Genomic DNA, 72,089 nt, shown 5'->3' with positions numbered 1-72,089 from the left:
GCAAAATTTGTTTAATTATTAACAATCAAGATATTAAAATAGAACTCTGATGAAGAGGGCAATATTCAAATTTAATAAGAACACAGCAGACAAGATATCTCATCAGTCTATTAAATTTGCAAATGGTATGTCATTAGAGGGTAGCTTCCTCATTTCACAATGTGAAGATACGTATAGAACATGTATGTTGGGCTTACTAAGTATTTAAATGCAAGGAGTGACCACTGGGTGTAGAAATAATGTATTACTTTAATTCAAATGAGAGATAAGGCATGTTGTGTGTACAGATAAACCAGAGATACTTCCTGATGGAGTGCACTTTGATGGGATTATTGCAGGGCTTCACAATTAATGGAATTACTATAGATATTTTTTATCCCTGCCTCTAGCAGCTAATGTGACACATTGTTGTGCTAAAAGTTTATGTATCAGAATCCTCTAATGGTATATAATAAACTCTTTTTGCACTTAGAAACATCAAACCCAGTGGCTGGTGTAAGGCTCAGAGTTAGAACTCAGAGTGTACAAAGACTTTGGCTCAATTCCCAAAACACACACACACACACACACACACACACACACACACACACACGCAAATCAAATCTAAATAATCTAGATGTGAAGTATGATATATGAGGTAGTATTTCTTAACTTACAGCAATGGAATTCAACTGAGGGTAAATACTTTATCCCCAGCCAAGGAAGGATGTAATGTTGATAACACTCAGTTTGTCTTAATGGTGTATGTGATAGAGTGTTACTAGAAAGTAATGAGTGGAAGCCAGGGATATTTCTAAGTACAAGCCACAAAACAACTTTCCTGGGCTGGGATGTAGCTCAGTGGCAAAGCGTTTGCCTAGCAAGTGCAACGTCCTGCATTCGATCCACAGTACCAAAAAAGAAAAGACAAAACAAACAAACAGCAACAACAGGGGCTGGGAATATGGCCTAGTGGCAAGAGTGCTTGCCTCCCATACATGAAGCCCTAGGTTCGATTCCTCAGCACCACATATATAGAAAATGGCCAGAAGTGGCGCTGTGGCTCAAGTGGTAGAGTGCTAGCCTTGAGCAAAAAGAGGCCAGGGACAGTGCTCAGGCCCTGAGTCCAAGGCCCAGGACTGGCAAAAAAAAACAAACAAAAAACAGCAACAACAATAAAAAAAAAAAAACCTTTCTCTCCTAGTAAAGAACTATACACGGGGGCTGGGAATATGGCCTAGTGGTAAAGTGCTCGCCTCGTATACATGAAGCCCTGGGTTCGATTCCTCAGCACCACATATATAGAAAAAACCGGAAGTGGTGCTGTGGCTCAAGTGGCAGAGTGCTAGACTTGAGCAAGAAGCCAGGGACAGTGCTCAGGCCCTGAGTTCAAGCCTCAGGACTGGCAAAAGAACAAAACCCAACAAACAGAACTATACACAGAAAAATAGATAGGTGTTACCATTGAGAAAACTTCACTTGAAGTATTGGCTCCAGATAGTTTCTGCAAGAACCAAGTACACTTAATATAATGCATTGATGTGATTAAATTTTAACAAGTGGCAAACAGATTGTGAAGATTAACATTCTTGAGTGCATAAGAATTTATCTTAATTCATGCGTCAATATGTTTCTTAGAGTATATAGAAAAAGATGTTGACTCTTAATGTTCATTCTATGCTTGGGTGAAAACTAAGTTCCATCAAAAACATTCTCCTACTCATTTTCTGTGAGTGTACTTAAATACTTGCTTAAATATTATTATTTTAAAATGAGAATCTTTCTATGTTTACTAACTAAGAGGATTTTATTAACTGGTTTTGGGACCAAAAACAAAAAAGAACCAGATTTCATCTATAAAAAGTGTACATCTAAATCAGGAAGGCTTCTGTTTTATATGATGAAATGGGCATATTTTCCATCTGTTTACACTCCTACAAAGGGCTGAAACCTCATAATACAGAACATGGAATTGGGAAACTGCTGAGCTGCATTTCCTTAGTGATTCTAGGTTCATCCTTAACTTTCTTTGTTTTTTAGGAAATATCAAATCTGGCAAATGCTTTCATTTCTCTTCATTTATGGTTCACATTTTTCCACCTACCTAATTCCTATCATCCAGGAGAGAGTTATAGGTAAACACAGAAGAAATTTAGTTACTGAAATCAATGACAGCAAACTGCCAGTGATTACCAATAATAGACACTAAAGTAAGTGCAATGGAAAGATGTGTAAGTGGCAGATGTATTGTGTTATTTCTGGGTTAGAGTTAATCACACAAATCATTGTAGATTTGCTGTTAGAGTTTTCAAGAAATGTTTGAAGGTAAGTGTTCAGCAATATATTGTTGATGGTGACAAACAGGATTAGAATAAAAGTGAGCAGGTGAATATTTGTAGGATTAGAATGAAGTGGAAACAAGGTAGTAAACTCTGTTGAAAAAGACAAATGGAGAGAGAAAAGGTATGTGAATACAATCATTGCATTAAATGTATATATGTGAAAACAGAACCAGGTAAATTGAGGAAATGGATAGGGTTGAGAGAGATAGAAGGAGTGACATTGCTCAAGATGCCACATACTCATAAACTGATATGTTGATTTAAAACACATTTGTATAACTACTTATCTATAAGTTAAATAAAACAAAATAATAAACTTCTTTGTCCATGTGGTCTGGAAATCATGTGGGAACCATTTAAAAAAAACAATAAAAATGGAAGAGTGATAATGAAGATCTGCACGATAGACAGACAGATATCCAAAATTTGTCAATGATCAATGCTACCACCAGTTTCCTTTCAGTTAGGGACAAAACAATTAGAGAGGAACAGAGATCTAAGAAAGGCTTTGGGAACAATAACAAACACCAACACCTGAGAGTGTACAGATGGAAATATTAGAATGACTCAAACAAGGGTAGAGCAAACTGTACTATATTTCTATTGGTTAAAAATATTTTCATATTATGCCAGTGTATTATTTTAATTCAGCTGTCTTAAAAATAATCTGCCTGTCCTAATTAAAATTGCAGTAGCAAATTGTAAAACCTATTGACTGAAGAGAAGTAATGAAAGTTCTAAGAATATATTTGGAGGTAGATACGATATACATTATAATTAATATCAGTACAACTCAAAATAATTTATGTACAAAAGCTATCATTTAACCTTCCTTGCTTAAAGAAGGTCTCCCAAGGAAACTGGTTTTTAGTACTCCAGAGTTTACAAAGTTCTGAAGTTTGTTTTCATCTTGCTATAATCTACTCATTTGAAACTATTTTAGGAACTAGTATCATTTTTCTCAATGTGTTAAACACACTTTCTCTAAGAAATATGAAGGCTTTCTTCATTGTTATTTAAATATAAATCAGAAAAAATAACAAATATCAATATACAACTATCTCTAGATAGTTACTAAGGTGAGACTGTTTCCATAGATAGCACAATTTTTTAAAATTCTTTATGCTATGAGTTTGTTAATTCATTTATCTGGAAGCCAAGAGTAAAATTTCTACTCATGGGAGTGTAAAAGTAGTACAGGAATATATTTGTATATATTTGGTAATAGCAATTCAACAATTATTTCTTTAGTTATTAAGCTAAAGTACATAGGTATTGATCTAAAGGCAAAGAATAATTGATAAAAAAATCAACTATTCCTATTGAATGTAAAATTCTACTATAAAAAATAACTAAAAAATCAAAGTACTAAAATGACACTTGTAATTATTTTACATAAGTAGAATGTGGATAAAAATAAAGATAAGGAGATAATGAATAGGGTCTGATAATAAATGGGAGATTATACATAATATGATCAGAAAAGGAATTACAGGAATATGAATATATTGCAGAGACATAAAAGAATTTGTTATAGGCTGGGAAAAATATTCCAAGCCAGAAGACAGTAATCCTTACACATGGAAACCACAGAAGAGAGAGCAAGATAGAAAAAAAGCATGTAGATGTGTAGGTGTGTGTGTGTGTGACAGAGAGAGAAAAAGAAAGAGAGAGAATGAGAGACTGAAGACAGCATAGAGGAGAGAGAAGAAAGAGTAATGGGAACAGAGGAAAAGAAGTAAAAAAAGAAGAGAGGGAGGGAGCGAAGGAGGGAGGACGAAGAAAGGAAGGAATAGAAGGAGAAAACAACAGCTAAGATTAACTGGAGGGTGTTGACATGGTGAGGTTATCCTGAACTATCCAGTTGGCCTTAGATGCTAAATTCAATTATTCAACATTTTAGAGGGAAGACAGAAGAGACTTTGTTCACAAACAAGAGAAAACTGAGGAATTTCAAAGAGGATTCCTCTCAGCAGATACAACAAAAGCTATGGCCAGATTAAGATGAGAAGTGGTGAATGATTTTGCATTTAGCCAAAAGGCCATTGGTAAACTTTTTTAAAAAAAGTGATTTTAGTGGCTGTGAGTGCATTGGGCTCAAGAATGTTGAAAATGGTGTCATTTTTCAAGAGATATTCCATTCATAAACTGCTTTGTTAAAAGGCAACTCCTTTTTATAATTATTTAAATATAACAAAAAATTTAAAAATAGGAAAGAAAAGAACACATGATAAACAGTTCTAAATATTATTTATAATTATGTGGATTTTCTTTTAAGTTAAGAAATTTAATGATATCTATAAATTAATATGAAGCTCACAGTAGCCACAGATGGTGAAATCATGGAGAAATGCAAATGGTCATGCATATATTTTGCTTATAAGTTCATTAGTCAAAATAATACACATTCCCAATCTATTATGTTGCAGTTATAATGGATAAGGTATCTCAGTGTGATGGTTATTGAAAATATTCTTAGTGATGGCACTATATTGAGCACTTAGCCTACATTCAAAGAATTTTTACAGAGTTTATGTAAATGAATATATTTGATATTCTATATTCAAGTATATATTTACATTTGTCACTTTATTCTGTTTTTTCATGCATCAGATATTAGAAAAGCCATTCAAGTTCTGAAAAATATAACACAAAGAGAAGAAAAAAATGTAATTTTCTTACATAACACCACCACTCTGCAGAACTGTGTCTGTGGTTGTAGGAAGTATTCAGTATATATTGAAATAATGAAAGAAAAATCAAATAAGTGAGATTTGAGCTTTCTTTATTCACTTGGTTGACTTTAAATACAAGAATGGGAGGACCTTTAATTTTCTCACCTTGAAAGTGAAGAAAATTCAACTCATCTCTCAAGATTGCTGTAGGTGTTTAGTGTCAATAATGAGAAAGAATTAAAATATTATATTATTATGAAAAGTGCAAAAAAATAAAATAAAATTCTGATCACTCCCTCTGTGGTGGTTCCTTTAAATCATAGCAAAGGCGATGGTTACACACACTGTTTCCTTCACCAGCTTTACAATTACTCCTTCAACAGCTACTAAAGTCTCCAGTAGCCTTGGACCCCTCTGTTGCCCTGAGAACATTATACTTTTGCGAATTTACTCCATTCTGTACTAAGTTAGCTTTGGGGTCTTCAAGAGATTTTTGATGCTAATTCATATACTCAGAATACCATCTTATATTAGAGGTTTTAAAAATTTCAAATTCCTAATATGTCACTGAGTTACAGATTGTGTAATACAATCTAGTGTCCTGCAGATCTAGTTTTACTTAGTTGAAATAAAACCTTGGATTTCTCTAATTAGATACTTGTATTCTATCATTGCACTTGTAATATAGCAATATTTTTACTGCAATCATACTGGTTATCAAAAGCAACTTAAAATTATCTTTACAGATGTAATACCTAGAATAATTTGATTCCTCATAAACATTGAATAAATATTCTTTAGGATAACGAAGGGTACATATCATAGATTTGTCTTCGTAAAACACTTTCCTCATTGTAAACATTATTGATATTGGCATTTTATAAATGATGTACCACATGCATGAGCCAATTGCTGAGCAGAGTAAAAGAATGGCAAAATTCAGTCTGAAAGTCCAGCCCAGTCCTTTCACTGGGTCAGAAGGAATGAGGATCACCTCTGTACTATTCAAAATACATTTAAAAAATGCTTAGCTGCTCAGTTTCTGCTTCCCATGTGCTTAATAGAAATTGTAGTATTTGAACAAAAATATCCAGTCCAGTTGAGGCATTATAGTTATTAGTGATTGTTAAGATACAGTAACACTATATCTCCAGGGTGACACCTATTCTACAGTTACCCTGCTATTACTTTACATATGACAAGGAGTTAGCAAAAAGTACAAGTTGCTGTGCACTGTTTCCTTTCCTTCATAGCTAGGGATATTAATTCCTGAGCTGCAGGCAAGCACATTGATCTTTCTAGGCATCCAGAAATAAAATGTCATGTAGAGCAACTACTGCTTCATTTGCTATTCTAGAATTTTTTTCTATGCTTAGAGATTTTTTTCTGCCCTTACATTAAAAATTAAAATGTACCCACTCTTTTCCAAGGAAAGATGGCAAATACACCACAGGATTAGAGGTACCTAGACTTATTAGTATTCTATTTGATGCCATAGGTAATAGAAATAAACTAGAGTTACCAGCTACAAGGAATTAAAGGAATTTTTTTTCATATTTACTATATTAAATTGACATTTTCTTAAATGTATCCCAAAGGAACTAATGGGTGAGTCAGGACACATGCCGAGTTGCGCATGTAGTAGAAAAATGTAGATGAACTAGAACAAGATCCCTGATATTCAAGAACACTTGTCAATTGTAAAATATTTTCCTGAGCCAAAGAAAGATGAGCTACAGTGACACAATCCTGATCATTAAGCAAAATCCTTAATGAGGTGGCAAGATGAAAAAATAATGAATAGTAAATATGGAAATAAATAAATGTATATATAGCACATATTCATTGAATAATTCCAGGTTGACTGTACTTTTTCACAATATTTCAGACTAAAGGTCATGGAACTTTGGAAATTATTTGATTTTTTTTTTACTTTTAAAATTTCATTTTATTATAAAGGTGACATACAGAGGGGCTACAGTTACATAAGTAAGGTAATGAGTACATTTCTTGTCAGTGTAACTCCTTCCCTCATTTTCTCCCACTTTCCCTCCCCCACCTCCAAGCTCACTTTCCCCCAAGTTGTAAAGTTAGTTTGATTTTAATAGCAAATTTTACAAAAGGCATACTCTAGGGATTTAAACCATAGTCTCATCAATGATCCAATGATTATCCAATTATTCATCCCATGGGTATAAAATAATGACACAGATAAGTAATTTACTTTGTGAAGCTCATGTTCAGGCTTATGGTGGTTATGTTTCATAAATAAATGTTAAACTTATGTTATTCTCAGAATTATAGATATTTTGTATTATATGGGAGACAGGTAGGCTGTCTCCCAAAGGACTAGGTTATTAAAAGCTTGGTGTTAGCCTAATGCGTTTATGGGAGATGGGACTGGGGATACCCCCTGAAATGGGGGTAATTCGACCCAGCTTTCTCAGTCACTTTCTGGACATCATCAGGAGAACGTTGCTTTATTTGCATTCCCATTTTATGTATGTCCCAAAGCATCAAGATGACCATGTTCTGAAACCCCAAAATCCATGAGCCAAAATAAACTTCGTCTCTCTCTCTCTTTTTTTAAATTATCTCCAACATTTTGTTATAGCAATGAAACTCCATAATACATGACACAATCAGTGACCAAGTAGACATTTTGAGCTTAATGGCCAGGGAATGTCTTTCTGAGAACATAACAACTGAACCATTTATGTGGGTGGAAAGAGATGAACTCCTCCTCAGAAACAGAACAGCTATTAAGTTTCTAAGAAAGGAAGCACTAATTTTGTGTTTATTAATTTTTTAATGGAATGAAGACCAATGGGGCTAGATAATTGGAAATAAGGGTAAGAGGTAATACTGATTAAGAAAGTAGAATTGAGATTACTTAGAATGTGAGGAAAAATGGATTAAATGTTTGAGAGAGAGCGAGAGGGGGCCGGGAGAGAGAGAGCGAGTTGATTGCAGGTAAATTGTAAAGTTAGTAACATAAAAAAGGTTTAGCATCATAAAATCTCTGCGCTTTTGATAGGGACATAAAATAGGAGTCGAAGCCACATAAGAATGGCATGCATGTGATGAATTAAGTAAGTAGAGTAGTTATGGTAAAGGCAATTATTAAGATGAAAAACAAAAACCTGTGACTTAAGAACAATAAAAATGATGAGTATACTTTCTTTTCCAGGAATAATCAGTTGCTCAGCTTGCAAAGGCATAGAGGGTATGAACTTCATTAGAATTTGATTTAGTGAGGGAAGTTGGATAGAAACACAATGGCATAAAAAAATAAGATATTCTGGTGTATGAATATAGTAAAAAAAGAAAAAACTACTGAAGGGATACTGGGTGGACAAATAAAACTATCCGGAAATTGCTTATAGATAAGTGGATAATAAAAATTCTGTAGTTCCAATGGATTAAACTTTTGATGATAAAGCAGTAGGTTCCTGAAAAGAGTTAATTCAAAGGATTTTTAAAAAAGGTCACAAAAGAATGGTTTTAAAATTTTTGTTTGACGAGGTAACAAAGAGTACAAGTAATGTATCCAATGCCTAATGTATGAAACTGTAACCTCTCTGTACATCAGTTTGATAATAAAAATTTGAAAAAAATAAAATAAAATTTTTGTTTGTGACCTTTCATTTCTGGTGGCCAGATCCAATATTTAATTACTCTATAGACAAATGATATAAACTAGAAGCAAAGTTCATTAAAATAGAGAATGTGAAGGAACTAGAATTTAAGATATTAATACCTCAAATGATAGTGTATGTAAATAAGGAGTCAAGAACTTCACATAGGTGAGTTGTTCTGTTAATTAGAATATCCAAATTAGGTTATATTTTCCATGTTATCTGAGCTCAAATCCACTAGTAAAAAGATCATCAAAAGCATTGACTCAAACTTAAGATCACATTGAAAATGAATTTGAAGTTATAAGTAAAGAAGTAGTTATTAAAAATATCTATAATTAATTGTGATTTATTATTTTTGCCAGTGGGGTACATATAACGAATAAGAAAAATTTTCAGGGCACTCTGCCCATTCTCTGTCTTTACTGTGGGGACACTTTAATAGAGAAGGATTAGTTAAACTAACAAATCAAAATTAGTTTCATTAAGCCAATCCCAAAAGATTATTCCTGTGACTTTCAAAAGTGTAAGTTTAGAAGGCCTACATGTTCCATACTAGTGAGGTGATTCAGAAGTAGTCATAGAGAGGAAAGTAAATGATAATTACTCTACTATAAATTATTAACCAAGTCTTCATGCAAAAGTATTCTACCCTTGTTTAAAGAAACATAAGCTCTCATTCTGGGACCACACAGAGTCACTATCGTGAATTTAACCTGTTTGTGAACATTAAATTTCACTCACTCCATAGAAGATGAGAGTTGAAATGGAGCACAATAGTTCACTTCTTATTCTTAAAAAGACATTGAATATGTCCTTTTTTATGGTCGATATTGAATAAGTTGCATGAGAACATTTTATTATGAAATAAGGTTTTGTGGGGGAGGGGGGAAGGGGGAATGAGGAGGAGGTAACAAATAGTATAAGAAATGTACCCATGGCCTAAAGTATGAAACTGTAAACCCCTCTGTACATCACTTTGACAATAAATAATGTTATTAAAAAAAGAGAAATAAGGTTTTGTGCTAGATGATGTTGTCTATAGGCTCACATTAGCATGCTTTGAGCAAATTTAAAATAAAAATTAAATAGATTTGGTATCTACTGTTTATAAATGTTAGAGTTATATTTGCATGTAAATTTGGTTTACAATTTAAATATACTAATTTAATAATAATAATTTTGGAAAGTAAGCATTAATAGATTTTACTTATATTTATGTTGATTACTTATATATCTCTATATCATATACTTATATGATATATATCATGTGCTTATATGACATAATATATGGAATATATATCAATATAATTACATATTATAGTATATATTATATATTACATATATCACACATATATTATGTATTCTATTATACATAAAATTATGTATTTATATTGATATATTACTTACATTATATTGATATGATTAGATTTTATTTATATTTATATAAAAACATTAGATATATTTGGATTATACATCCAAATATATAATAAACATTTCTATTTATGTACATTAAATGTAATTTTTAAATATTTATACATTCATGTTAGATTTGATTCGATTTCAATTTTAGATTAAAATCTAGTTTACTTGTAAGATCTTGTAAGAACTCTCCTTACGTATGCGATAAATAAAATAAGGTTAATTTAATCAAGCCTAAGTCTTTTAAGCCAGAAAAACTTACCTGTAACAATGAGAAAACCCTATGAATAAAGATAGCAAAATTCAGCTGAGCGATTTCTTCAGCCTGCCTTTTGTGCACAGAATTAAGGATAATCACAGTCAAATTTCAGTTGTGGTTATCTAATCACTAAATGGACTTAATATTATACCTATATAATATGAATTCAAGTTCATGTTATACAAATTTAAGACTCATGATCTGTCTCCCAACATAGTAACTGTGTTGATTCATGATTACACAGCATTTTCATTCTGATTTGTTGAACAAACCTACATCTGGTTTCTCTCTGACACATACATTCAAATTCCCATAACAATGGTTCTCATGGAAAATAATCCTTCCGAACATATGTGAATATAGTCGTATCTAGATGTGCAGTAATAGGCTACACTTCAAGTTGTCTTAGTAGCATCTCAACAAAACCATACTTCATTTTCTTTTGAAGATTTCATGTTGAGCTTTGTTTGGTCAATATAACTAAATGACTACAATTGTAAAAATCTATGCTAAACTCATTCTAACACAGATACTATACTCTGTTCTTGTTAAAATGGTCACTCAAACCATTTAAGTGTTTACTGAAAATCCATCAAGGGTATTAAGAACTTGGAATGAGTCTAGTTATTAACACAAGTTGATCTCTGAAATTCTTTCCCTATGTTGAATTCCACTCACTATGTCTGTGATGTTATAATCTCTTGTTGTTAAAGATATTTGAAAATATTTCCAAATAACTTTTCTCTAAACTCTCAACACATGAAAATGTTTAAAGAGATTCAAATCATAGTTAGATCAAAATTTTTCTGAAGGATTTCAAAAGCAAAAAAATAAATGTTGTTTTATGATTTGAAATTTGACACACCATTTATTTGTGTATTTATTTATTTATAGAAAATATGACAACATAAAATGTAAACACTGGAAATAAAAGACATCTTTTTAGATCAATAAAAGACATTATGCTTTCATTTACTTTATCAAAATTTTAACATTATATTAATTTTTTATATTAAGTTTTTTATTTTGCAGCTAATAAAACATAAAAGCAAGCAATCATACATGTACACAATTATCAAATGTCTGTAGATTTTCATGTATGAAAAACCCAGGAGGTTAATTTGAGTTGCAAAGACAAGATAAAACCTAAAAAAGACAGAAAAGTTTGTTCTTGTTTGTTAGCTTCCAAGCAGATATTATTATACAAAAGGGTACATTTTTTTAAAAACCTGTGAGGGAGTTATGTGCAAAAATTCTGTTCATGTATAACCAGATTTGAGCTAATTCCTCCTACATATCACTTTTAAAATGCACCCCTTTCTGATTTACAGATTACTGTCTTAATAAGGACTGTGACTTCCAAAGATGTAGATATTTATAAAATGAATACTTTGTTACCAAGAAAAGATGTACCTACTAATTTCATATTATAAATATATGAGCAAATAAAATCTGAAGAAATGTCCAGAGGAGATTTTTGAAAATGTGATCTTCTCTAAATACTCATAGGGGAAGAACCAAAAGAGGTAACTCCTCTAAACATTTAAAATACTACTTATGAAATGAATTTCAGGAAATGGAAACATGTTTTTGATGCTATTGTTGTTGGTAGTGTTTGTTTTTGCTTGTTTGTTTTATGGTGCACAAATAGAGGAAGGAATGATGAACAAGCACAGTCATAGTATTCAGTATACAATATGTAGAAAATGAGCTATTCAATTTGTTGTGCATGAATGGGAGGGGAAAAGTGGGCATAGTGAAAGAAGGGATGACATTGTCCCAAAACAACTGTACTCATTACCTGTCTTATGAAATGGTAACTCCTCTGTACAAGACCTTAATAAGAACAAGAAAATCATATTTAAAATATAATTTTCTGATCATCATTTCCATTTTCTTAGTATCATTATGATATTGAGTAGAATGAAATCTGATGTACAGTATATGATGACACTGGCACAATACCTGAACTCTATCTATCTTTTAAAAATTAAACACTATTGACAGCACTATAGACCAAACCAATCCTTTACAAAAGAGCAATTGCTTCAGGAATTAAAAGACTTTCCTGGAAGCTTCTGGTCTACAGCAAAGGACATTTGCTAGTCAAATCCACTATTCAGGAAGTGAATGAAGACAAACAAAAGAAGTGCTTGATTGTGAGTGGAAGACTGGACACAAAGCCTTGTAGATTGGCAAACCAAAGGTTCCAGTATTCATTCTGAGCTGTAATTTCCTGAGAACAAATAGACACTAACTGAGGACTCTCAATTCACAATGCCTACTAATTGCCCAAGATAAAAGTTCAGTTCCAGCTTTTAATCCCCAAACCTCCTACTGCAGTTCTGTGAATACCATTTGTGAATTTGCCCAATCCATTTCCTCTGTGATAAAAACACTCCTGAAAGGGGCTAAGTTGTGGTGTATGATTCTATTTTTAAAATTAGAAGGAGCTAACCAAAACAAGGAACAAATGCATTAGAAAACTTGCATGCCTGTAAATATTAGTTACATTGTAATTTATTGGCCAGTCATTTAAAATTAGGCACCTAGGGAGTGACATTTTTCCTTTTTAGTAGTAAAAGCCTTAATTAAGTTCCTAATCAAATCCCAATATGAATGCCATGAGCAGTGCCTAAAATTTTTGGAAAACAAACATCAAATAGCTTTTGTGAGACTTTAGTAAGAAAATCTGGCATGCACACAAAAAGCAAATAACAATCTATAAATCTGCTATATGTATTGTAAAAGTTTTTTGTGTGTTTGTTATCAGTAGAGTGTTAAAAAATTCACAATTCGACCTTTTAGTAAAATCTATATACTTTTTATGTAGAGATCTGGGAAACCAAAAAATGTCCCACTCACTAAACCCTGGCTTGTAATGTGCATGCTATAAAATGGTAGAACATTTGCCTCCCAAACACAAAGTCCTGAATTGAATCTTGGGTATTACAGAATGAAAAAATAATTCGAAAACTCCCTACCCTTTATTGTCTTACCTTATGTCAGGTCAACCTCTGAAGACATTAATTTTAGATTCGGAGTAACCTATAAAAAAACCTCACTATTCTTCAATTCCCATTTATTTTCCTATCCCAAAATTTTCGCTCCCTAATTATTCATAATCCTTTAGCTTGCGGCTTCCCTAAAAAATTACTGTTCTTTGTTGACAATGTTATATGAGCTTAATTTAATTTCACCTCCTTAAAAATTACTCATTTCCCCAGACTTTCCTGTGTATATTTAAGGTAACATGTAATTGGCCTGTTTGTTCCCTCTCGTTAATCTGTCTATTGCAACTAAGAATTGATAAGAGTTGAAGAAAAAGTTTTCTTTCCCACAAGATAAAAGTTTGCTTACCTCTTTCTTCCCTTAAACCTCAGATAGTAGAATCATGTTTTTATCTTTGATAAATATCTCACTTTGTCTTAGTGACTTATGTTGTTTAAAGCTGGCTTACCAAACATCAGCAGTGTGAACTCATTGATAAAACAAACATGAGCTTATTGCCTATGAGGAATTGCAAGAGGAAAGCAAGGTTGAGGTGTATCTAGACTTGAGAGAAGGAGTTGAAGGACATTTCTCAATAGAAGGGACATGAGCATGTTTGGCAATCACTCCTAATCAACAATATTCTTAGTGGAAACTGTAATGTAAAGACTTTGAAGTCAAGTCCTAAATTCTCTGAATTTCTCAGTTCCAAACTTCATTTGCCTTACTTTAGTTTACCAGCTCAAGAAAGGACTTAATCATTCACTGCAGAAACATAATGAATGCACTAACCACTGGGACCTTAGGAAGTAGGCTCTATTATGTGCCTCCTGCCACATTATTCCACCTCACCACTGTCCAAAAGCAGCACAACCTTGTGAGTGTGGACTGAATCCTCTGAAATCCTGAGCCACAATAAACCCTGCCTCCTTTATCTTAGCTATTGACTATAAGTAACTGTTACCTAAAAAACATGGAATGAAAATGTGATACTTCCTAAAATCTCATAAGAAAGCTTTATTTTAACTGGACTAAAGATAAATGAGGAATTATACAAATTAAATACTCATGAAACTTGCAGAATGTTTTAAAAATCATTAAACACATAGTTCCAACATGGAAGAAAATACTCTTGTAATATTAATACATATGCTTTAAAAATTCATATGAATACAACTTGGGTAAATATTTGGCAGTAATAGTAGCATTGTTGGAATAATAAAACAGCCACATATTTTGAATTATTAGCATTAATTGTGGATATATATGTATATATATAATATATTAACTGGGGTTTACTAGACAAATAATTATATATCTACTATATGCTTTAAGTTTTATGTAAACTATAAATTAGTATTAAGAAAATCTTAAGCCACTATTCAATTTTGTGTAAAATCTGCAAGGAAATGCTTTATTTAATTGTTTATTTTTAGCAAAAAAGAACAATTTTGTCCTAAAGCAAAAAGACCAGTTGCTCCAAAATTAGAAACAACAAAGTATATGACAAACATCTGATTGCACATTGAAAATTGGTAGAAAAATTGTCATGTTACATGGTCACAATTGGCTCAGATTGTATGCTTAGATAACCACCTCTCAATAATATCATGATGGCAGTTAAATGTCAAAATGAGTTTTAAAGGGAACATTTCAACCTCCAATCATGTCCTTGATCACTTCAAAGAACCCAGGACACGTTTAAAGGAGCTGAAATTCAATCCTTTTTTTTTCTACTCATACTGCTTCCAATATTTCCTTATAGCAATTTTTGCTGTCCCTTTCACTAAATATAACCAATTCATAATTATTGGCAACAACTTTTTTTAACAGAGCTCTCCTTTCTTTCCAGTTCTTCAGAAAGACAGAAAGGTAAATATTGGCATTTATGAATTCATGACAAGAGTTCACATCATTTTTGCCATTGTTGATTATGTCTATTTTCATGAAGGTGGCTAAAATTTCAAGCACAAGCTGGGTGCTAGTATCTCATGCCTGTAATCCTAGATACTGAGGGGGCTAAGGTATGAGGATCATGGCTCAAAGCCAGCCCAGGAAGGAAAGTTTACAAGACACTTATCTCCAATTAATCACAGAAAAAGTCAGAAGTGGTGCTGTAGCTCAAGTGCTAGCCTTGAGCAGAAGAGCTTAGGGATAGCCTGGTCCCAAAGTTCAAGGCATGACACCTCACCCCCACCCAAATTCAAGTACATAGCCTTTCCTTTGATTATTACAATTATAGTACCTAGGCAGATTCCTTAATTTTGAAAGTCCTCATTACTCACAGGCAGATTTTAATTCATCTCTACATGGTGTAGCTTTCTTTTAAAAGTTGAGGCAATTGTAAGCCACACAGCACTTTCACCAGTAAGCTCCCTCTGGTCCATAAATCACACCCCTGTCTCAGTGTGATTTCTTTGTGGTTTGATTTGTACTCCAAAAGTAGTCTGAAGGTGTCTTATTAAAGGCAAACCACTGTGTAACTGTGAAATTATCCGAAAGGAAAGCTAGTGAAAGAAGGATCGGGCCACCATGGACAATCTTCATACACTACGAAGAGCTGTATGCTGGGAAAGCTGCTTGTCCAGGCCATTAGGGAAGGCGCAACACAACAGGAGTTGACTTGGAGAAGTCTACGCTGTGGGAACTTGGCAGTGAGGAAGCTGTACAAAGCAAGGCATGGACACTGAGCAGAATAGGCACTGTAGGAGCTGAGTGCTGGAAATTTTGGTCATGCTTGCATTAACTACAAAGAAAGAGGGCACCTAGAGAGAGACAGCACAGAACTAGGAAAGAGAACCCTCTACAGAGAAAGCTAAACACTGTGCAAACTGAAAAATGGAAAAGTGGTTAAAGAGTTCAGTTGTATTTTTCCCAGACCAGGCAATGAAAATTGAGCCCTAAGACAATATATGAGGAGGTCCCCAGATGTGTCCCTAACTCTCTGATTGCTTGTCTTAAGTTCTGCCTGTTAAATGAATGCAGTCTTGTAACTGTAGCATAAAGGAATGAAACATATCCAAAGTCGTTGCATAAAATGGAAATTACGGTTATAACTGCCATACAAGGACCACTCTTTGAGATAGGATTTTTCTAGCCTTCTTTATTTCATTTATTTATTTTTAAAGGATTTCCTCCTGTTTCTACTTCCCAAGTAGCTGGATTACAGGCAATAGTCACTTGATCTGGCCCTAACCACTTTCTGTTGCATTACTTAGTTCTCCTTTTGTGCTAATTTCTTCTACAAATTACATAATAATGAGGAAATTGCTCTATTTATTTAGTTTAAAAATATTTTTACTGAATGTGGACCTAATTGTGGTTGATGTAGCTTTGTTGAGATTTCTTTGGAATGAAGGGATAGGACAAATATGTGTATCAATAGATAGATAGATAGGTAGATAGATAGATAGATAGATAGATAGATAGATAGATAGATAGATTTTTCCCCTTATCTCATATCTTCTTCAGCTTCTTATAAATGCCATGTCAGGAAAAATTCTAGACTGCTTGGTCAGAGTCTGCACTTCAACAAAGTTCCCAACCAACCCTTGCATGCACTCAGATTCGAAAGTCTAGGCCACTGCTTCCTCACCTGCCACCCCCACAAACCTAGCTGGTACACAGTACAAATAAGAATTCCTGCTGGAAGCTTGGTACCAGTCATTTTTATAATCTTTTCAGGTGACTCTAATATAACATCCACCATGCAAAGTCACTGCGGACTAACTCCTTGAGGGCAAGACCGTGTCTTATTTAATTTTATGTTTTCTCTAATGCCTAATAAAAATCTTGACACAATTAATAGGTCTCTGTCAGAACTCAAATGGCATTTCCTGGGCTCCTGAGCAGTGGTTTGCCATCATATGAATTAGGAGTGGTTTACCGAATTTCAGGATTTCATTTCTGAAATGCCCTCCTCAGTTACTTTCCAAGGCAGATGCTGTATTGGAAACATAAGCCCTGGTGACCGCCAACAATGCACACTGACCTTGAGTAAAAGCTGACAGTGGTCTTTTCTTTATGAAAATAATAGCTTTTGTCATTCACCTTATGAGGAAAACTCAAGAAAAAAAAAACAAAAAACAAAACCAACAACCCAGAACTCTGCAAGGATAAAATGCTGCTCAGATAAAGACAAAACTAGGACCTAATCAATATTGTTCCACAGGAACAATGGATATTCTCATCACTGAAAATAGAAACTAAAATCTACTGAACTATTTATTTTCAGGAACTTAAAACTGGGCTCTTTTAGCCAGAGAGATTCATATATATTCTTTACAATACTCTCGACATGTACAATAAAAGATACATGTGGTTCTAGGGTTCGTATTGGGGACTGGGGTAAACAAAATGTCAATTTCAATGTACACTGACATAAAATATTAATCTTTCAGATTTTTATTTAAAAAGTCATATTGATTTCAATTCAGTAAGGTCTTTGAAGAGAGTCCTCAGGCTAAATCTATTGTCACTAGGTATGCACTACAGAGATTAATTTATATCATTTTGGTATCACAAAGCTAACTATTTCTTTCCAAGAATACATACATGAAGTGTTCAGGGATTTGTAGTTAACTCATGTAAAAATATCTTCTTCAGGTTTTACCCCCCACAATTTCCTCCTCCCTCAAAATTCATCCAATGTCTAATGTAATAACTTGTGGGCTGTCGCACTGTTATGATTTATGTTTGGCCATCATAGACTATTGTAACTAGCCAGCTGAATTTTAAGCTGTTGAACACTAGTGAGAAAGGTTAATCTCATGTAGGAATCAGCACACAGTGACAAAATGTATTTCCCCAGCGAGTCTAGACACTGTCAATGAGGAAAGGCTTTCAGCTGCTCCCAATCTGGGCTTGAGTCTCTAAAGGAAAAAAAAAAAATGCACTCTCTAAAACTATTATCCGAGTCACTTAAGATAGATGGCCCTGACTGCCAGTACTTTCTCCACTTTTCTCTTCAAATATGAAAAAGTAGGATTTCTCCCTATTCTAGAAAATCTGGACTTGTTTCTGAAATTGAAGAAAGCAAAAAAGAGAGAAAGAAGATGAATGACCTCTTCATTTTGCTTGGATGAAGAGGTGGTTTCTTTCATTCTGATTTTTTCAAATGGCTGTGATACTGGCTACTCAAAACCAAGGCAAGGGTTATCATGTTTGGTTTTTTTTGTTTATGGTTAATTTCATTAGGAGATTCAAAGTTAGATGGCAATTAGAGAATGAAGAGTTTCTTTTGTATTTCTTTCCAAACACTTTTTTTGGAATTAAGGAAATGATTCTAATTTTCCATGAAGTAGATCCACATTGCCCTAAACAAAATGGATACCTCTGAATAAATGTCTTAAGGCTACAGATTCATCATTTCTGTTTTATTTCTTTGAGAAGCTCAGGAGAGTTTTGTGATTTACTGGCTAGGGAGTAATTTATTTGTGGATGACAGCTAGGTCCCAAACAAGGAGCCAGCACAAATAACAATGTGAGATATCATGAAACAAAGGCTTCTAGGATATTTTGTCTTTCTCTGAGATATTCAGAAGGTATCTTATCAATAACTAACTTGAATTAATGTCTTAGTACAGATTTTCAAGCCAATGATCTAGAATCTACAGACTATCCCAAAAGATTCTTTTAGTCAAGTGTGGTGGCACACACTTGTAATTCCATCCACTTGGTAAGTGGAGATCTGGAGGGTGAATTTTGAGGGCAATCTGAGTAAAAAGTTAGTATGACTCCATCTCAACCAAAAAGCCAGACCTTGTCATTCCTCTGTGGTATAACAAAACCAAAGAGCACAGACTTTTTACCTGAAACACTGTATACATTTCTGAAACACATAGTATGAGAACATAAATCACATACTATAACACTTTGTAATTAGAGAAAAGGAATCACCCAACTATTATGCTTACAGAAAACTTGCTTCATTCACATATTTATTACATACCATGTTAATCAAGCATAAGTTTTTTTTTTAAAGGCAATAAAAATTTTAAAAAAATTCCAGAAACAAAGTTTGTAAATTCTTTCATGGTACATCACAGAGCTCAGTTGATAGAAAGTTTCATCCAGTCTCACATTATTACTGGTTGTGTTTAAACTGTGTGATCTTCCATGTTCTTCCTTGACCTTAGTTTCATAGAATCATGTCTCCCCAAAAGGAAATGGCACCCAATAAATCAAGACCTAAGTTATGATAGTCTTCCTAAGCCCATGAAAGGCTAATTTTCTTCATTGAAGTTGCAAAATGAAAAGGGTGGATGCCTTTAATGAGAGTTGGGAGGCATTATGGGTAAAATGGACAAAGCATTGACGAGATGGTACTGGACTGTATCCTCAGCATTCTTGGATTGTCCTCAGGGGAGAGCTCCTTGTAGACACAAAGTAATAGATAAGAGTCTATTGAGCTCAAACGAATTGCTTGTTACCATTTACATTTGTATATTAATGTCATTTTCTAACTCCATAATGGCTTTGATTCAACTATTTCCACCATCTAAATTATACTTGGCAGCAGTTCAGATGGATAAGGCAAAAGGATTGATACTATTTCAAGAGTCAGCCTGTGCAATCACCATGTCAAATATCTTAGACATATTATTTCCTATTTTAATTCTGAGAAATGAAATCCAGCAAAGTACACTAATTTTTCTTAGTTCATATATTTACCAAATATGAGAAAATTAGGACAAATTCAGTTTCATAACACAGACCAAATCCGTATCAGAAGTGATAATATACAGCTCTATTGTAGGGAACGTGAGTCATTGACTTACAGAAAAAGAAAAGCCTACTGTGATTATTTTTTATTGAATTCAGAATTAACAAATTTATATATTTTATATTGAGTTTTTAAAATATACTCACATTTATTACAATAACAGAAAAGAACAATAAAATTATCTTGCTCCAAAATATTTTATATAGCTGTGACTTCAGAACTACCCAAAATTTTTAAATATACTTGATCCATATATTGGCATTTTTTTTAATCATAGTGAGCCAATGGGCCAGTAGGACTTAAATAATTTTCAAATGAAATTGTGATGAAGTTCTAATTTTAAAGGTTCTGTAAATATAGCTGAGAAAAAAATGTTGATGCATTATTTCAGAAAGATACTTTTAATAAGATCCCAAATTCTAGAAGTTAAAGGTAAATGCATACTAAATAAACCAAGTACCATAGACTTCTATCAAGCTGCGTTTGATGTTCCAGAAAAGTGTTTTCTGTCTTCATTTGGCACGATTATAACTAACAGTGTGATCATTAATTTTATAACTCCAAAGCTCATCATGATATCTTATAACATATGCTTAATACGTATTTGCAATACACAACTAAATGAGTAAAAATTTTTCCCTAAGTCTTGAATAAATTGTTGTGGTTTTTGTCAAGACATTTCCTGAAAACCATTGGTCATTGACTTGATCTTACATTTAGAGACAAGGCAGCTAGATAACCTTGAGACAAATTAATAAGCAACCTGTTCCTGAAAGTCCACACATAGGAGACATTTGTCAATAGTCAAACACAAAATCCTGAGGCATAGATTAAATGTGGAAGCCAGAGATGAAAACCATGAAAAAAATAATTTCCCTGTGTTGATTTGAAAACTTAAACAGGGTAAAAAAAGAACATTCATTCTCCTCCGTTCTCTTACGTGCATTTTCCCCACATCAACCAAAGATTAACACAAATACAATTGTACACAAATACAATTGTGCTCTTTCTGCATAATCATGTACCTATGCACATATATATTAATGTATATGTATGTATTATGCATCTTACTTTATGAATAAGAAAGGATATTAGGCCTTTGACTTATAAATGCAGAGGGGAGCTGTAAGCCTTTTGGGTGTTGTTTAGAACACTCATCAGACACACTGTTGGGGGTCATCTACTGTGAGGGGGGCTTTGTGTAATATGTGCAATGTCTAATGTAGTTACTTCACATCCTCAACTATGGATTTGTTTTGCAAAATCATTTTTTTCAGCATTGTTATATTAAAAACATGCTCTTCTCAAGAAAAACTGCAGATTTCAATTTCATCATGTGAATATTATGGTACATGTTATTGGAGGATCATTTTTTGAAAAGGAAAATATGTTTCACCCAACAAAATCAAGTAGTATAAACATGATATTATGTTTGAGGCAGGATTTGTTGATTTTCTCTGGATAATATAGGCTAATTCCTTGGCACGTATAGTCTAAGTCCTGAGTATTTGACTGAGAATGAAAGCCCAGCCTGCCATCCATTCCTGACCTTCTTGAGTGGAGAACATTAAGCCACTTTGATTGTGGACCATGCATTCTTCAGGCCAAATGTAAGGCCACTTCCACTTCCTTGAGCAGATGAGACAAAGACTCTTGCTGACATAAGACAAATCAGCTTTGAATCAGTAGTTGTACAGATAGAAAGAGTTGCCTCCCTTCAAGAGGAAGTTCATGTCCCTATGTTACTCTGCTTACATTATTGATTGGAAAAAATGCAAATGTTTTTCTCACCAAGTTTACACAGGATATTAATAGTATTTCTGAGCAGTGTGTATTCCTTAATGTTGCAGTCCTTAGGTTTTGACAGCTGCTTTATTTAAGTAATATTCAGAATAAGATACCATGTTCCTGATGAAAAGACAGTCTTCTAAGATTCACCACATTCATTGGAAACTACATGATCCTGACTCTTCCAGCACAATCCAAACAATGAAGCCATTGGAGCTTTTGGACTCCCACTGCAGTGCTTTTACTAAGAAGCACTTTCAAAATGTATCAGAACTCTTGATAAAGGAAAAATACTAGAATGAAAGATGTAGCTTTTTTTTTCTTCGAAAATTTTAAGTGCTTACCTATGGCTGTCATTAGCAGAACATGAGAAATGTAAACATGTGAAACAGACTATGCATACTCTTATCCCTTGAGGTCTAAAGCTGCTCCCTGAATGGCAGAAACAAAATTGGTGGGAAACAGGGAACTGAGTAGAAGAAAAGAGTTACAAAGAAACAGGGCCTACATACCCAGAATGGTTTAGAAATATTGTAACTGGGCCCCTATCCTGACACATCATGATTATTTGGTTGCCACAGATTGAGAGTACTGTGAAGTCCTTAGAAAACTGGAAATCTGAAAGAAAGGTATAGGAAACATGAACCAAGATCCTGACCAATGATCCACTTAAATCAACATTTATTTATCAAGTACCTGCTCAATGTCAGCCAGTGTGCTCTAGGTCATGAGTAGAACAAACTGCTTATTTGGTAAGACTCAGAAAGAGCAGCAAGTAACCATGACCTTGAGCAATATGTAAAGAAACTATGTAAGTAGTGTAAAATGTACTATGAATAGGAAAAGTAGAACAATTTTGGTATGAAGAGATGACACTACATTTATTTCCTTATTGTCAAAGTGAAGTACAGAGAGGTTACAGTTTCATATGTAATGCAGTGAGTACATTTCTTGTTCAACTTGCTACCTCCTCCCTCAGAGAAATAAGCAAAGTAGAAAAAATTTAAGTGGTACTTGGCAACTAATTGATGTTTCAGGGTTTGTTTTCCTGCAAATGGGGAAAATACTTTATAATCAGTCAACTACCTTCTCTCAGCAATATTAATTTATTTTAGGATTGTTTTTCCAGGAACACTCAAAGAAGCCTACAGTACATGCATTGTAGTAGACAATTCTAATTTTCTGCATAGTTTTCTTTCCCTTTGAACATAAAATTATATCTGAAACTTAACATTATAATAGCATATTAATATGGTTTTCTAATTATCAAAATTACATGTTTTTCTAATGTATAATTTATGTAAATATTTAATAATGCGACCCAAAACATGCTCATAGTAGACAATGTGGGAATTATAGTAAGGCATATCTTTTTTCCAGTTTATCACTGTTATTATAAACATGTAATAAAGAAATCTTTATTTAGCAGTTGAAGGCATTTCTAATTAAGCCCTTAAATTAAAATTTCAGGAGTGGATGAATTGTTTTATAAAGAACAATATATTAAAGGTTCCTGTTGTATTTGGCAAACCAATTTAAACTCCTACTGATGATGGCTCTGTTGTATTGGATTTGATTTTCATTACTTAATTGATATTCTTTATTATATATGTCCTCTTTGAGATAGTACTTCTTTGTGTAGCTCAGGCTCATTTTAGCCAGCAGTGTAGCCCAAGCTTACCTCATACTCACCATATTCATCCTATTATGTTCAGGAATTACAGTCATGAGCTACTCTAGTCAGAAATTAACTTATCTCATTTTTTGTTTTTGGACTTGTGGGGCTACTAAGACTTGAACACCAGGCCTTGCTCTTCCTTGACACCCTAATTTTTCTCTCAGAGATGGTAATTTACTATGTGAGCTACATTTTTATTTCTAGATTTTTTTTTTTTTTTTTTTTTTACTGATTAGAGGTAAGAGTTCTGGTGTATTTTTCTGCCCTGGAGGATTCAAACTGGTATTTTTCAGAACTCAACCTCCAGAGTAACTAGAATTATAAAGGTAAGCCATTGGTACTAGGCATACTATAAAGCTTTTTTTTTCTTTATGATGTTTCTGAGATTTGACTTCATGGCCTTATGTTTTCTAAGCAGGGGATCTATCATTTGAACCACTCTAACAGGCCCAAAATATATCTTTATAACCATTATTTTGTCTCAAATTTCTATCAGTATTTAGTGAGCTTAATATTTTTGCCATATGCTATGGCAATATTTTATTTTTTCTATAGATATAGTCTACATGGTATGTGAAATAATATTTTATTCAAAGAATTGAAAATTCTCATGAAATTATTCAATCCTGGAAGTGATTTCAGGGCTAATTTTCTATGTGGGAGACTTTTCTACTTCTAGCTTTCTGAAGTGTGTGTGTATGTGTGTGTGTGTGTGTGTGTGTGTGTGTGTGAAAGAAAGAGAGAGAGATGTGTGTTCCTTTTCCTTTTTGGCATTTAGCAATTGGCATTGTGGCCCTAAATTTTTAATATTTAATTCAAACTAGTATATGTTCCTATATGATATTTTATATAATTTTAGTCACTGACATATTTTATTAGATATATTTTCTAATGCTATGTGCATGTGTCATTACCTTTCTTCTTTAGTGGCCCCAGGAATATTTGTTATTTTGTTGAAGAATTACCTCTGGCAAAGCTGCAAATTCTGCTCTTTGTGAACTAATTTATAATTCAAGTGTTGACACAATTTGAAACTTTTTAATTTGTTTCTTTTTACTTTTACAAATCTTAGAAATAATTGTTTATTTTTATTTTTCTGATTAAAGGAAAATAGAGCTACCCATCTGTCCTTTCTATTGCATACTGTTTGGTAACCACTACAAGTTCCGTGATGCATGGTTTCTGTGTCTGCTTTCCCTAGTTAGTCCATTTTTATTGCCTTTTTTTAATTTCTGGAGATAAGTAGTAAAGATTTAATCATCTCTTATTTAGCCTGAGGAAGTTGGGCACTGCTTAGAGTTAAAATGTATGTCTGTGTTATTTACTGACTAACATTCCCTTTTCCTCTCCACTCACAAATTTACACTAATGGTCCCACAATTGCAAAGATGTGTGTGGGCTTAGTATATGCTTTAAATTTTAGTTCTAGCATTCACATATGAAACAAAGTATATGACCCTTGTCCTTTGGAACCCAACTTATTTTACTTAACCTGATGATCTCCAGTTTCATTCACTTTCTTACAAAGAATTCTGCTTTATGGCCAAATGATACTCCATTGTGTATATATACCACATTTTGAGACTGGGCCCAGTTTGTAAATAGATGGCAGCTTTTCTTTAGTTATCATTTCCTTTCCGGTTGAAGAAATGCTTTTAGTAATTCTTTAAGAATATACCTTCTGCTGAGAAAATTCTTAGTTTCTCTGCATCCTAAAATGTCTTTGTTTTACCATAATATTTGAAGGTTAGTTTCACCATGTGTAAAATTCACTGCTACAGATATGTTGTGGTACCATAAGAAAACTTATGTCTTAAACAATAATATCATAAAATCAAATAAAATGCAGATTGACAATATGCAAAATTAACATTCACTTACTCCAAGAGTAAAAACGAGGACCTGAAAACTTGTATTTGCTACCTACAATATATATTATAAAACTGAATTGAATTTTTAATAATATGTAATAGAAGAAAGCATGTAGTATATCATTAGAACATTGTATTAGTAGAATGTGGCTTGTGGCTTCCAAAAGGAGATACAAAAATCACTATTTCTTTAGTTGCTTTTGTGGGTTGGTAATACAGTTACGTTAAAATTTTTCATCTCTCAATTCCTATATGACACAGAAGTGATTTCAATTACTTTCTACAAAAACAGAAGCCTTGAGCTTAATGCACTACAACCACAGTGTATTTGTATAAAAGAAAACCTGAATAGAACTAAAGACATTAAAGAAGTATTTCTTCATGCATTATATAATTAGTGCCTCTTAGACACTTATGTCTCTATCCAGCCCAATTTCTTTCCACATTTCAGACTTCTTTATGATTGCTCATTGAATTATTTCAGGATAATTAGGTTGTGTTTAGAGGAGATAGTCAGGGTGTATCTATGCTATGTTCTACTGAAAAAAGAACTGAATATTCATATTATATTTAATCTTATTTGGTATTCAAATTCTGTCCTATAGATACTTTTAAGATCAATATTGTGGTTTAAATAACTACATTTGTTACAGAATTCTGCATGATGTATAAAAAGCACTAATGTTTCCCCTATTTTAAAGCAAATTTAATTCTATAACATCATTATGAAAAAGAGAAGACTTAAACACATTTTACAAAGGAGAAAATTGCAATACACATCTTAAATTCCCAATCCAAGTTTATAGGATGACTCATCATAGGTTTATTCTAAGAACCAACCTATGTACTACAATACTTGTGTTCTTGTTTTAGAAATAAAATCATGCTGGAAGTCTTAAAGTCTATGCAATTGCATATCTCTTAAATAAGCATTAATAGGATTTGGATACATTGTTTTTGCTTGTCTAAATCCTCTTCGAAATCTACAATAGAATATTTTAGGAACAAATAATACTTAGTAGGGGACAGTAGGAAGAAATCATCATTTATGTTACTTAAATTAGAGATCTCAGTGCTATTTACAAAACGGTTAAGTGAAAAGTGATCTAAATTTTATTATAAGTACATATTGGCCAGATTGACTAGAATTGACATCAGATCTAAATGTAAAGTACATCACATGTCCCAAAAATATATATTAAAATTCAGAAATAGATAGCTAACATTAGAAGAGATACATTTAATCTAACAGAAAGTCCTTCCAAAGAGCAAGAGTCTATAAAATCACTAAGTACTAACAAATAATTGTAAATATCAATAGAAAGCCTTAGACCTTAAAGTAGCATTTGTATCAAACAAAAGTAGATATTCTATCTTTTCAGGATGTTACTGGTACCACCAAGTTCATTACTTAATTCCCTTTCAGGCAGATCCTCTAACTGGTAAATCTCACTGTCATAAATCTCAGTCTACAGGTACAGATAACTTTGCCAATTTTCATGCCAAATTTATTTAGCTCGTCTTCTCTAAATGCACACTTTTGACATGAATTTGTACTGTCAATCTGCTCTTAAGAGACATTTCAAACCACAACCATAAGACCTTGAATTATAAGGATCAGAAGTTGAAGTCAAATTCCAATGAGCTGGAACCCTGTGGCTCATAGTTACAATCCTAAACTACTTGGTAGACAGAGATCAATAGAATGGTGGTTCTAGGCCAAGCAGGGCAAAAAAAAAAAAATAGACTCTTTTCATATCAAATTTTTTGGCAAGGTGGTACACATTTGTCTTTCCAAATATGTGGAAAGCTGAGATTGGGATATCACAATTTTAGTACAGGCCAGAACAAAGAAACCAAAAGCAAAAAAGAAAAGGAAAGAAAAAAACATTAGCAATGCTCTACCTCAACTGTAAAACTTGGACATGATGGTGTGTACCCTAACATTCCAGCTATGGAGGGAAAGAAAAACAAGAAGATAGTGGTCTTGCCTGGTCTGGACAAAAATGCATGACTCTTTTGTAAATATAACCTGACCACAAAGAGATGGAGGCATGGTCTATGCAGAGCCCAGTTAGTAAACCACAATTCCTGCATCCAAACCCTGGCACTGCAAGAAAAAAGAAGAAAAAGAAAAAAGTCAGGGTCAAATGCAATATTTTCTTGGATACCTATATTTATACTTACAATTTCTTAATGACTGACAAAAATACCAGAATATTAGAATAGCTTCACCTAAAGGTGCATGTGGTCACTGCAACGTTGTTTGGAGCAGTCTTCACCTGTGAAAACCCACAAAATCTAAATAAACCCACCCCATTCTAAATAAGTAACACCTACAAACAAAGAACCACTACAGTATGTCAGGCAATTTTGCTTCAATGTCACAAATTTCAATTTGTCAGCACATCCCACAAACTTATAAAGCATCAGACATCTTGTTGGCTACCAAATATAGATTTTCTAGGAGCATGTCAAAAGTTAAAGCAACAGAAAGACATCTTTTAACAACTGCCTTCACTTATCAAACAATAGAACCTGTAAAAGGTCTCTGGAATCCAAAATCATCTAATGCTTTTATGGCAGTGGGGAAAAAAATCAATCACTTCAGGTGTTGTTGCAGTAGCAGTTGGGAAAGCAATAGAGTTCCGATGTGGAGAAGATCCATCAAAAATAAATCAAACCTTGTTTCAGTGGTGCCAAAGGAAGTATATGTAATGGAAAGTTATTAAGACCAAAGCCATATGCTGGCATGGGCCCCAGCTCAGGGCCCTTGTGTCTGAGAATTCCCCAATCCATCACTGCCCCTCACTCCTTCCCAGCTATTGTCAAGAGAGTCATAGGCTGTAGATTACAGAAGGTAAGTGTTTTAAGGTTTTGGGAATTTTCTTAGCATATCATTTGGCTATAGTGTGTGTAGTGTGTGTGTGTGTTAAAGTGATACAGAAAGCAAGAGAGAGGGAGGGAGAGAGATGCTACTGGGGACAAATTCATAGAATGGTTATCTACCACCTACTAATCTCTCAGTGCTATAATGTGATTATATTTAATATGTTCACAATCCTAGAAAGACATTCTTGATCTCATTTCACAAACCAAATGCCTAGGCTCACTAAGTGAAGTATTTTGCAAAATGTATAAAATCACAAATGATACAACTGGGCTAATATTCAGTATCTTCTTCATCAACAACTGTTTTTTTTTCAAATTTTTATTATCAAACTGATGTACAGAAAAGTTGGAGTTTCATACATTAGGAACTGGATACATTTCTTGTACAGTTTGTTACCTTGTCCCTCATACCCCCCTCCCTCCTCCCTTTTTCCCTCCCCCCCCCCACGGAGGTGTTCAGTTCACTTACACCAAACAATTTTGTAAGTATTGCTTTTGTAGTTGTTTATCTTTTTTTTACCCTGTGTCTCTCAAATTTGGTATTCCCTTTCAATTTCCTACTTCCAATACCAGTATATACGGTTTCCAATATACTCAGATAAGATTACAGAGATAGTGTAGGTACAACCACAGGAAGGTGATACAAGAACATCATCAATAATAGAAGCTACAGATACACATAGGACGTTGAAAGTAGTTACAACTGTTTCCAGAACATGGAGTTCATTTCACTTAGCATCATCTTATGTGTTCATAAGGGTATAGGTATTGGGCCTTGTGATGCTCTGCTATGACTTGCCTAAACCTGTACTAATTATTCCCAATAAGGGAGACCATAGAGTCCATGTTTCTTTGGGTCTGGCTCACTTCACTTAGTATAATTTTTTCCAAGTCCTTCCATTTCCTTACAAATGGGACAATGTCATTCTTTCTGATAGAGACATAAAATTCCATTGTGTATATGTACCACATTTTCCTGATCCATTCGTCTACTGAGGGGCATCTGGGCTGGTTCCAGATTCTCGCTATGACAAATTGTGCTGCAATGAACATTGTTGTGCTGGTGGCATTACTGTGATTTTGTTTGTGGTCTTTTGGATAGATACCCAAAAGTGGGGCTACTGGGTCATAGGGGAGTTCTATATTTAGCCTTCTGAGGAATCTCCATACTGCTTGCCAGAGTGGCTGAACCAGTTTACATTCCCAACAATGAACTGGGTTCCCTTTTGGTCACATCCCCTCCAACAATTGTTATTGTTAGTTTTCTTGATATATGACATTCTTACTGGGGTGAGATGGAATCTCAATGTCGTTTTGATTTGCATTTCTTTTATGGCCAGTGATGTAGAGCATTTTTTCATATGTCTCTTGGCCATTCTCATTTCCTCATCAGAGAAGTCTCTTTGTAAGTCTTTAGCCCACTTGATGAGGGGGCTATTGGTTCTTTGCGGTTTTGTTTTGGAAAAAGGCAATTTTTTTAGTTCTGCATATATTTTAGAGATGAGGCCTTTGTCTGTTGAATGTCCAGTAAAGATCTTCTCCCAGTCTGTGGGCTTTCTGTTTACCTTGCGAGCTATGTCCTTTGCCATGCAGAAGCTCTGCAGTTTGATGCAGTCCCATTTGTCCAACCTTACTTTGATTTGTAGCCTTTCTGAGTCTTTGTTAAGGAAGTTCTGTCCTGCGCCAAGGAGCCCAAGTGTTTCTCCTACTCCTTCCTTTAGTGTTTTCAGGGTATATGTTTTTATTTCAAGGTCTTTAATCCATTTGGAATTGATTTTGGTGCAGGGTGATATATAAGGATCTAGTTTTAGTTTGTTGCATGTTCAACAACTGTTTTTTATCTCCACTCAACTTTTTCACCTCTAAAACAGTACTTGAAAAAAATGTGTGTATGTCCTTGAATATTGAAAAATAGTTCCATTTAAAAGTTATATTTTCCTGAAACGTGACTACTATTTCTTTCTTTTCATTCCTTTCTCTCTTTCCTCTCTCTCTCTTCTCTGTCTCTCTTCTCTGTCTCTCTGTCTCTGTCTCTGTCTCCATCTCTCTCTCTCTCTCTCTCTGGTGCATGGATTGAACTCAGGATGTTGTGTTTACAAGGCAGGTGCTCTACCACATGAGCCGCATCCCCATTTCCTCAGATCTTCATTGAATTAGTTATTTTTGTGGTAGCATCATGCTTTATGGCCTGGCTGGCCTGTTCCATGATCCTTCTACTTGTGCTTACCTGTGTCATTGATAATGATAGGTTCTCATCATTGCATTCAGGCATTCGTTGATATGGAATCTTGCCAACCGTTATGTCCTGAGCTAGCCTCAAATGGTGATTTCTTAATCTCTGCTTCCCAAGTTGCTAAGATTATAGACTTGAGATTAAAAGTAGGTAGTAGGGTTGTGGATAAATTGGTGGGTAGGTGGATGGGTGGGCAGCTGAATAGATGAATAGATGAGTGCTGGGTGGATGGATGGATGGGTGGATGGGTGGTGGATGAATGAGTGGGTGGATGGATGGGTGGGCAGATGAACAAATGGATAGTTAGTGCTGGGTGGGTGGGTGGATGGATGGATGGATGGATGGATGGACAGATGTTCTATATAAGATAAAAAAGTGGGCTGGGGATGTGGCCTAGTGGCAAGAGTGCTTGCCTCGTATACATGAGGCCCTGGGTTCGATTCCCCAGCACCACATATACAGAAAACGGCCAGAAGTGGAGCTGTGGCTCAAGTGGCAGAGTGCTAGCCTTGAGCAAGAAGAAGCCAGGGACAGTGCTCAGGCCCTGAGTCCAAGCCCCAGGACTGGCCAAAAAAAAAAAAAAAGTAGGCAGTCATAACATAGGCATAATATATACTGTAGCATTTTAAAAGGCCATAATGAGTAAAATGCAACATTAACATGGAGCTCACGTTGGCCTGACTAAGACTTGGATTAGTTCTAATCGCCATTGCTCACTGTGTGATCAGGTAGCTGACAGCTAATAACACAAGCTTTCTTGGGTTCCACCTACTTAAACCAATGTCTCTCCATATGATGCCTTAATATTCCACTTTGATGCCTTAATATTCCACTGTCTGAGTCTCTTTAATCTAATAAAGCCAGCTTCCCTACATTATGTTGTGCAGTGCCACCATTTGGTCTCTAATTCATATTTGTACATCTGTCTTTTTCTCTTCCTTATTAGCCCCTGATAATTGAAGTAATTCTCCTTGGCTCCAATATGATGCTAAGGAGAGTTAATCATGTAAAATGTATTTACAGCCAGACAACATGCACACGTCCTCATATATTTTCATAATTTTAACTGAAATGAAAACCAAAAAAGTAGATAACAAGTCTCAAACCACCAAAAATAAACAGACAGCAACATCTGTCTGCAGGCCTCATCTTGAGAAAAGACTGCAATAAGGGAACAAGAAATTTAACACAGGTGACATTGGTGTGTTGATCTCATTCCGGTATTTATTTTATTTAGGTATTGAAGTAGAATGATGAATGTGGATAGTTTTCTTGGTGAACCAGGCCTCTGCTTGTGAATATTATGTCCAGATGGTCTGTTAGGCTATACTAGGTTGCTTATTATCTACCCTCAGTGCTGCCTCCCCCTACCATCGACTTCCAGCAATCCTCTGGTGCAGAAATCTGTAGTCAGTGATTCTCAGTGCTGACTTCCCCGTCAAACAACCTAGGCCAAAAAGAATTACTTTCAGGCCTCATAGTTGGAGGGCATCATTTAAATGGACACAGGTAGGAAGGAATCAATAAATTACTCTGTCTTTCAAATGGTATATTCTTTTGTCAGGTGTGTTGACACCAACTTAGAATCCCAGCTGCTTATAAGGCAAAGATCAGAAATCTGACATTTTGAGGCCAGATGGGACAAAAAGTAAGTGATAGTTCACCTCCACCAATGAGTTGCCTCCCAGTAGTAGCATGTATAACTCTGCCTAAACAGAAAACAGAGGAAGGTACAACAGAGTCTACGAGATGTTGGTGAAAATCTGAGATAGTAACTGAAAAATAACTATAGAAGAAAAGGGCTGGTGGAGGTAGTATGGCTCCAGTGTCTAAAAGCTTGGAGCTATGAGTTCAAACCTCATTGTTGTACATATCTATCTATATCTATATGTTTATCATCTATATCAGTCTATATGCATTTCTTTACTCTAGCACTTCTGAACTATTGTCTCTGCATTTTTTCCCTAAAGTTTTCTTTATCATATGTTTTAGTTTTACTAAAGCCTCCTAGACAAAATACTGAAGATAAGTGGCTTAATGCAGAAGAAATTTATCTTTGCACATTTCCGAGTTCTGCAACTACAAGGCCAAGAGGTCAGAAAGCCCAGGACCCACTGAACAAGTTAAGGGTGCATCCTTCCTTTGATTTTTCTTCTTTGGAGGTTCTTGGTAGTTGTTCCTTAGAGGAGGAAATTAAGACAAGGAAATAGAGAGGGAAATGGAGAAGGGAGGTGGGGAATGAGGGAGGAGACAGGCTAAAAGAGACTAAAAGAAAGGAAGAAAGACTGAGAGAAAGAGCTACTGAGAGAAAGGCAGAGAGACTAAGAGAAGGAGAAAGACTGAGAGAAAGACTGAGAGAGACAGAGAGACGAATAAAGAAAAATTAGGAAGTAAGATACAAAGAGACACAAAGGAAAAGTCAGACTGAGAGAAAGACGTAGATATTGAAAGGGAGAAAAACAGAAACTATGAGAGATACTATGGGCTTTCTATTTATCTTTCAAGCTATGTCCATTGCCTTGCAGAAGCTCTCCCATTTGACCAACCAGAATGCAATCCCATTTGACCAACTTTTCTTTGATTTTTTGTGTTTCTGGGCCTTTATTAAGAAAGTTTTGCCCTATGCCAAGGGAGCCCAAGTGTTTCTGCTATTCCTTCCTGCAATGTTTTCAGGGTATCTGATTTTACTCTGAGGTCTTTGAGCCATTTGAAATTGATTCTGGTGCAGGGTGATATATAAGGATCTAGTTTCAGTTTGTTACAGGTGTTGAACCAATTTTGACAGCACCATTTGTTGAAGAGGCTGTTTTTCTTCCATCCTATTTTCCTAGGTCCTTTATCAAAGACTAAGTAGCCATAGGTCTGTGGGTTTATTTCTGGGTCTTCAGTTCTATTCCATTGGCCCTCAGGCCTGTTCTTGTGCCAGTCCAAGCTTTTATTACTATAGTGGATCAAGAAAATGTGGTACATATACACAATGGAATTCTACGCCTCTATCAGAAAGAATGACATTGCTCCATTCATAAGGAAATGGAAGGACTTTGAAAAATTTCATACTAAGTGAAGTGAGCCAGAACCACAGAAACATAGACTATGGTTTCCCTCATCGGTAATAATTAGTACATGTCTAGGATAATCCTAGCAGAAGATCACAATAGATCAATAGAAATGTACATATGAACACACAAGATAATGCTAAGCAAAATGAGTTGCAAGTTATGGAAACAAGTGGTTTATCATTGTTGTTATTTTCAATATACCATGTGAAATTATGCCTTTTTAAAAATCTTCTTCCCCATGGTTTTACCACTGATATCACTGTAACTGATTTTTCGTACCCTGGATATTGATTATATATCCAGGGAAGGGAAGGGGAATATAAAAATGGAGAGACAAAGGACAAATGACAAACCAATTCAACAGCAATACTTACAAAAATATATGGTGTAAACCAGCTGGACAACTCATGGGGGGAGGGAGGGAACACGGGGGCGGGGGGGGGGTGGCGGATGAGTGAGGAGGTAACAAGTTGATAAGAAATGTACTCACTGCATTACATATGAAACTGTAACCCCTCTGTACATCACTTTGACAAGGAAGAAAGAAATTTTAAAAAGAAAGATACTGCAAGATTGAAACACAAAGTGAGAATGAGAGACAGACTAAGAGAGAGACAGAGAGACTGTAAATGGAAGAGACTGAGAATAAAGGCAGAATGACAGCCAGAGACAGAAAAGTGGAGACAGAGACTGAGGGGAAAAGATAGAAATAGAAAGAAAACTGTGTCCTAATGTGTCTCCGAAGTGGCATGTTATCTCTTCTTCCACATTCATTCATCACACACCCACACTGGTGTAGTGAACGAGGAAAAGGAAGATAGACGTGTGTGGACAACACAAGGTGTGGGTCTTTGGTGGCCATGGAGAACTGCATACATAGATATTTTATCTGCAGTCTGGGCAGAACAGTGATGGATGGAGCAGAACTCCCTGGAGAATGCAAAGATGTTTCCATTTCTAGCCACACTGTCACTGGCCTCCATTCCGGAAAATCAGATGGCAGTCATTGAAACGGTAAGAAATCCCCTCTGACATTTCCAAGGTCCTTCCATGAAGCATGAAAGAGTAAACTCTGAAATAAGGGTATCCATTATTTCCAGAGGCTTCTTGTTGAACAGGAGTCTCTCTGAAGCTATTTGAAATGCAAGAGGAGTGCAGATGAATTAGCCAGCAGGACCTTATTTAGAGGCAAGCCAGCCTGCTTGAGCCTTCTATGTCAAGGTGCATCAGAGTGTTCACAAAGGTGATTTATTGGGGCAGCAGGAACGTCTAATTATGTGCAGAGCTCACAGGATTTTAAGTAGGATATCCAACACAGGAAGGGTTGTAAAACCTATACAGTGATGTTTGGGTTTACTTTCCCATTGTTCTTCTTCAAATAGCATTCGGTGGAGACCCTTGCTTCCACCTACTGTAACATGATTAAATCAAGAAGCCCTTAACCTGTTCAAATTCCACTTACAAATGTCTTTACAACTTCAGTGTCTATATTCTTCAAATTATTCATTTTTAAAACACATAAAAGGCAAGAGGTTAACTTCGTTTTCCTGTCCAAATGACAAAACAAACAAATAAACAAAAATCAATTATATCAGATTTATTGTACCAGTAACCTACTCTTATCCCTTGGCGCATGTTTACTTGTCAGAAAGCCAAAGAGCACAATCAATTTTTCATTCGTTTATTTATTTATGCCTCTATTCAAAATTAGAGAGATGTGTTGTGTATAGAGTTTTAGAAACCGAATAGGCAGGTTTGCAGAGAGAAATCTCAGCTGGACCTGGCATATATTGGCTGGGAGTTATTTTTAACTGTGAATTTTATTGAGACACCTTGAAAGTTGGTTGATGACATTCTATTTGAAACTCAAAATCCAGCATGTTGGGAATATATATACCATAATATATATGGGTCTACAAGCCAAGGACTGTATGAAACCCCCTCAGGTGGCTGTTTTTTCAAGAGCTAGTGAAACACATCACAGCTATGGTTCTACTCTTAATTTATGACCCAAGAACGTGAGACAGTCTAGGATCACATTCCATTATCTTATCACTTCCTTGAAATGTTGGCAGCCAAAAGATAAGAATTTCCTAGTCTCTGAAAATCAAAGCATTCCAAAGCCATCCAGGTAATGCACTGGGAGTATTCAACACTCTAGAAAATCAATCCGGTCTTTCAAAAAAGAGAATTCTAAGTTAAAAAAAAAAAAAGTCTCCCTTCCTTCCTTCTTGAGCCTGATTAACTGCCTTCTCTAATTCAGATCTATGAAAATAAAAAAAAAATAGGAAGAAAAACTGGATTTATATTTGAATAAATCACATTTTATCACTTGTGTTTTACGTAAGGATTATTATTACTGCTGTAATTTGGACTCAAAATATGAGAGAACAAGGAACTATCATTATAAAGCATGTTTTTTTCTACCATTGTTTATTAAAAAACAAGTTACGGGACCCCTGATAAAACCTTATATGTCTTATGCCAGGCAGTTATAAAAATGTATGCTTGTGAACATGTATTTGTTCAAAACTACACTTATTTTATTCTGCAATGAAAATCAGTCTCCTGCATATACTTTGTAAATAAAGCAAAAAGAAAAAGAAGTGTGAAGCAAAAAGTATACCACTATGAATTTAAGACTCTGGTTATTAATACAAGTGGGTCAGGAAATTTCAGTTCATGGTTCCCAGAGAGAAGATAGTTTTGGCAGACTGCATATAGTATATATAAAGGAATTCACGCTTCAGTGCCAAATGCTCCATCTGTGGGTGAGGTTGGGGGGAGGGTATGAGTGACAACTGCTGGTGGGGGTCACAGTGCACTGCACTTACTTTCATGACTTTAAGAATTTTGCTATACTGAAGACTGTTACTCTTTATGTTTTTTTTTTTTTTAAATACTGTAAATCTTTTCTGGGAGACAGGATTATTCCATCCAGTAAGGTTTGTTAAATGAAATTATTAACCACCAAATTCATAATTGAAGAACAAAACGATTGATTATCTATAAGGCAGATAATTAGGAAACCAAGTATCGAAACTCTACCCCATCGCCTACCTTTATTGTTTCATAGGTGGAGTTTATTTCTATCCGGAAGATAATTAACTAATGCTAAATGTTTCATTTTACTTAATGGCAGAAGCCTCAAAGAGTAGCTCTTCCTTACAAGGATCCACATATTTATACAGAGTTGCCTAGACAATAGGGGGAAGCAATCACTACCAAGTGAATTTCAGCAATTACACACAGGATTGTTTTCATACAAGTATTGTTGTATACGTGCATGTGCGTATAGGACACTGGATGTGAAGGGAGGTAAGAAGTAGGATCCTAAAGGTCTATAAAATCAGTACTCTTCAGACTTACTTTAAAATTATTACTCATCCCAGAAATGTGTAGCGTCTTTCCTTCTGGAAATGTCTAATGTATGTGTATGAAAATGTATCACAACTACTTCATATTAAATCCAACAGCAGGTGGTGTCTACATTCCCATTCAATAGGGCATGCCATCAACAGAGTGACTGCCAGTGCTCACCACAGATTTGGGGGTCAAGAAAGAAAAATAAAAGCAGGGCACTGGTGGCTCACACCTAAATCCTACCTCCTTAGAAGGCTGAGATCTCAGGATTGAGATTCCAAGTCAGTCATGCAGAAAAGTCTCTGTGAGACTCTTATCTCCAATTAACCACTCAAAAACCAGAAGTGGAGCTGTTGCTCAAAGTGGTAGAGTGATAGCCTAGAGAAAAAAGAGCTCAGGGACAGAACTCCAGCCCCGAGTTCAAGTCCCACAACCGATAAGAAATCAAATAATAATGATAATGATAATCATAATATTATTGACATTTCTTAATGAATAGAAGGTAAATATAAACAAAAAGAGTTTTAAAATCTTTAGTGATTTGTTACTTAGCATCTCTTGTGAGGTACTAAGCACATCTACAGAAGGCTATGTAAATGAATTTTGCTGAACAATGAGCAGCATTTCAGAAGTCTTCAGAGCTCCCAGTTTATAATGAATACAATTGCATCTCAACATGATCTCATTAGTATTTACTTTCTTTCAGTAAAGTAAAATTGCTGGGTTCTCTCTTTGACCTTTTTGAGTAGGCTGATTGGCACAATTCCAATTTATTTTTTATTTAGGTTTCAGACAAAATAATCCTTTTTTTGTCTTACCCTTCATTTTCAGTTTTGCTGGTAAATCAAGTGTATGTTTTTATTGTGCTGAATTTAGAAAGACTATGGACTAGGTAGGATTCACTCACATCTGCTCCAGGCTATTGGCGACAGGGTTCTGAATACCAGAAACTTGGGGATAATGGAACAATCGGTGTTTTGTCGCATCACACATAGGACAAAGGATAGTGAGATCATTGCCTTGTGCAAGTTGTATTGTAGAATGGGAACTATAGAACAACTAATTAACATGTATTCTACTGGTCCACACAAAACAAATTTATTAGCAGTAGTATAATAGGCACTTCTTTCTTCTAAATGTAGAGAGAACAAAATCTTAGAAGAACCTGCTATTGGCATAGGATAATTACAATGAGCATGTGGTGAAAAAATATAAACATATAGTTAATAAGTTTGTTTTTCTTTCTGCTATAATATCATGCTTTTCCACATATCATAAAATTAGTTTTATGGTTTTATGTCTTAGAGAACAGTTTGATACATCACCAATGATGGCATGATAAATATATGTTGAAAAAATCATGAAATAAGTTAGAAAAGAGAGGAATAAGAAAGATAAAAGTGAGATCCTGTTCTGGCATTACTTATATTTCTGAAAGTAAAATATATTTAGTACACATCAGTTAATCATAATCCTTAAATATGTTATTAGAAAACTAACAAAATTCACATTGAAAGGCAAATTTAAAAAGCTGAGAGACAAGAAATTACATTGTTTTTCTTTTGTAATTCTACATCACATTATTCCGTTAGCTTCTTTTGTATCTTCTTGCTTCTTCTCAACACTTTCAAATTAGTTCAAATGTGGCATAGATGATTACTCATTCAATTTAATTGAATATCACCCAGACAAACTGCCCCTTTCTTTTCTAATTTCCTAATACTTGATGAGAGATTGCTAAAGAAACCCTGTAAATGAGAACTCATTTCCTCAAATTTTGTAATTGCCTTCCAGGGAGATATTAGAGGTGTGAAAAAATTAATCTGTGAAAATAAATAGGTAGAAAATGTGGAACAACTTGAAATGAGAGTTTGAGAAATGTGTTTATATGTTCTAGAAATAACCTTTTTATTTTGTTTTATTTTATTTTTCACTATGACATATCTTTACTGGGTGTCTAACCTATATCAAGACACGTACTGTTCTATTGAGTTACATGACTTCCTTACACATTTGCTATAAAAACTCCTTGTAAAATGAATGCCTTACCAATGTTTCTATCCATTTGGTGGGCTATCTCTTCACTCCAGTGATTGTGCCCTTGAAGATTTTTATTCTGATGCAACTTTATTTTCTACTTTTTCTTCTGTTGCCTATGATTTAGAACTGATAGAAATCACCTGTCCGGATTTTTAAAGCCATGCTCTTTCTCATCTTCTAAGAGTTTACTAATCTGAAAGATAAATTATTTTTACTACCCCTAACATATGAGCCTATGTTTATTTCTTTTCCAATGTATTTTCTCTTCTTGTTTGAATTGATCACTTGTATTGATTTCTTTTCAGTTCCGTTGACTAATTTTTTCTTCATTATCTTCTACACTTGGGTATTGAGAACAGTCAATGTTTTCTTTTATTTTAATTGAGGTTCCTGAAAAACTAAAAATAGAACTGATATGTTAGAATCATAATAGAATTATTATTTTGTTATAGTCTTCAGTAATACCTTTCTTTTAACATCCAGCAGTATTAGGGTATTTAGTACAGAAGGTCACTATTTTCAGTCTCTGTTTCTTTCTGGACTTTAAATGCTTGTTATTATCAATAAAATATAAATTGTATATAATAGCACCTTAAGATGACCTTTTTTAATTAACATCAACTTAATGAAATGCGAAACAAAAACATTAATATTATTACATGTTTCCAAGTAACAAATTATATGTTAAATTACATGCAAATTCTGAATTACAAGGCAGGATGAAGGAAATCTTACAGAAGCAAAATATTGCATGAATTTAAAAGTATTGAAGGAGACTTTTTTTTTTGCTTCACAAATAACCGAGTCAATATTTCAAGCAATGAAAGTCTTTACACACAAGTGCAAATTAAACAGAAAATGATCTAGTTTGGTGTCTTAGTCTTTTATAATTTGCTAATAAAATAAATGTTAATATAGATGTGCTAGGCTATTTCTACTATGTGCATTTTGAATATTTGATATATGACTATCATGCTTCTAATTCAATCAATAAACTCCTGCTAGAGATAAATCTAATCATATTTAATAATAATGGCAGGTGCATCTTTTGGAATACTTATGACTGAATAATCCTGCAAGTGTCTAACAAATATTTGGAATGGATTGATTATGAATGGATTGAGAGGCCAATTTGGTGGGTCCTGAATGAGAAAGTCTAGCTCTGCCATTTACAGCTTTCCCTCTGAAGTAGCTCAGTCCAGAGAATGTTTGCACACTTACAATATGCATAAACTTACAAGCTACTGGGGCACCATAGAGCAATTTATTTAACCTGAACTTATTAGAATTTAATTATAGCATCGCCACATTTTTGTTAAAGCAAAAATCTTCGGTATTTCCAATGCTGAATGTAAAATCTGACATTCTATCAGTCAAAACTTATTACTGAAAATTACCTCCATAAACTTTCCAAAAGCATTAAATAATGTAAGTTTGTTGTGAGTATACTTTGACAGCTAGAACCAAGTGATATTATTTCCAAGCCTCTTGAACCATTTCAGAATAGCTGAGCTCTTTCTGTCTGTGGTGAATTATTAGAAGTCCCTCCATGCACTCAGTTTCAAAGAAAAATGTTCATTTTACCCAACCTCAGTACCATTGCTTTGTTCGGGTTTTTATAGCATCTAACACATTTTGTCATCTAAAAATTTATATTGCTGCAAAACTGGCAGAAAAGTACTGGGGAAAGAATGTATGAGGCAGTTTAAAAGAGCTCTGAATGATGCAAAGCTCAATCAAAGGAGAACACATGTCCCCTCACTCGTTTACAGCCTTCCTCCGAGTGTTTTCAAACTCACAACCACAGATCCTGGGGCAATGGTATATTCTGGAATATGCTAGAATTATAAAGCTTGTTTTTAAATGACTGTTAACTTTAGTATAAGAGTTAAATGAGTAAAAACAACCCAGGTTATAAACAGTTGTGCAGTAGATAGATACTGTAAGTAAATAATGGACTAGGGTATCTACAAAACAAAGTGAAGAATCAGAGAAATAATTAGTGCATCCATGTATGATTTAGAGTGAGGTATGATTGACTTAAGTAAGGATATAACTAGGATGTTTCATGATAAAGGCGAGGAAAATCAATTCTAGCAAATTCATAAAGGAGACAGGAATCAATGAATACCACTGTAAAAGTAAAACCAGTAACAAAAAATGTATAAAACTACCCATATGACATTAGCAAATTCTCCTTATTTATCAGCAATAATTCCTTATTTATCAATAATTAAGTGTAAATATATTACATTCCCCCATCAAAAGACACAAAGTGAATGTATTAAAAGGAAGAAGATACCTGGATGCTGGAGGCTCATGCCTGTAATCCTAGCTGTTCAGGAGGTTGAGATTTTAGGATGGCAGTTGAAAGCCAGCCCTAGCAGAAAGTTTCTGAAGATTTTATCTCCAGTTAACAAGCAAAAAAAGCATTGACTCAAGTGATGTAGCACAGACCTTGAAAAATAAAGTTCAGTGAGAACACCTGAATCCTGAGTTCTAGCTCGAGAACCGGCATAAAATATATATCATCAAAATATATTTTAAAATATGTATCATCTATCTATCTATCTATCTATCTATCTATCTATCTATCTATCTATCTGTCTATCTATCTATATTTTGAGAGAGAGAGCAGACTTGAGTGCAAAAGGAATGGATTGAAATGTTGCAGACAAATTATAAATAAGCTATAGAGGACAGGGATGGTTATAGATGGTTATTCTTATATCAGAAAAACATGGACTTCTAATCAAAAATGGAAAATGGGGCAAATGATTATATTACAAGGAAATCAATTTATAAAAAGATTAAACATACATATATATCCTATACATATATATACAATGTCTGGGAAATATTGATAGATCTGAAAAGTGAGCTGAATTGTAATAAAACAATGAGTCACAAACCAGAAATATTTTCATCTTCCATAGGGAAAGATGAACAACACTTTAGGCTAAAAGGAGTTAGGGGATGTCTAACAAACATTAAATCCAATATAAACAAAACATACATTCTTCTGAATAACAATGAAAACATTCCCCAGTAAAATGTTAGCACACAAAATATGTCTTAAAGCAAATTTAATGATTGGAAACAGTGCTATGGCTCATTATAAAGTTAAATGGAAGGTATAATTCATATGTCACATTTAATTAAATTTATAAGTCTTAGTGAGAGCAGTATATATCCGTTTTAAAAAAGAAGAGTGAAGAGGGGTGCATTCACATGTTTATTATCTTTACCCTTTTTATAGAGTCAGCATTGTTATAAAACTTTATTTTTGTCATTGAGTGGAGGTATGGATGGAGACCTATGTTAGATTGATGAAACACTTGGTAGTAGTAATGGGGGACATAGTCTCCCACTTTTAATCTCCTACTTGATGAAAAAGGATGATGTATATGGCTCCTTCCTACAAAGTGTCAGTGATAGTTTGTGCTTCATCTGGTTCATAAGTTCAGAAAAGGCCCGTTTCTGTATTTTATACTTCCTGAGGGGAGGGAAGAACACAAAAGCAAAATGAGTCACCATAAAAGATCTTAACTCCTCTATTTGTCCTTTAATTTTCAAATTCTGAAAGAAAAAACATAAAATGTGATACAACTCTGTAAAATGTTCTCCATTCCTTTCAGATTGTATAAGATGCACAGAATCATCAGGTATGTATCATTGGACAAACACATGCACATCTTGTCATTGGCCTATGACTCATCTGCCTATATTGATCATTTTAAATGGAGGCTTGCCTATCCTTAGTCTCATGTGCTTGAAACATTTATTCTACACATTCACTTATTATTTTATGTATTGTGTGACTATTGAAATACTCCTCTGGCAATAAGTAAAATTAGACAAAAATAACTTAAAAGTTTCTTGCTAACCTGAAATTTTCAAAGGAATCCATGTGTTTATGTCAGTGAACAAATGTCAAACCGTGATAATGTGGTAAGTGGTTTGGATCAGAGGCTTTCATGTAGATATAAAAGGTCTGAAGTATCTTATCATGCAAGAGATTAAAACACCATCTTAGGGAGAGTAAGAAAGACTCAGACACTTGTAAATGGAGGATAAATGCAAATGTCAAAGGGATATAATGATAGTATATTTCTTAAAGAGTTACTGTCAAAACCAAATGAAATAATAAATGCAAAGCAGTTTACATAGCATTTGGCATATGCTAAGTGTTTGAAAAATGGAAGCTATTATTTTTTACATAATGTTACAGCCTATATTTAATCTTTGGTTCTTTATAAAAGGAACACACTATTTTTAAAGGAATATCAATAAAGGAAGGCAAGGAAATTGGGAAAATAGGAAATATTAAAAATGTTTTACATGGTTTTCATTGCTTGATGTACTTGCAAAAACTTTGGAGGAAATACTCTATCTTATTTTGCTTTCTGTTGTAATAAATAGTAGAATGGCATTTACTTCTGAATGTTATAGAAAACTCAGCGATATGAAGGAGAAATAAATGGAAATTTTGTTAGGAAGACAAGAGGCTTCCTTTGGAAGAATGCTTAAATCCGCATTTTGGAAAAGGAGAGAAGATGCCATAGGTAAAAATCACTAAGGCAGAATTTCTCTTCATAACATTTTCCTTGAAGGAGAAAATGGAAAGCACTAAAATTTCTCCCAATTTGCATTAATTCCTTATGGAAAAGTAAAGAAGTAGAAATAGGGGGAAAATGAAGAAAGGGAAGAAGTTGGCTGAGGGAGTATCTTCGTGGTATAGCACCTAAGAGCTCTCCTTTCAATCCCAGCACTTCAAAAGAAACTGAGGAATAAGACAAAGGAAAGAAATACACACACCATACAATATTTATGTCCTGAGATCCTAATGAGATCTTTGTTATTGTTACTGTTGTTAACATGACTCGGTCTTCCCCATTCTTCCCAGGTTTTGGTGATTCTGTGCACATACTTGCGGCCCTTCAATTAAATTTAGAGCCCCGGATTTGCTGTATTTCAAAACTGTCATGTGATAGGATCCAGGAAGTAATGAAAAGCAGATATCTAAAAGTTTCATTGTCCATCATATTTTCAATCATGTCTAGTTTACCTAGGGGAAAAATAACACCTTGGAAAGAAAACACTCAATCTATTGATTCCTGGTTTGTCTTTAGGCTGCCAGATCAGTGATTTTGATGCTCCGACAACACTTACTGTTGACTGAATCTGGCATTAAGCTTGGAAAAAGAGACACAAATTATGCAGGTATTTTTATCTGACTCCATGCACAACAAGATAGGTAGTGCTTAATATAATCTATCACTTGACAAAGTTGAAAATGGCTAAAATAAAGGTATATTTTGTAACAATTAATTTTTTTTTCAAATGAACGTTTTCAAGTTTCAAAAAAAGTCACTGGAGAACTAGAATATGCAAAGTTTGATCCTATATATTTTTGTACTTTTACTTTAATAGTTTGGAGTAGGAGGCTTAGTTGTGATTTGGGGAATGTTAAAACCTTTCTACTTGACAATCATATCTATCTGGGGGTTATCCTCAAGCAGCAGTAATGTACATTGCATGAAATGTCTGTTTCTTTTCTTATTTTTATATCATTTAAAATATTTTATTTTCTGTTCCTTGAATTATAGATTTCTACTGGTTAATTTCCTAGGTTATCACATGTAGAGAACTTTATTCCTAATAAGAGTTAAGAAGATTAATATTATACAAATATAAAGTTGCTTTCACCTGTGATTATCTGATACATTACAATGATATTTCATGTACATATGAAATATATGTATATATATTTATTACAAGGAAAAATCACAGATAAAGTGTTAACAAGAGTACCAAGAATATTCAGAGCTTGTGTAGTTCGAGAAAACCCAACAGGCTCTGTTGGGCTTTGTTTTCTAGGGGGAGGAGCTATGTTCTTCATTCTTCTCAACTGTGTAACATAAAGATACCAAATCAAGAACGAATATGGAAAGGAGGCAGTACCCAGAGGCTAGATTTGGCAATTGTTCTTGCTTGGAGAATATAGCTGCTCCACACCTGGATATCTTGGCAACCATGGTGTACTGAACTCTCAGGGAAATGATGTGTCTCTCCCCACACTTGGATACCATTTACCCATTTTTCTCCCAGTGCTCCATTTTGCTTTTCCATTCCAAATGTATTTTCTTCAAGTAATTGTTCTTTTTTTTCAGTATCTATTCTTCTTTGTCATATGCTAGAAATTCTCTTTCTGAATGCACCGTCAGGTCTTATCTTTAGATATTAGTACATCAGTCTTATATTAGATTAATTTGATGTTTCTCTGCTAGAAATCACTAGGTTTCAAGACAAAGGAAATATTTTTGAGCATTATTATCTATGTGCCACTAAATACCTACAATCTTAGGAAGTAAGTGATTCTATAATTCTCAAACTACAGAGAAGAAACTCAATACATAGAAGCAATTTGTCAATGATTCCTCAGTGACAAATTGGTAATGTGTACTACAACTGTGTGTAGGTAGGTTTCTTATTAATGATATTAAACACAGGGGAACAAGATGAGGGGAAATGTGATAAATGGTTTAGCATCTGATATTTTTATCTAAAAACTGATTTCCAAATAAACACCTATTGAGACATCTAAAAAACATTTAATGGAGAAAATACAGATAATAGTGAAGCTGTCTAGCTGCTGCTCAGGGAAATGCCTAGGCTATCAGCTCTGGATTGCTTGCCCTTTTTAGCTAACCGGTTCTGCCTCCTCTACCCATTATACCTTTGATGGAAACAACAAGGAAGTGAATTCATTTGGAAGGTGTTTACTGGGACATAATGTTGCAACACGGGGGCTAAATAACAAGTGCTAATGATACAGATGGTCAGGCTTGTGCACTAGACACAGTAGTGGGAGGCAGGGTGGGTGCAAGGAGGACACTGACCACAAATGCTTCTATGAGGTCTGGAGCAGCTGTGGGCACGGCCATCTGAAGATGGTTGCAGAAACATTGTCCAAAGATCATCCAAAGCTCTAATTACCAGAAGGAAGACTTTTGGGTCCATGTAAGTTTCCAGAAACAGTGACTCAAGCTGATCTGTGGTCACACAGCTCTAGTGATATCTGAGAAGAGAATGACATCTCCTTGGAACATATGTCACTGAATTTAAAGCTCTTTCTTAGCATCTGGAGCCGGAGTGAAGTTTACCTGAGTAGTACTGAGGTATTTAAAACACCCTTAACTGTCCATTATGATCACAGTAAGGAAATGGCTGCTTGATAGTTCCCAGAGAAAGACAAGAGCTGAACTTGATGCTTGACCCACATGCAACTGCAAGAGAAACAGCCTTGGCTCTCGCCACCCTGCTGGACTCAGAGCCTTTGATACCACAGTAATTGTTTAGGGTACAGCATCTGCCCTGCCCTCCCAGGAACAAGCGTTTGGATCAATGCCAAACCAAAATAGCAACCTCTTTGGCTAAAGGGATTGGAGGTAGGAATTGTGCTGAGCTTGAAAACTGTCAATCAAGCGGGAAACTGGCCAGATCCCTAAGGTTTCATTCATTAGCACCAACAACAATCAAATAATGGTTAAGAGTTGCATAGAACAAAGATCTATAATAAAACTTAACAGTGTTTAAAATCTTAACAATGTTAACTCCCAGCTAAATACCCTCAGGCAAGTGTTGGGTCTTCCAAATCTGTCTCATTTTGAAGATTATTTTCAGTTAATAACTCAGCTAATGATTTGGACACCCTATCAATTTTAAAACTGCAAAAATATGTCATAGCTAAGTTTTTACAAGTGAATATCCCCTTTTAAAGATACATAAGGCATACAAACTTCATAAAACAAGACTCATTAAATCGCCCCATTTTACAGAGGAAGAAAGTGCTTTAATTTGTATGGGCTCTCCCATCTAGTTTAGAGGTGAGGAAGTCCATTGTATGACTGCTTCACCATAGTACATGGTAACTCTAGCTTTCATTCCAATCTCAATCAACCTTCCTAAACACTTTAACATAAATACACAAATAATTTAGGTTTTCATGTTAGGAACTCTCTCTTTGATGAATAAATATTTTTCATCAATTAACATCTCATTTCTATTTTCTCCCCTAAATTTCTTCAAAGATTAGGATAGTGAGTAATATGAAACCATTAGGTCCCAAAAATTCAATTCTATAAATCAGAATATAGTTATATATTTATATGCATATATATACATGTATACGTATTATCAGAATCTATATCAATCTTCACAAAATTTATATGTAATATAATCAATTCCATATATAATATATTTATGTATATTATAAATAAGTATATATTCAATAAGTTTTCAGACACATGCGACTCACCAAAATTGAACCAGGAGGATACAAATAACATAAATTGAACAACAACACACAATGAGATCAAAACAGCAATGAGAATTTCAAGAAAAGAAAGACTAGGGCTGCTCAGATACACTTGTAAATTCTTTGAGACCTTTGAAGAAGAATTAACTCTAATGTTTCTCAATGTATTTCATAAAGTAGAAAAGAGGAACTATATAAAACTTATACTATGAAGATAGAATTAATCTGTTACAAAATCATATAAGGGCATTACAACAACAAAAACTTTAAAACAGTTTCCCTAATGAATATCCATGCAAAATTCACAATAAAATACTTGCCAACCAATTTCAGCAGAGCATTAAAAAAAATCACACAACATGATCAAGCTGGTTTCACTGAGGGATTCAAGGATAATTCCACATATGTAAATCAATAAGTGTAATACAACATAAAAATGAAATCAGGGACAAATATTGCATAATTATTTTAATAGCTATAGGATAAGCCCCTGAAAATGTCAATATCACATCATAAGAAATGTTATAGGAAAACTTAAAATAGATACATGTGTCACTAGCTGCAACCAGACATAGTACAATGACAGGATACAGGTGGAAGAAATGAGAACGAGAAAATAGGAAAGGAGGCACCAGGAGATCCAGTGCTCATGTGGCTTCTGAATCCCAAGGTCCTGTTAACAAGCCTTTTTATTCAGTTAGTACAGGGGAGGTGACTACAGGTACAGGCAGGGACTAGGGTATCAATATCTTCAAAGCTAAAACCATCAACATGAGACATAGTTTGCGTACAACTGTTAATTGACTTCCTAATCCTTGGACATAGAGGAAAGCATTAAACACTCCAACATCAGCATAGACCTTCATTGTATCTTCCAGGTCTCAAGCTTTTGGAGCCAAGCTCCACAGTTCCCTAAATACAGGTCTTAACATATTAAAAGCTGCATATGATAAACCTATATAAACCCTGTGCTAAAATGTAGAAAAACTGAAATCAGAAATCAGATAAATGGGCTTACTCTCTCCACTCATATTTAATAACATTGTTGAATTCTTGACTAAAGCAAAAAAATATATAAAACTTGAAAATATATGAAAAGAGTCCATTTTTGTGTAAATTATTAGATTTAAATCCTCTAAAAATTTCATAGTGAGGGCACTATTTTGTTGTTCTGAAGAGGCACTATCTAACTGGTAGATCTCATCCTAGTAGAGATACAAAGAATTTCTATGTGGTAAATACAATAATTTCCACGTTTACAGTTTATATCCCTTATGACAAAAACCAAGCCATTTTATGATTGGATATGAAACTCCTTGTGCATACTTAGTCCCTCAAATGCATGTTATTTCCCTTTATTTTCCATTTTTCTTAGTGCCCTAATTTCCAGGACTGAATAAACTTTACTCAATTCCCAAGAGATAAACCTGAGCATTTAGAAATATTTGCTTCTCTGGGAACTAATATAAAAGTCTTGCCTCACTTATGAAGAACCTTCTGTTGCTTTCTTGAAGGCACCATATTGCCATTGGGTCTACAAATTCTTCTTTTGTTTTAAGACTCCACTAATCTGAAATTCATAAGCCACAATCATTCATTAGAGCAATGTCAATTTTATGGGTTGTATCTGATTAAGTTATTTAAGACAATCAGTTGGCCAACATCATGTTATCTGAAATTGAATTAACACTATTTAATTTATATGTAAATAAGGAAGAACAAGTAAACTCATAGGTGTCATTTTAACTTTTTTTTCTTTAGATTTAATAGGAAATATACTGTTTCAAATTATTTGAAAATGTATTACATCACTGGAGTGATGATTTCTTTGCCTTTCAACTTTGAGAGGATAATGTCATTATTTCAACCTATTTGAAACAGAGATGGTAGGAGGAGTTCAGAAAGAAGTTCAAGCATGAACAATAAAATAGAGTCCCTCCATTCCTTAAATTAGAGACCATGACAGTCAGAAAGAATGACCTTGCCCCATTCATAAGGAAATGGAAGCATTTGGAAAAAAATCATACTAAGTGGAATGAGCCAGACCCAAAGAAACACAGACTCTATAGTTTCCCTCATGGGGAGTAAGAAGTACAATATAGGATAATTCTAGCAGAAGATCACAAGAGATTCATAGCTATGTACAAATGAACATATAAGATGATGCTAAGAGAAATGACTTCAAGTATGGAAACAAGTGGTTTAACATTGTTTTCATTTTCAACATACCATGTGAAATTATGCCTTTTTCTTTTGTCTTTCTTCCTCATGGTTTTACTACTGATATCCCTGTAACTGATTTTAATACCCTGGATTCTGTGTGTGTGTGTGTGTGTGTGTGTGTGTGTGTGTGTGTGTGTGTGTGTGTGTGTGTTAGAACTAGAGAAGGGAAAGGGAATTCCAAAATCGAGAGACAAAGAAGACAAACCAATGCAACAGCAATACTTACAAAAGTATATGCTAAACCAACTGTACAACTCATGAGGGGGGGGGGGAAATGGGAGAAAAATGAGGGAGGAGGTCACAAGTTGGATAAGAAATGTACTCACTGCCTTACATATGAAACTGTAACCCCTCTGTATTAGAAAATAAAGCAATAAAAAAGAAGGAAAAAAAAGACCTTGACAAGACTGAATCAATGATGAGATCTTTGAAAGCTTAGTGAAATGAAATGGAAACAAAGAATTTAAGAGATTTCAATAACCAAATTTTTTTCATAAATGGATAATGATTGAATTGTTTTATTATCAATTATAAAATACTTCTTAAATCATATGTTTCCAATTAGCACTTATTTACGCCAAGTAAAAATAGCTTTACACTGTTTAATGAAGTTTTTGCCAAATAGTGAATTTTTGAGAAGTGAAGTCATCTGGAATAGATCATTATACTGAGAAACTCACTACTAGAAGCAAAAGAGTAAAAAGAAAACAGTTCAGCTTTTCTTATTTGTTTTTATTTTTAAGGTTCTATTACTTTCTATATAGAAAAGATTGGTACAGGTGGGGCACTGGTGGCCCACATCTGTAATTCTAGCTATTCAGGAGACTGAGATCTGTGGATCACTGTTCAAAGCCAGCATGGGAAGGAAAGTCTGTAAGCCTCTTATCTCCAATTAACCTTCAGAAAACTGCAAGTGGCACCGTGGATCAAGTGGTAGAGTGCTTGCCTTTAGCTGAGGAGTTTAGGTACAGTACTTGGCCCAGAGTTCAAGCCCCATAACGGACCCATCCCCCCCTCCCAAAACTTAGTACTACTAGAACAAGAATTTAAAAAGTAATGTTATCTCACAGATCTAAGTAATTTTTAGGTTTTACATATGCAAGGTGATGGAAACACATCAGGTGTTAACTATATTATGTAGCAATTCAATGTGTATTTTAGGTCTGATTTTGTGCTAAATTTTTATATTACTAAACAACATTATATATATTCACTACATTTAATGATAGATCTATTTTTCCTGCTTCTTCTTAGTATCCAAAAGTTCTCTGTTTCTCTTATATATGAAAACTCAGAATCAAGCAATTTCAATGACATAGCTTGTTCTGACTCAAGTCATTGCATTTCAAAAACCCAAACGTTTTTAGATGAATTTAATGAGTTGCCAAAGACCACTTAGCTGGTCTACGTAAAATTACATGGCAGGTGTGTAGAGGATTTTGGTAAATAAATTGGACTGTCATAATATTGAATCTAAGGACTATAGAAACTTATTGTATAGTCACAAGAAAGCAATTATAATGTAATTTTATGTTAACTAAAACAATGTATTTGTAAAAAAAAAAAATACCAACTGAAATCCAACATGATAATGTTATGCAGAGGACCTGAGAGACTTAGACAATAAAATGCTGTTAACCAACCAGGCCTTATTCATATGAATATAATAGTTCAGAATTCAATATTGATAGTTACATTCTTCTTTGATAAGTGCAAAATGTAAGCATTATTTTGGATAATAGCTATTCTACTCATAAATGTAGAAGTACATATGTGTATAATGTAGAAAATGTTTGAACATCAAAAACATTAATAAGTAAATAAGTAAAACTGAATAAGTAAATAAATAAAATAGGAACTGAGAAATAAACAATAAATAAATGGAAAATAAAACAGAGAATAAAAGTGTATAATCAGTTTGCACTTTTTATTATTAAAGTTAAATTTTTATGATTTTTAAAACCATATATATTTGGCTTATAAATTTAAAACTTTATTATAACTACATCTTCTAGTAATCAAATCTGGAATTATATTTATAAGGAAAATTTTATTTTTAGTTTCTGGAAAACTCTCATATGGTTCTCTTATATAAACTGTAAGATAAATATTTGATCATGTGATTTTAGTACTTCCTCCTCATGCCTTCCAGAATGAAGATGAACTGAACTCCATTTGAATGGTCTCTTGATGACATGTTACCAAAAATAGATCAGATAAAAACATAGCCTCACAAGAATACAATAAAAACTTGTAAACCTTGGAGTCTAGCACAAAATCTTGTGATGTATCTTCATTAAAGTTTTATATATTAACAATAAAATGTAGCATGACAAGACTATGGCTTTGTTCATAAAACCAACTTCAGTGTAGGCTCTTGTTATAGGGTAAAAAAGATATATGAACAGTTTCAAGAAAATTACAGGAATAAATCTTTCTCAGCGGCCCCTAAAACTCTGTGGGTGGTTGAAAACAAGTACACACAAGAAAGATAAAGGTATGGATGGTCTTGGGACATTTAATTATTCAACTAACAAGTCCTGTGAATTTTACGACGCATTTATCAGTGCCATCATTTGCCTTCATTAGCTACTATAGTTTGATTGACATCAGTACAACACAGGCCAAGCCTAAAAATCTCTTGCTAAACCAAGTATAGAGTTTAAATTTTAGTAATCAATTCTATTGTAGTGATCAGATAAGAGGTTTGAAATAATGCTATATTCATCAAAAAAATATTTCCATAATATTCCTTGGGAGCAAGTCCTGGAATAAGAGTTCTGGAAAATTTTTCGTTTTTTTTTTTCTTCATTTATCTATAGATTTAATGATCCCTTCTCCTTTCTTGATTTTTAGAAATATATTTCTGATATTTGACTTTTACATACTATACTCTTAGATTGCTTTTGTTAGAGAAAACACAGAGCAGAAACATTATCTCAGTTCTTTACAGTTATACAATAAGGCCTACTTGGTTCCTGCTATCTTAGAAGAAATGGCATTTCTTTCCAAATATGAGTTATGCCTATTACTTTGACCTTAAGTATCTAAATTTCACTTTGTTTTCCGTCATCATTTTCTCACTCTGCTTCTCATTTTGAGTCTGGCTAATTGAGAGAAACCTTACTTTTTTCACTCTGACGCCAAATGAGCAAATGTTGGTATCAACTGTCATTATGGTTCTGTGCTGTTCCACAAATTGAAAAGAAACTGTTGCAGTATTAAGGAAGTAAAGAGGAATATTTTTTCATTTCCTTGCAAATTTTAAAATAAGGTTGTAGAGTTAAATCTCCCTCCATGTGCAAATATATCATAGGCTTTGACTCAGACCTATATTGTCCTGCTACCATCTAGTCAAAGAGGGTAATGTTTGTTAAAGTGGTTAAAAATGTAATTATCTTTTATCCTGTAATATTAAAAGCTTGTGAGAATAGCATTTGCCATTACTTCAGGGCATAATCTTCACAGAGATATAGATTAAAAAATGAGCATTGTGGGCAACGGATGATATTTTAGCAGAACATATGCAAAAACTGAATCATGTTAGGCTACTAAGGTTCACACACATAAAAAACACCCATTGTTGAATTTGCAAGAATAAACAAAGAGAAAAGCACCAGATTCAAAATGAAACTGATATTATGGGAAATTCTGAAAACATGTTTGAGACTCAGTTGACTTATTTGGAAAATGTAAATAATAGAATATATTCTCTGTAAACCATTGTGGTTATCTCTAAAGTAATAAAATATTTTTTTTTGTCCTTGATGAAAATAATACAATTTTCTGTTTACAAAAGCCAAACCAAATGACATATAGAAAATCATTTGAAATTTTAAGTTTTTCATCAAACTCTAATCCAAATATACGTCTGTAAGTCACATTTCTATTTGTTTTTGTCACTACTGGGATTTAAACTCCAGACATTGAATTTGGCTTGCTTTGGTCATGCATTCAGCATGATTTTGCTCATTATTTTGGAGAATAAGTTTCATGGCCTTTCCTGTCTGAACTGCCTTCAAATTCAATCCTCTAGATGTCAGTCCCATGAGCAGCTAAATTAAAATTGTGAGTAACAGGTATTCAAAGACCACTTGTTTCAATTGTACACATAAATATATTTTTCAGGAAATACTTCACATGAAATAAGTCTTAGATATATTTCTCTTTATTTAAAATAACATTAAAGGGAATAAATTATGATATATCTTGATTAGAATTTCTAGTGGTGATTAAAAGGTAGGAACTGATAGAATAAAAGATATTCAAAGGAAGGAGTAAAATGTGTCTGACCTGCTCTATCACATAACTTTATGGCAACAAAATCATTTTATGCAATAATACATTTTGTATAAAAATCATGTTTTCAGAAGACCAGGGTTAAACAGAACATTTATCAACATACTTTCAAATTGTCTCAAATATACACATGTACACAAATACACTTATTTTCAAATTTTAACCAAATAGAAGCTATCAGTATATGACCATGGCTTTTTTTAATTTATTTCATACATTAGGCATTGGATACATATCTTGTACTGTTTGTAACCTCCTCCCTCATTCCCCCCTCTCCCCTTCCCCCTTCTCCTTTCCCTTTCCCCCCATGAGTTGTTCAGTAGATTTACACTAAACAGTTTTGCAAGTACTGCTTTTGTAATCTTTTGTCTGTTTTTTTACCCTGTGTCCCTCGATTTTGGTATTCCCTTTCCATTTCCTAGTTCTAATACCTGTATACACGGTTTCCAATGTACTCAGATAAGATACAGAGATAGTGCAGGTACAACCACAGAGAGGGGATACAAGAGGATCCTCAACTAATAGAGGCTATGGTTTCACATTGCATGTTGAAAGTAATTACATCAGTGATTGTCACTCTTTCCTCTAACCTACTTGCTGGGTTTATTCCGAGTGAGTTAGGGTTTTGCTCCTCTATTGTGTGACGGATCATTCCTACATGAGATGACGCAAACTCCTAGTTCTGGTTTATGACACGCATCCCTTTTAAGGGAAGTAGGGGTATTTCAAAAAACAATTTCTTTGTAAATATGACCAAAATTGCAGTTATCTCTCAGTATTCTTTATTTTCAATAAAAGGCATAAAGATGTGAGTATATCAAATTGTAACATATTTTTAAATCCCTTTGTGTATTGTTTTGGGAACCATGTGCGTTGATTTTCATTAGTTGTGCATCTGCTCCAAAACCCAGTACACACGCTGGCTACTGCAAAAGGAAGTTTTCAAAACTAAGAGCCAATGACTCAGTGGAATATTAGTAAAGTGTTTCAGTTCCTCCCTACCATTTAAAATGCCCATATGGGGTTGTCAGTTCTGCTTTTGAAATGTAACAAATTAATATATTTACTTCATTCTAATTTGTGGACAGATGGCATGAGTAAGACTGCATGATTCACTGAGCTACCCTTCAGCTAGTCAGGACAGACTTACAGCACAGGAGTTGCTCTCTGCTCTCTCTTGCTCTCCCATGGCCAATTACCTGCTTCAGTTAGAAGGAAGGAATTTAACCCCTGGTTTCCATGCTGATGAATCAGGAGGTGACATATCCCAGAAACATATTCCAGAAAGTCCCCCCAATTTTCAATTCTAACAGAACCAATCAAGAGCTAAACTGCTTTATTGTACTCAATAGGTAGAAGTAATTATTTTAGTCTGTTAGAATAATAAAATTCGGGAAAGAAATGAAGAGATTTATTTCCTCATATAACCAACTTAAGGCAGTATTTAAAATGTTAGCTTTTTTTCTTCTTAATATTATACCAAAATGTAGACCTCATAATGTACCTGGTTTACAAAAGATTCAGTGCTGCTGGGCACTGGTGGTTCATGCCTATAAATCCTAGCTACTGAGGAGGCTGTGCTCTGACAATCACAGTTTGAAGCCAGCTCAGGCAGGAAAGACTCCTCAATACTCTTATCTCCAAGTAACCACTCAAAAACCAGAAATAGATCTGTGGCTCAAATGGTAGCATGCTAGTCTTGGGCAAAAGAGCTCAGGGACAGCGTCTAGGACCTGAGTTCAAGCTCCATGACCAAATTTAAAAAAAAAAAAAATCAGGGCAGTAAGCATGTGTTTCAACTCCATATGTCAGATGTCACCTACGTTTACTTCAAGGATAGCTACAAATGAAAAATTATCATTTGAAAATCACAATTTGTTATTTGAATTGTCATCATTGTTAACTCATCTGCTCATACTAACAATAATAAACTATTTCCTACTTGAAGTTGCTTTGGTAGGGTTTAGTAAGGATTTTTTTCTTGATTTGGTAACCTACCTTAATGCTGACAAGGAAAATGTATCATTATGACAAATGTATCTGAAGAAATCGGATTTTTTTTCTAAAGAGTGTCTCAATACAGCCCAAGTTTAAGGCTGGATCAGGATCTTTCTGCCTCAGCTTTCTAATGACTAGGAGTACATGTCTATTGAAATGATAATTTTGCTTAGACAAACTACCTTAGGTAATGGGACAATAGCTATCAGTGAAGACCAACATTGCTGTTATTGAAGAGCAACAATCAACATATTAATCTGATACAATCTTTCATAAAATTCAACACAATGTCGACCACAGTCCTAAATTAAAGAACAAAGCTGTGGATCTTCTACAAGATAACATAGAAGACAAAATTAAATGACCTGGAATTGATAAGTGAAAAGGAAAACAATACATTAAGAGAAATTATTCGTAAAATGCTTATCTGGAAAAGTACATTTATTCAAGGTATATAAGAAACTCTCTCTATATATGTAATTCTCATATATATATATCCACACATATACATAAAAAGATCTCAAGATGAGCATGAGAAAACAAATACAATAAAAATTGTGCAAAAGACATAAAGAGAAGACTCACCAAAGAAAAATACAGAGAGCACACAAGCATATGAAAAGATGTTCAAAAGCACATCATTAGAGAATTTTGCTGTTCATACCCAATAGAATTGATGAAATCCAAAACCATGACAGCAATGGATGTCTCTTGCATCACTCTTGAGGATGCAAAATTGTTTAATTGTCATGCTACTATATTAGCTATGTAGTTTTACCAATTAATCAATACAACAGTTATACATCCTGGCCCTTAGCAAAATGTGCTGTAAAGAAAACTGTCTTCATAATATCTTGAATACAGAAATGAGTTGAAATACTTCAAAACAACCTTGAGACATGTGAATGGATACAAATGTATAAACAATGCATAGAAGAATCTTCAATACTTAAAAGAACCCTATCAAGTCAAAAATTGCGTAGGGGAGCCTCAAAAGGATGTTGTTAACTGAAAGAAATTTGGTCTGAGAAGGATCCATGTTTCGAGTACAATATTTTATAATCCAAAGTGTATCTCTTTCCAGAAAATTTAAAAGCATAAAGACAGCAAAATAACTATTGACTGAAGAACTCATAGATGGTCAGCACAAGGCTAGCCCTAAACTAGATCCAGAATTTAAAATTATATATCCATGTAAACAGAGACAAAATAACAGGTAATACTGAGCAAGAGCGGAAGGATAATTGCAGTTCATTGTGTTTGCTTTAGAGATTTTCTGTAAAACTAACACTGACCTGAGAATAAGATCAATGTTTCAGAAAAATAAATTAGAGATAATTAAATTTGAATTGAAACAGCATAGCATTTTCATTACCACTGTGTGAATTCAGGATTGTGCTCTTACTCAATTGACCCTCTTCTTTTTGAGCTATGCTTTCAGACTAGCTTCTTGCTAGTTATTTGGGAGATGCCATCTCTCAGACTTTTCTCCTTAGACTGCCTTTGAGTCATAATCCTCCAAAAGTTAGCCTCCTGAGTAACTAGAATTATAGATTTGAGCCACAAGCTCTTAGCCAAAATAGTTTTCAACCCAGGGCACTAAAAAACTAATATTAGAAAGCATTCTTTAACAAGTAATGATTAATCACAGGGATTATGTTAAAACTTAAAAAATCAATAGTTAAAGAAATCAATTTCAGTAAAATTCTATTTCACCCTGCTCAGTTTTACTCAGGTAAAGGAGCCAACAGACATAGATCTTTGTGTTACCTCTGAGTATTTATTTAATGACAAAGGAGGCTAAATTAGTAGGCAAATAAAGGTAATTAAGTGAAAGGCAGATAAATAGGCCCTTCATAAAAATTAAAATGTATTTTTCTTAGTGTTTGCTGACAGAAAAATGGGGCTTTAAGCTGGAAGAGCTACAATCGTATGAAGATACACCTAATACAATAATATAGTGAAGAATATAGGAAGTTATGAGTCAGTTTGTATCTTTTTACAGATATTTGTGCATTGGATAGAAAAGCTTGACAGAGGCATGAGAGGAGACAGTACATATTCAAACAAGTACTAAGGTATCTCAACTGAGAAATGTCAAAAAAGTTTATTGCATATTAAATGAGCCTCTTGAAGAAACAAGATTGTTATAATTCATAAATATTACTCATTTATAGAGGCTATCCAGGAATGTGGATAGAGCACAAAGACTGAGAAACAAAAACATTGAATAATGGACCCCAAGATGCAGTGAGAGAGAAACAATTCTAGGATCCTGCTATTTAATTTGATTTAATTTATGAAGAACTAGTATTGAGGAGTTTGAAGTCTCCAAACACAAACTAATGATACCGAAATAGAAACATTAATTATTTGTATATGATTGTATTGTATATATGTATATATATATATATATATACTGCAATATCAAAGCTATTCTGCACTAATCAAAACATTTTGAAAAAATTGAAGAAATGAAAATGCTCACTACTCTGATATGACTATACATTGGTAAGCATGCATCAAATTATCACAACAATCACAATGCTTTCCATATGTGTGTAAGTAAAATAGCAATAATTTTAAAAGATCACAAAACTAAGGCGATTGAAAAAAACTAAAACCCAGCAACACACCCCAGAACCCTTATTTAGCATTAAAATCCCAAATACTTAAGAGATCCTCCCACACTGAAGCCAGTAGTATATGGTCATTCTGTGGAAAATAGTACAAGGCTTCTCCCTTCACAGAGCTAACATGCTCATGGATGCAATAAAAATAAACATCCATATAAAATTGTGACGCATCCACATAAAATTGTAAGTTATGATAAGTAACTGCATAAGCATAATTAATTCTGGGAAATAGTAATTCTCTTAGTTCCTAAGTCCTGTCTAATTACTAATAATTACCAGATTGAACAATTTTGTCTCAAAGTAGCCAAATCTGATGATCTCACTAATAAAGATTCTTCCCTCCTTGAAAACTGACTTCATTTATTCCTATTTGTTTCCACATTCATTTCATATTTTAAAATATACTGTGCTTACAAAATAAAAAAATAAATAAAAATTTAAAAGAATAGAATGGAAAGAATTATGTCAAGTGAAGTAAGTTAAGGCCCAGAGAAACAAAGGAAGCATGTTTTCCCTTATATGTAGAAGGTAGAATTAGCTTACAAATGTATATAAATATGTTGGATGGTATGCAAGTGTACACAAATGTATTAACTGAAATACAGTACATTTAAGGGAGGTCTGAAATAGTGTAAATGCTTAGGAAGGAAAAATCAAAATTCAGTAAAATGAAACATCAGGAAACTGTACTCAAGAGTGGTGGGATGAGTGTGAATGTCCATTATCAGGAAAATCAGCAATAACAAATGCTGGAGGGGATGTGGCCAACAGGGAACTCTGCTACATTGTTGGTGGGAATGTAAACTTGTTCAGCCACTCTGGAAAGGGGTATGGAGATTCCTCAGAAGGCTAAACATAGAGCTCCCCTGTGACACAGCAGGCCCGCTCTTGGCCATCTACCCAAAAGATACAAACAAGAACACACTAAAGCCACCAGCACAACAATGTTCATCGCAACACAATTTGTCATTGCTAAAATATGGAACCAACCCACATGCCTCTCAGTAGACGAATGGATCAGGAAAATGTGGTACATATACACAATGAAATTTTATGCCTCTATCAGAAAGAATGACATTGCCCCATTCATAAGGAAATGGAAGGACCTGGAAATAAATTATACTAAGTGAAGTAAGCCAGACCCAAAGACACAGGGACTCTATGGTTTCCCTTGTAGGGAGTAATTAGTATAGGTTTAGGCTAGTCACAGCAGAGGATCACAAGAGCCCAATAGCTATTCCCTTATGAACACATGAGAAGATGCTAAGTGAAATGAACCCCATATTATGGAAACTAGTGTTATATCACAGTTGTAATTACTGTCAACATCCCATGTGAAACCCTAGCTTTTCTTTTTGATGATCTTCTTGTATCCCCTTCCTGTGGTTGTCCCTGAGCTATCATTGTATCTCATCTGAGTACCCTGGATACTGTATATACTGGTATTCGAACAAGGGAAGGGAAAGGGCATATCAAAATTGAGAGACATAGGATAACAAGACAAATGACTCCAAAAGCAATAGTTGCAAAACTATTTGGTGTAAACCAACTGAACAGTTCACACGGGGAAAGGGTAAGGGGGAGGGGGGAGGGGATAAATGAGGGAGAGAGTAACAAATTGTACAAGAAATGTACCCACTGCCTTATGTATGAAACTGTAACCCCTCTGTACATCACTTTGACAATAAATAAGTAATTATTCAAAAAAAGTTAAACAATAAAAAGGGGGTGTGGGATGTGGTCAAGAAGAAAGGGATAGTCCAATGAAGAGGACAAGAGGAGGAGACTGCACCTGAGATTCCAACGTCCATCTCACCAAATTAAGAAGTTGGGAAGGGATAGATACAAGAGGGATTGGTGAGAACATAGAAAGGGGTGACATCAATCAAGATGCATTGTATTCATAAACTGCTGTGTTAAATAGCCACTCCTTTGTACTTCCAATTAAAGATAATAATAAATACAAAAAAAAGAGAAGAAGCTGAGCTATTAAAGTTAAATAATATTCTGGGGGAAAAAAAGAATGGGAGTGAAGGTAGCAGAGTAGGCTTGAGAGACCATCATGTTTTCCTTGTATAATGGAGATACATTTTCCTTAAAATGAATTTTAAATGTGGTAAAAAACTAGATAAAATAAATTAGCCTAGGTAGAATCCAGCTCCAATTTAGGAAAAAATATGAATGTTTTTCCCCAAATATGTATGGATTTCTCCACCTATAATTCATTGTTAATATTCCATAGAGAAGTCAGTAACACCTACTTCACAGCATTATTTTTAAACTGAATGAAAATCAGACATGTCTGAAAAACTTGCATTCCTTCCTGCAACATAGCATCCACATGTCCATTAAATGCTGCTATGGTTACTTAAAATCATATTGTTAAAGAATAGATGCTTAGGAGAGAAAAGGAAAATCCATTAGAGTACACATCGTATAAAGTAGAATAAATTGAAAATCAACATATACGTACAAAATTACACAAATAACTGAAAAAAAATCACAGAAAGTCAACGTCATACTTGGAAATTTCCCGTGAGTTTTTTGAGATTGATGAAGCAATTTTTAAATGAGCAACAACATGAAATCATCTTCTAATCGCCCATTTCTTGGAAAACAAGACTGTTAAGTAAAGCATCTAATATAATAATTTGATGACCAAAAGCTATTTATAGTTCACAGTAAATTAGTTTAGGAGCAAGAGGGATCGTAAGTATATCTAACAGTAAATAATTTCCATTCTACAGGCTACTCTCTCAGTGATGTTTCTTTTTTAATTTTAACAACAACGAAGTACTGTTTGGAGAACATATATTCACTTGAAAGGTGTTGTGGAATTGGTAAGAAGAGAGTAAAGATATTTTAACATTTATTATGTCATTATTCCTAAGAACTTGACTCCATAATTTTAAGTATTGTATGTCACTGTAATAAGTTGTGTTACAACGATACCTTTAGGAAAATACAATTAAGCATTTATGATACAGAAAACATAGAAAAATGAAGAGAAAATACCCACACCTATAGCAGAAACTCCTTCTCTATTAATATATGTGAGTAGAATATCTTTGCAGTTTCCAAAATCATAGATTCTTTCTCCTCTCGTCTATTTTATCACATCAGTGACACAAGTATAATGAACTAACTATGCAGCCTGGAGTCCTGTGTCCATCTGGAATAATGAGTTAGTCTGGAAATCCTTAACTAGCACAGCTCTACCAAACCTAAGGCAGTATGTTAAGAGCCCAAAGATATGAACTATTCTGAAAAGAAAAATTACACAAAGAAGAGAAAAAGACTGAGGTTAAGTTTTCAGTAGCTGCCAAGATTTGAGTGTCAGATCAAAATTATTTTGACTTCAAAGATTTCTTGTTCATGTAATATTCCTGTTTCCTAAGTGAACTGAGCAACTTCCTAATCATAACTTCTAATTGGGTCAGAAAGAACAGAATTCATCACTGGACTGACACCTTCCCTGAAGCTTCAATCCAAGGTCCGAAAATACGATATATCTGAGAGTTTGAGAGTAACAGAATTACAAAATAAGCAGGCAATGTAGCCAAAAATAGGGTTTTGACCAATCCAGTTCCAATACAGAGAGTACTGGGATTTATGCCAGTACACAAAGTTACTGCTCCTTTCCACCCCTACTTTGGAATTCAAAATGCCAGTAGCTCCAAAATACCACCCCTACTTTACTAAACCACTGTATCTGTTGAGTTTTTTATGCTACATTGAAAATGTATATGTGTCCATCCTGATTTAAAGGCATAAATGAAGCTTTGTGTGCCTTGTGTTCTTCAGAAAAAAATTCATTATGTAGTTTTCTTATATGACAAACAATTGTTCTTTCAGAGATAAACATTTTTACTAATTCTTTCACAGAAGAGACTACACAGAAGATGACTACTGAGAAGAAAGCCAGTTACTCTGGCATGCATCTCAGAAAGACTGCTCATTCACAGAAACCCTAACGTGGATAAGTTTAAAGGTTGTTCAAGTACTTGAACCCATTTCAGTTCAAAGAAAAGCAAACCTGCAGAAAATGCAATGAAAACTCCAATGTATTTTCTTCAACATTAAGAAGAGTAAGGGTAGGTATAGGTGGGAATGTGGAAAGGTGTAATTGATCAAGATATATTGTGTATATAACTGCTTTTGTAAATGTCAACTCCTTTCTTAAATGTCAACTTCATTGTATAACAACTTAAAGAAAACAAATATAAAAATAAAAGAAACACATTACTATGCACTTATTTCCAAGGTCCAGTGTCCTTATTTCATTGGATGTACATATATACACACAGCTATGCATCTCAGTATAGCAATCTTTATGTTATTACCTTCTGTGAATATTCATTCATTTCTTTTTTTCTTCTTTATTGTCAAAGTGAAGTAAAGAGAGGTTACAATTTCATTTGTAAGACAATTACATTTCTTATGCAACTTGCTACTTCCTCCCTCATTTTCCCCCACCTTCCTCTTCCCTATTTCCATCTCCCTCCCTTGAGATGAATAGTTGGTTTACAACAATTGGTTTGATAAGTATTGCTATTGCAATGGTTTGTCTTTTTATTCTTTGTCTCTTGATTTTGGCACTCCCTTTCCCTTCCCTAGTTCCAATACATGTATATACAGTATCGAGGGTACTAAGATCAGTTACAGAAATAGCAGAGGTAAAACCATGGGAAGGGAATAAAAGAGAGAAAAGAAAGGGTATGGTTTCAAATGGCATGTTGAAATTAACTATAACAATGATACACCACTTGTTTCCATAACTTGGAGTTCATTTTGCTTACATCATCTTATGTGTTCATATGCGAATAGCTATTGAGCTATTGTGATCTTCTGCTATGACTGTCCTAGACATGGAATGATAAAATACCACAAATAGCAAAAACAATCCTAAATAGAAAGAACAGTGCTGGAGGAATTTCTATACCAAACTTCAAGCAGTATTAAAAAGCTATAGTAATAAAAACAGCTTGGTATTGACACAAGAACAGGCCTGAGGAATAATGGAACCGAACTGAAGACCGCAGAAATGAAGCTGCAGACCTATGAATACTTAATCTTTGATAAAGGAGTTTAAAAAGTACGATGGAAGAGAGACAGCCTCTTCAAAAGAATGATGCTGGCAAAACTCATTCAACACCTGTAACAAACTAAAACTAGATCCTTATATATCACCCTGCACCAAAATAAATTCCAAATTGATCAAAGACCTCAAAGTAAAATAAGATACCCTGAAAACACAACAAGAAGGAGTAAGAGAAACACTTGTGCACAGAACAAAACTTCTTTAATAAAGGCCCAGAAACTCAACAAAGAAAGCTTGGACAAATGGGACTCCATGAAACTGCTGAGCTTCTGCAAGGCAAAGGACATAGCTTGCAAGATGAACAGAAAGCCCACAGATTGGGAGAAGATCTTCACCAGCCATACAACTGACAAAGGCCTCATATCTAAAATATATGTAGAATTAAAAAAAAATAAATTCCTCCAAAACAAATCATCAAAGAACCAATGGCCCTCTCAACAAATGAGCTAAAGGCCTAAAAAGAGACTTCTCTGAAGAGGAAATGAGAACAGCCAAGAGACACATGAAAAGGTGTTGTATATCACTGGCCATAAAAGAAATGCAAATCAAAACAACATTGAGATTACATCTCACCCCAGTAAAAATGTCCATTATCAGGAAAACTAACAATAACAAATGCTGGAGGGGATGTGGCCAAAAGGGAACCCAACTACTTTGTTGGTGGGAATGCAAACTTGTTCAACCACTCTGGAAAGCAGTATGGGGTTCCTCAGAAGGCTAAACATAGAGCTTACCTATGACCCAGCAGCTCCACTTTTGGACATCTACCCAAAAGATTACAAGCAAGATCACACTAAAGCCACCAGCACAACAATGTTCATCACAGCACAATTTGTCATTGCTAAAATATGGAAGCAACCCAGACCCCCCTCAGTAGATGAGTGGATCAGGAAAATGTGGTATATATACACAATGGAATTCTATGCCTCTATCAGAAAGAATGGCACTGCCCCATGTGTAAGGAAATGGAAGGACTAGGAAAAAAAATCATACTAAGTGAAGTGAGCCAGACACAAAAAACATAGACTCTATAGTTTCTCTCATGGGGAATGATATTCATTCATTTCTATCACTTATCTAAAGCAAATTTTTAAATCTATTTAAAGATCTATTTTGTTTTGCCATGAGGGTGAGACAGATAGAACTCCTTGTACCAAAGTCCAATAGCACAGGAAGAAAAGGAAGAAAAGTTCCTTAAGCAGAAGAATGTGTGGAAATTAAAAACAAAGTCATCTGTAAATTCAGTGATGTGATATGGTGATATGTTTCTACAAGCCAGCTAATCTGCCTTATAGCACCACTAGAAGGATGATGGTATTTAGAATAGAGGGTGTCATAAAGTAAACCATGCTATTTTGTGTGTCCTCATGCATGGACACATTCAAAGCAAGGTATTTTACTATAGAAAGGCAGGAGACACACAGCATGGCTATCTTATCATATGATAGAAATAGATTTATGTAACTGTTGTCTTTTATCCAGGAAAACAAAGTGTTAATTCTTAAAGGACTTAGAGCATATGACATTTATATATTTGTGTTCTTTCACAACCTACTAGCATGATACATAGCTAGTAAATTTCACTGGTATTTTAAAATTGTTTTAAATTTGAAAGAATAAATATTGTGTCTTATATATAAGTTTATTTGATCTGTAGAACATAAAGGAAATCACAGGAACAGCAGGACAAAAGATGAACTAATGCAACATTGATACTAGACACTATGTTGGAAATGAACTTTATAACTTGGTGGGGAGGAAAGCAGGGAGGGTTAAGAGGGAGAAAATGAGAGATGGGGTAATAATGTTAAAAAGCAAATGTACTAATACCTTACTTATGTAACTATAACCCTGCCACTACATTTCAATAAAGATAAAAAAGAATAAATATTAATAAGCTCATCATTCAAAATATCACACCCATAGCCATGTTTGCATCGTATTTAATGGGTTCACATATTTAATTATTTGCATTTCATATACAGGTTCTGTTTCCTTAGATTCATGGCAAGGAGGTGATACTAAAATTATAACTACAGAGTGGGGGCTGTCAGCAAAAAGAAAAAATATTATTACAAGATGCACAGTGCCAGTGGTTCATACCTATAATCCTAGCTATTCAGGAGGCTGAGTTCAGAGGTTCATGGTTTAAAGTGAGCCTGGGCAGTAAAGTCCATAAGATTCTTGTTTCCAATTAACCACCAAAGGGCTAAAATTGGAGTTGCAGTAGAGCACCAGCCTTGAGCAAAAGAAGCTGAGGGATAATTCAGAGAATACCATGTGGACATTGAATAACTTCTTGAATGGAAATTCCCAATACAAAGATAGAGTAAATAGATTAAGCTAGAAATTACACCAAAAACGAATTCACCAAATTTCTGTAGAGGTAAGTAACATTGCTTTAAATTTTAGTAGACAAGAAAGACAATAATTTGTTACCTTACACAATCAACTAAGTGGTAGGTTTGAAATACAAAATGTCATGTGAATGATTCACTGGAATTTGAATATTGTTTTTAAATACAATTTAAGTACAATTTTAAAATATCCTTTAAATTTGAATTCAAGTCTACTCTCTTGATATTTAGTTTCCTTTCCTCCAATCTACTCATTTTTTTCCTCCAAAAATCTTTTCTTTTTCATTTTAATTGAAAGTGAGCCAGGCACCAGTGGCTCATATCTGTAATCCTAGCTACTCAGGAGGCTGAGATGTGAGGATTATGGTTCAAAGCCAGCCCAGGGAAGAAAGTCCATGAAACCCTTATCTCCAACAAGTTACTCAGAAGAAGTCAGAATGGCATTGTGGCTCAAGTGGTAGAGCACTAGCCTTGAGCAAAATTAATTCAGAAGCAGAGCCTATGCCCTGAATTCAAACCTCAGGACTGGCAAAAAAAAGAAATTGAAAGTGAAGCACCAGTGTCCAATGACTAACTATTCTGGAGGCTGAAATCTGAGGATGGAAATATGAATCCAGCTCAGGCAAGAATCTATGATTTTCAGATCTCAGCCTCCTACGTAGCTAGGATTGCAAGTGTGAGCCACCAGCACCTTTCTTTATTTATTTATTTATTTATTTATTTATTTATTTATTTATTTTATTTATTTATTTTGGCCAGTCCTGGGGCTTGGACTCAGGGCCTGAGCACTGTCCCTGGCTTCTTTTTGCTCAAGGCTAACACTCTGCCGCTTGAGCCACAGCGCCACTTCTGGCCATTTTCTGTATATGTGGTGCTGGGGAATTGAACCCAGGGCCTCATATATAGGATGCAAGCACTCTTGCCACTAGGCCATATCCCCAGCCCACCAGCACCTTTCTTGTACAGTAAAATTATTAACAGTAGTGATAATTTATTATCTGACATTTTCAGAATCTGACGTTCGATTCAGAAATTCAAGGAGTAAATGAAAACATCAATGGTATGTCTTGAAGTGAATTTGGGGAGCACATCTGTTGTGCCCTTTCCATTGAAGAAGAAAGGATAGAAGAAATGATACAAGGCATTAAAGTATTCATTGAACTGTAGTAATTAGAAATTTAAAAATTTGAGAAGTTTGACATAGTAAGGAATAAAACTAACAAAAGCTCTATAAGTTATTTTGCAATTGCGTCCCATCTAAAATGATGAGTTTGTATTGATGCACAATCCGTGATATTAAAATTGTATTTCCAATTCAATAAAATGGTTTGTAAAGCCCTACTTAAATATATTTATAGTATTATATTAATATTGGAAAGCTACAAAAAGTACACAAAATATAGATGTAGTAAACTTCTCAAGAGAAAGTTGAACAGTTGTGCCAGAAGATAGACATTCCTGTTGTAAATTCCAGAAAGCCTACACATCCTAAGAAAGTAAAATGGGACAGGAGCTAGATTTTCATCCTCCATTACAATCCCATTTAGATGGTTCTTTAATGTATGTCACATACCAGATGTCATGTTAAGCAAGTCCTCTGAAAACAAGACAAAATATACTTTCTTTCTTCATGGTGTTGTTTATGACTCTGCCAAATGCTTTCTGAAAAATCTTTGATAGGATTCACTAACTCAATATGACACTCTATGGTACTTGGAAAATTCACAAGAAAAAAATCTAAGCTCAAAAATCTTATTCCCAGGCTTAGACTCAGAGCCAGCGAGGAAAGCCCAATACTTCAGCAACAACAAAACCACAGTAGTGATAAGCTGAGAAAGTTTGTGGATGCTGTAAGTGGTGACCTGGCAGTTATCTTTGATCAGAGTGAAAAACTAATCCTTTCAGCTTGGGTAACAGCTGCTAGAAAGACCTTGAGCCAATTGGAATCATTGTCCTATTGATAGAGAGATCAGAAGGAAGACAGAAGTAATTGTTCACAAAGGTGATGCAGGTGGCCAGGTAAGGAGGCCTAATGTTCAGCTTCCTTAGTCATGCTCCACCAGCCTGATTCTCCAAAGGGATTTGCTATAGGCCTTGCTGGAGGTCTGCCAAATGGATCCGTCTTGCTGCCAGATGTGTTTTGGATCACAGTGAGAGAGAGAAAGTCAAAAGTGCCTTACAAAATGTGGTGCTGTGCTTAGAAAAGGCAGGCCGTTCACAAAATGTCATACACACAGCACTGCCCACAGACTTCCACATGCCAGCCAAGCACCTGTCACTTCTCTGAGTGTCATCTGCAGTGGTGGATGAGCTCTAACCAGGATACTCATGGAAGGGAAGGGTTCATTAGCTTATCTTTGTCCACAAGCAAAAGGAAAGGTATTTTAAGAGAGAAGAAGATTTTTTTTTGATATGCAGAAAAAAGAAGAGATAGTGGGTACAGGGTTGCAAGCTGCAATGATCAAGGCAAAGACTCGCAAGAACTGAAAATTCACATTTCAGACTGGGATTTTCTAGATCCTGGATCGCTCTGGACCCTCTGATCTCATTAACTAAAGAAGAGATAGTGGGTACAGGGTTGCAAGCTGCAATGATCAAGGCAAAGACTCGCAAGAACTGAAAATTCACATTTCAGACTGGGCTTTTCTAGATCTTGGATCACTCTGGACCCTCTGATCTCATTAACTCTTGGTTTGTATGTTTAAAAGAGAATGATAACAGTCAAATAATAATCTAATAATATTAGATAACAAATAAAAATATCAAAATTGTCTTCTTACAGATGTAACCCACCTACCAGTCTGAAATATCCTTGAACATCTATGTTTTTATCCATGATTGTACTATGGTTACAGACAGTACTGTTTGCCATATGCAGCTTCCTTTTTTATTTCCACTCCCCATAGAGAAATAAGCTCTTCAGAGGAAAGTTATTTCTGCTGGCTTCATGAAAAATTATCTCCAGGGCTTAGATTATTACTTAACACGTTGTAAGTGGTCATATTTTTATTTGCTACATAAATCTCTCTTTCACAGGTTCATGTAAGAGAAAAATGGAATAAATTATGGATGAGATTGAATTACTAGTATCATGGTAATGTTGGTTTCTTCTTTTGTACTATTAATAAATCTTTTGTGTGTAAGAATACCTGCGGATCTGCCTCCATGTCAAATTATGAATTCTGAGGATGCTGGCAATTATTTTATATATTTCTACCTATTCACTCCTGGTAGAAGCTCTTGAAGATTAATAATCAATATATATTTAATGAATTAATAAGTGAGTGTTATTGAAATAAGCATATGATCAATAAAGATTGGGCAGAACAAAACATTTGAGCCATACTTAAAGTCACAAAGGACATCATTCTAATGAGCAAGGTGATGAAACCATTCAGGTTCTTCACTAAATAATCTAAATCTTTCTTTAGTTAATTACCAAGGCAGAGGAAAGCAATGCATCTATCTTATTTTATGTCTTGCTAACCTTCTTCATTTAACCCATTTCTTCCTAGGAGGGCAATATATTTATATCCCTTAAAGTTGATAGCATAAATGTTTGTCATAGTTTTTTTTTTTATGTATTAGGTACTTCTGTATGAAAGTAATCATGGTAGGTTTTTATTAGATGCTTTACTCTTCTTTCTTTGAACTAATCTGGTATGAATAATAATCCAAAGGGAAGGTGTAACTCAATAATAAAGCATACATATACATATACATCATATGTATACCATATGTACACAGGTATTCAGCCATGAAATCGAGTTCTAACCCAGCAAACAAAGGAAAAATCAAACATAGCCAGTCAACACCATTTTATCAATCTCCACATTCTAACTTCACATCATAATGTTAATTATCAAAGAGGAAAGAATTGGAGGACCATGTTTTCATTTAGATTTATCTCAAGTTAGGACTTCCACATTCTTAGCTGTAGTTGCTGAGGAAATCCTGATCTCTAATGAATGAGGTCACATAGATGATATTCCATATGTTTGGCATATGAAAAAGTAATAGATGGTTAACGTGATGAGCAAGCCATTAAGATAGGTCCAAGGCTCAAACTTCCCACACTGTTTCTCAGATGTAGAGAATGGCTGGCAGTGAAATTCAACAAGATTTGGAGAAAGAGTGACAGTAATATCTAATATCATTCAACAATTATACTGTCCAAAAGCAGAAATCTAATTTGGATGGAATATGGAATTAAAAGGCTTCCTAGGATGTGAGACAGGTCAATTGGAAAGATAATAACATGATCTCAACTTCACAAGGACATGAATCTAAATAGCTCTCTATGAAAAGGAAAGAATGGGGTGGGGGAATGAAGAGAAATCCAGCTGTCAAACCAAATACCCACTTAGCAGGACTTAATTAACAGAACTTGATTAGCAGGAGTGGCTGCTGATTCCAAAGAGATCTTTGGGTTTTTATGAATCCTTCATGCCGATTTGAGTCCTAGAAAGAACACCAAGTAGAACTAGCCACAGCATCAAACTAGACTTGCCAAGGATCCGGAGACACAAATGTGAGGTCCAGCAACCTTAAGAGACACTGTTCAATAAAAAATAAAAAAAAATAGAGCCACCCCTGAGTCCCCACCATCCTTCAAAAAACATCCTGGCAAGAAATAGTTCCTTGTATAAATGTGGATTTCCAAATAACATGTTTGGGTTGAGTATTTTTTGTCCTAGATGCTTCAGAGCAGATGGATTTCAGACTTCAGACTTTTTCAAATTTGGGAATATTTACAATTATGTAATGAAATGTTTGGGGGGGGGAAGATGAGACCAAAGTCTAAATGTGGAATATAGATATGTTTCCTATCTACCATATTGCACACAATAGTTTAATAAATGTGTGCATGAGATCAAATTTTTATACACTGAACGGTGAGACAGAAAGTATCACTCTGTCAGCTACCCATGTGGGTATAACCCACGGTTGTTTCTTACCACCAGCATTCCTGAATGTGAATTTCTATGTTACCAACAAGCAATAACATTTCACACTGATTTAACCGTACTCAACAGTAGAAAATACAACATATATCAACACAGTAAAACATAATGTGTTGAGCATTACTGATCAATATAACAGTATCATGAAATTCCCTGTGTTACAGGCTGAAAGCCAGCAACACGAACTGACCGCTTGCAAACTAGATGTGGATTGTTTTATACTTTTAGGTAAGAAGTAACTTCAAAAGTCACTGAGGTAATGGAAAATAGGCCCTGTAGGGATGAGAAAGCATCTCACCATATGCACTTTTAAATGTTGCATGCAAAGCCGTGGGCCTCATGAACAACAGCTTTTGTGTTATTCATCTCTGATTGATTTCATAAGTGGACAGAATTTCTGGTTGTCTCGTCCCATATGTTAACTGGAGGTACTGGCTTGGGAGACTTGCCCCCAGTGTTGACATCAGAGTGGTTACTTCTGTCATCGTTCTCTTAGTCACAATTTTTTTCCCTTCCTTTTTGATCAATCAATGAGCATCAAAAGCCTCACAATCAATCTTAAATCTCCTATGCTATAGTCTAGCTTACTAATAAATGGTGGGCATATTTTTGCATTTGTAAGGAGATCAGATACCATTTCTCACTTCACTTGAAAAATCCTTTGGCCATTCTCCACCTTTTTCATCATCATTACTAGAAATAGTGGCAGAACAGAGGTTGTACCAAGAATGTGCCATGATGCCAGTGATCATGGTGTTTCCAGTGTTAGCAACAGCCTACCATAGCCTGTATGAGATCTTTCATGCTAAACATATTTGACACCCACATCTCTGCTCACTGTATGGGATGCAGTAAGAAGTATTTCTTCCTCTTCATGGATCATTGGATACTGTAGTCACATGGCTAAATTAATAAAGCCACACATCAAGGAAATGCTGGAACAAAACATTTTTTATTTTACTTTTATTGTCATTATGGTGTACAGAGGGATTGCTTTTACGTAATAAGGTAATGAGTATAGTTCTTGTCAAACATTGTTACTCCCTCTCTTTTCTCCCACTTTCCCTCCCCGCCAAGCCCCATCAAGTTGTAAAGTTCATTTCCAACATCTTGTCTTCTATCGCTGTTGCATTGATTCACCCTTTGTCCTTTGTCTCACCATTTTGTTGTTTGCCCTCCCTTCCCCAATTCAGATAATGGTAATACAAGACATAAAACATTTTTATGAGCATTTCAG

This window comes from Perognathus longimembris, chromosome 1, assembly GCF_023159225.1.
Source record: "Perognathus longimembris pacificus isolate PPM17 chromosome 1, ASM2315922v1, whole genome shotgun sequence".
NCBI lineage: Eukaryota > Metazoa > Chordata > Mammalia > Rodentia > Heteromyidae > Perognathus > Perognathus longimembris.
This window is presented reverse-complemented; position numbering follows the sequence as displayed.